General features: G+C 31.1%; 4 protein-coding genes across 5 annotated transcripts; all 4 read left to right on the forward strand.

Moving 5' to 3' along the window:
• Positions 1–8,841: 8,841 nt before the first annotated feature.
• LOC101220733 (probable WRKY transcription factor 14) lies at positions 8,842–12,683 on the forward strand. The gene is made up of 3 exons (XM_011660991.2): positions 8,842–9,594; positions 10,495–10,638; positions 11,751–12,683. Exons 1-3 carry the CDS (start codon positions 9,068–9,070, stop codon positions 12,319–12,321), a joined length of 1,242 nt encoding a protein of 413 aa, XP_011659293.1. The 5' UTR covers positions 8,842–9,067; the 3' UTR covers positions 12,322–12,683.
• Positions 12,684–24,350: 11,667 nt separating this feature from the next.
• Positions 24,351–27,240, forward strand: LOC101220966 (pentatricopeptide repeat-containing protein At4g21300). The gene has a single exon (XM_004135702.3). The coding sequence runs from the start codon at positions 24,443–24,445 to the stop codon at positions 26,987–26,989; it is 2,547 nt and encodes an 848-aa protein (XP_004135750.2). The 5' UTR covers positions 24,351–24,442; the 3' UTR covers positions 26,990–27,240.
• Positions 27,241–37,811: 10,571 nt separating this feature from the next.
• Positions 37,812–39,011, forward strand: LOC101221199 (protein LIGHT-DEPENDENT SHORT HYPOCOTYLS 4). Its single transcript, XM_004135703.2, has one exon. It carries the CDS (start codon positions 37,921–37,923, stop codon positions 38,458–38,460), a length of 540 nt encoding a protein of 179 aa, XP_004135751.1. The 5' UTR covers positions 37,812–37,920; the 3' UTR covers positions 38,461–39,011.
• Positions 39,012–41,456: 2,445 nt separating this feature from the next.
• Positions 41,457–51,796, forward strand: LOC101221434 (pentatricopeptide repeat-containing protein At1g30610, chloroplastic). 2 transcript variants are annotated; one of them, XM_031886002.1, is made up of 10 exons: positions 41,457–42,030; positions 42,106–43,253; positions 44,063–44,254; positions 46,133–46,214; positions 46,341–46,532; positions 47,436–47,549; positions 49,347–49,437; positions 49,511–49,668; positions 50,255–50,686; positions 51,252–51,796. In XM_031886002.1, exons 2-10 carry the CDS (start codon positions 42,157–42,159, stop codon positions 51,615–51,617), a joined length of 2,724 nt encoding a protein of 907 aa, XP_031741862.1. In that variant the 5' UTR covers positions 41,457–42,030; positions 42,106–42,156; the 3' UTR covers positions 51,618–51,796. The 2 variants fall into 2 exon arrangements, with proteins under 2 accessions (XP_031741862.1, XP_031741863.1); XM_031886003.1 differs by having other exon boundaries at positions 41,457–41,977.
• Positions 51,797–67,204: the final 15,408 nt, after the last annotated feature.

Consider the following 67,204-nt stretch of genomic DNA (forward strand, 5'->3'; position numbering starts at 1 on the left):
TTGTGTTTAGGGACTCAATGAATATTATTATTTTATTTTTAATTAGTCTCCATAATTAAATTTTATATTCAAATAAAAAAACGTAATTTATAAATTTTATATATATTTGATACATTTAACTTATATACTTGATATAGTATCATTAAAACTTGATACACTTAAAAATAATGCAGTTGATTGATAAATTTATCAAAAAATTAAGTTGTTTATATGGCTACTAAGCTTGATAATGATGCGATACACCTCTTTACAGTGATACACACAAATTTAAAAAAGATGAATGAAAAGAAAAAAGAACACCTCTTGGCAGCAGGAACGTCCTCCCTTCTCTCCCCCTACATCTCTTTTCACCAATTAACATTCCTCCACACCATTTGCCAACGACCACCACTCCACCTCCCCACCGCACATACTTCCCTCATATTCCATTGTCGCTTACCTTTCTCTCTATATTTTTCTTTCCCTCAATATCTCTCTCTTCCACCAACTTACATTGCTCCATACCATCTTCCATCGGCGACTGCTCCACCTCCCCGCCATATACCTTCGTCGGCCCGTATACTTGGCCCGTCGCTGCTTTTCTCTCTTTCAATTGTTAATTGTTTAGGCAATATGGAATGAAAAAATAGAAATCCATTTTTTTTCCATTTTTAAAAAAATTTCAAATATGGGTGACAGTATCCCTACAAAAGAGTATAACTCAAATTGCCGCCACTTGTAATTTCTCTTATTATAATTTAATTTTCCACAAAAATGGGTACGTGAATGTTCTCTTTATATATAAAATTCAAGGCAAAAATTACTGGCTTTGTGTTTTGAAAAATGTCATTTTTATCATGAAAGTGAATAGTTGAAAATTAAATAATTTTCTATAGAAATTTCGATAATGAATTTTAGAATTTGATTTCCCTAAAATGGTAATAATGTTTTCTCCTCAAGTAATAAAAAAAATAAAATTTTCTAAATATAACAAAACAAACTATAAATATTTATAAAATACAAACGGTTGTATTAAACAATAATAATAAAATCTAAAAGATTTCTATTTTTTGAGAATTTTTTCATTTAACAAAATCATTTTCATAAAGAAAAATAATACTTAACTTAAGAAACAAGTATTGTTTAAAAAAAAATCCTTTTTTTTTCAAACTAATAAGTAATATTTTTCAAATAAATTTGTTAAAAATTGAAGTTGGTTAAATAGTATAAAGAAATATAGGAGAGAGAATATTATTAGTGCAATTTAAAAATGAAGTCATAATTATTAAATAGAAACTTGTGTTTCCAAAATTTGTTTATTTTCCTAGGCAAAGAAGATCTCTTTTTGTCTCATATATTTCAGAATTGTTGAAAACACTAAAGCAAAGGTCCACTATTTCCATTATTTTCAATCTACAATTGTTCAATGATAATGACAACATTTTTTTTGTTTTTTTTTTTAATTTTATAAATAAAAAATAACTGCAAAATATTTAGGGCTTCGTAGAACAATTTAAGAAAAGGTCATTAAGGCTGATTATTTTTTCAGGATTCCATATTTGTCGTTGCTAGTTTATAATGATTTTGCAATTCTGATTCTTCATCTTTCATCCCAATGTATTCATGTCATGTTTTATATATTTTTCATCTACATCATTCTCTATTCTCCCTTTTTTCTGATCTTCTGATCTTCAACAGTATTCTTTCTTTTCATCGTCTTTCCTCTACTCTTCTGCATTTTCTTTTTCTTTTTCTCTTATAAAAGATTGTGAAAAAAATTCATTAAAAAATTGTTCAAAAAATTCATTGGGATATTGAATAGCCAAATCTAAACAATCCAAATTTAAACACCAAAGAATCTTAGAAAAAAATCGTTTAGATTTGTCTTCCAAAATTTAAACTATCAAATCTAAATGATCGTGTACAAAAATAGCCAAATTGAAATAATCGTGTACAAAGAATCTTTAAAAAAATCATTTGTCGGAATTTAAACGATCAAATTTAAATGATCGTGGAGATTTGATCGTTTAAATTTGGGAAGCCAAGTCTAAACGATATTTTAAAAGATGCTTTGGTGTTTATTTTGATCATTTACATTTTGCTATCCAATATCCTAACGATTTTTATTCACTATCTTTTATATTTGTCACACGATCTAAACAACCAAATAACAGTTTAAATTTTCTTTTAAAAAAAATATTGTATATTTGGTACACGAACTAAATAAATATTTTAAAAAAAATTGAAGAAAAATTGAACAACAAGAGAAAAAGATGATGGAAAGAAGAAAAAAAATTGGAGAAAATGAAAAGAAAGACTATAAAAAGAAATAATTTTGTAGAAGATCATAAAGAAGAGAGAACAGAAAATGATGGAGAAAAAATGGAGAAGAGGAAGAATCCAAATTGAAAAATCATTATAAACGGCAAATATGGATTTATGAAAAATAATCAACCTTAATCATTTTTTCTTATATTGTTCCACATGTAATAAATATTTTACCTTTTTTTTTGTTCTATTTATAAAAATTAACCTAAAAAAACCACTAATATCATCTTTGTATGAAATGTAAATAGGTTTCTGTTTTTCTACTTTGACAGACTTCCTTAAAATAAAGATTTCCCAAAGGAAAAAGAAAAAAGTCGTTCGCCCTTCTTTGTTACACAATTTGGAATTTTGGAGTAGCGTTTTGAAAGGCAAAAAAATCTCAATTTAATGAGATTATAGCAAATATTTCATAGATTTGTGAGATTATTTCAAGGAGTGTATGGCAGGGTGAGTTCGAAAACAAAGAGGTTCTTTAGCAAACACCAACCAACAAAAGGAGGATAACCAAGAGTTCTAGAAGAGTGACGAAAACCATATTTGGGAGGCGAAATGGGGTAGAAGCTGAGTGATATTTGAAGGGTTATTGTTGGAGCTACAGAGTGATTTGGTGTAGAAGCAAAGTTTACGGGAGAATTCTTTAGCTAAATGGTTTCATGCAAGTTGCGACAACATAACAAGGTATGGAGACTCCTTTACCAGAAGGTTATTGACTATTGAATAAGATAAAGATTATCCAAATCGACGATTTCAGGTTTTGTTTACATTGGGCTCTTCTGAAGGTGATTTAGATGGTCTTAGACTAGATGAGTATCATTCTTATGGAGGATCATATTAGCTGAGAGTTAGTGAAGGAGTTTATCCTTTGCGAGATTGAAGTTGCACTTAAAGGGTTGGGGCCAACAAGCCCCAGGTCCTCAGAGGGTCAATATGTGATAGTTTATTACAACACTAGCAGCTGATTGGTTCATTTCAAAGATCAAATGTAAAAGGTTTGTAAAATTGTATGGGTTCATTTGAGAAATGAATTAAACAAATCAGATCTTGAAATATAAGGCAGTGTGATAGGAGTGTCATAACCTATGACTTTGAATAAATATTATCCATCTTTATGGACAAGAAAATCAATAATTAGCAAATGGATGTTTATCATGGTTTATATTAATGACATATTATTCATTGTGAACGATGTAAACTTTCAATATAACATAAATAATTGACTATCTAACCAATTTCAAATGGATGATTTAGAATAATTTTGATGTCTAATTAAATAGAGATTCTAAGGGTATAACCTTAAGTTTGTCTCAAGCATGAATATTTACAAAATTGCTGTTTAAATATTCGATTATGTGAGGCGGCCCTGATTCTGAAAAGGAAGTCTCGTGGTGAAGAAGAACTCTCACATGAGGTTTTTCGAATAAGTGTTGAGACATTCTGCAAAAATTGGAGAGAAAAAATAGTAGGCGACGCAAAGAGAAATACGTAAGCTAAGATTCTATCTTGGGAAGGTAAGCAACACGATGAGAATTGCTGGCAAGACGTTTGGAAGGATACTTAGAGATGAAGAAGTATCTGCACCCAAGAGATTGAGACGAGGAAGTAAATGTCTTGTCAAAGTGATTTGACAACTCGTTGTGGAAAAGAAAACGACGATGACTTTTTAGGAAGAGAAAGGGTAGTAAAAAAATTAAGAGTTTAAGTTTCCAAAGAGGTAGAGTGTGCGTCTTAAGGAAAAGTCAAGTCACCCCTAGAGTACATGTCGAGTTTGAGTTGGTGGCATAGCGTAACGTGTGTTAGTAAGGTGACACGTGTAGAGCATGGAAGCGACCCTTGGAGGTGAAGACCTTTATAAATAGGGCCAAAAGCCAAAAAGAAAATGGAGTTTTTGTCCAAAGTAATTGATTTTTTTATGAAAGTGAAAAGAGAATTTTGAATGTTGAAAGAACAGTTCCTTCAACCGTCAAACGAGAAGTGAAATTCAAAAACTGAAAGCCGAGAAAGAAGAAGTTGAGGCTACGTATCTATTGTGAGTGACAAAATGAATTATACGTTTTGTTGTCAATGATACATTATTTTACAAGTATTGTTTGAAAGTCATAAATGTGATTTACAAATGTTTTCGATGATTGGTCACTCTTCTATGAATCATCAAATATGATTTATATGTTCTGTTGTTGTAAGTAATAAGATCTGTTCTATAAATGATTGTGAATGATTAAACGTTTTCTGTATTTAAATGTGGGTTATGAATGCGTTTTGGTGAACGATTAAATGTTTTATACAAATGGATATGAGTATTCTTCCAAAGGTGGTAGAACGAGATGTTTTATAAACGTGATCTTCTGAGTATTCTTTTCCATGTGATTGTGTTTATGTGATGTCTTAGCTAATTTGTGATAGTATGTAAAAGAGCCCAACAGACGAAGTTAACAGGCACACACCATAGTCAAAAAGCATGTAGCAACATCATAAACATGATCATAACATGGCATATATATCAATCATAACATCCTTATCATGTGATTAATATATCATGCATCATAACATATCAGTCATTAATATTAATCATTAACATCAGTCATCAACATCAACACATTATGCATATTAGCTACATCAATGAATAATTGGAAAAAATGCATGCAAGCTCTTAATTTTATGTTCGAATGTCTAGTAATAGAATCTCTTACCTGAGAGATTAGCCAAACAAAATACTTTCTAGCTGACCGTAAAAATTCTCTAATTAAATCAATCTCAAAATTGAGGTTGAAACAAATTCAACTTTGATAGCAAAAACTCATTATTTAAATCTTCAAGATTTTTCAAATGGACTTTTGAAAGGCATGCAACCAAAATCAATTCCAATAATAAATTTAGGGAAGAAGATGAAAAACCTTTTCTTTTTTTGTTTCTCTTTTCAATCTAAGCATTCAAATGCTATTTATATACCGAAATAATAATATTTATCATTATTATTTCTTTTCTCCTTTTAGGATATTTATAAATATCAATATATACATATATTTTTATTTTCATTATCTTTAATCAATAAATTCCTTAAATGCACACAATCTTAAGCATTGATAACCATTAGTAATAATAATAATAATCCGGATTATTATTATTATTATTATTCTCTCGTCAAAATATATAATAAACATATATATGTTCATTTAAACAATTATTCTCTCTCCAAATTAAATATATCATCTTTTCTGGTCCAATCGAATCAACAATATTTCTCATCATAGATTATCTTATTTTTCATAAACAATGATAACTATAGTTCATCATATAATTAATTGATTTACTTTTACATATTAATTATTGGGACACTTGCAAAAATAGAAAAAAAAAATTATGATAATATGGTACATTTCACTACATTTTCTAAATTGTAAAAGTAACAAATTATAAAGCTAATAACCCTTTGATAACCCCATATGATGGCCCTTTAATACCTGTATAATAGTCGAATGATATCATTAATTACTGTCATATTTGTCATATTTGTAATATGCAAAAAAGATGTGTCATGTACTATTTTTTTCAAAATATTTTTGTCATCCGATACAATTTTCCTTAATTATATTTATACAAAACTAAATAAGTAGTATCATGTTCCACAAAAATCCAAATTCTTAATTAAATATATATATATATATATAATTAATTAATTCCAATTCCACCTAAATCAAATTTTCCTTTCGATCCCTAATTAACTCAAAACCTCAATTTTTTTAATTAACCAAATATTCTCCAATAAATCACTCATTTTAGAATATCATAAATTTTAACCTAAATTATTTTAACCCAATAATTAAATTTTAGCTTCAATCCTTAATATAACACCCAAATAATTTAAACCTAATTAATAAAAACTTCTTAAACATTTGGGATGTTACATTTTTTTCCAATAACTATATTCTAATATATAATTATAAAGTTTTCTTTTAATTAAATCTCATTCCTTTCCTTTCCTTATTTACCCGATCATGGCAACTTCTCTCCACAATCCATATTTATCTTTTTTCGAAATAATTAATTATCTTCCACGATAATTAATTTTTCATAGATAAAATTATCTTTTCTCTTTTTTTATAATAATTATACATGTATAACCACATATACATATAATGATCAAATCTCTAACAAAACTTCCACTCTTTAATTTAATTAAATAAATACCCAAATTATTTAATTAAATTCAATTTCAACAACATCAAAAATCAAATTCTACTAATTAATTAAATATTCAACCAACAAATATTTAATTAATTCTAATTCCATAAAATCATCAATTCTAAATTAAATATTTCAAATTAACGCTCAATAGTTCCTACATAATTAAATCAAACTAAGATAATCAAATTCAATATTACCTTAATTTTTGGGATGTTACAGAAGGTGGGTCTTCGAAGAGAAATTGCACTTGGATGCAAACATGAAACAAGTGATGCTTGAGGACAAGCTTTATTCTAAATTTGGGGGTGTGATAACTTGTAGAAATATAAGTTATTATAGCCATTTAGATATAATAGTGAAACCAAAACACGTAATAAGTGTCAAAACACTCGTAGCTTATCGTGTAAATTCATAAATACTCGAAAATACATGCAACATAAACCTCCATGCTTGTTTTACTGTGTTCTTAGTGTCTTAACGCGGGATTGTGAATAAAAGAAGAGACTAGTGAATCACAGAGGAACTCGCATAAAGGCTACCGAAGAAGACCTTTCTAGCAAGTACACTTTCTACGCAAGATCCATATATGCACGTGAGAAAGGTTCACTAGAAGACAAAAGTGGTAGATGGAGTTAATGTGACTTGACAATGGCTGCATTCGGCGTTAACATGTTTAGAAGAATAGAAGTTTTTCGTCGAAAGTTGCCTATAAAAAGACTTTATCTAGCTACCCCGACTAAACTATTTTTTTTTCCAATTTTTTTAATCCAACCCAATCCAACATAAAATTTAACCCAACCCAACCCTTGCAATTTGAGTTAGGTAATTCAAGTTTGTCGAGTTACTTTTTCTTTTAACACCCCTAGTGTGAGTTTCTCATGCCAACCCATCTAATTTAGATAAGTTCATATCTACTTAATTTTAGTCTCTTTTATCTAGTTAATTATAATTCTTCATTTTCTTAAACTAAATATTGTTGGAAAACATTCATATGCACTAGTCATTCATTTGCAAAATACTTTTTTTGTAATACTGTTTTTTAGCAGAAAAAGAAAAATAATTTAGGCTGTTGACACTTTTCTCTCTCCCCTAAATTTTTCATAGCTATTGTATCATGATGATACAATATTTAGATGAAAGGGCTCGAAAGGAGACACATGAATGAAGCTTCAACATACACTATATCAAGAATTCAATTATCAAAATGATTTTTTAAAAAAATATACCACAACTAAATTATTTATAAATATAACAAAATATCTTTATCTATGAGTGATATATTGATATGTATACTTATATGCTATTATCATCTATCATCCCGAAAATATTACAATTAAATAATTTTGAAAACATTGTTATTTAAAATAATTTTTTTTTCTTGAAACCTCCTTCCAAAATCTTATATATATAAATTTTAAAATTGAAAATTATGAATACTGGGCAAAACTTTATAATTCAATCCATTAAAAAAAAAAAGTGACAATTCATATATGTAAAATAATAAATAAATAAAAAAATAAGGGGGAAATAATTGAAAGGAGGAAGGGAATGGAGCGTTCTCCGAAAAATGCGGCTACTTGCCGCTTTCTTTACTTTCTCATCACTTGTTTTCCAAAAATGACTTTTCCTTCCGTCTTTCTTTATTATTTTTATTCCTTTTCTTTTTCTTTTTTTTCTTTAATTCAAGATCGATTATATAATAAATAATTTTAAATTAGTCTTCATTAATTTACATCCCTAAACTTTTATTTTTTATCCACTAAAATTCTAAACTTAAATAAATTTTTGTTAAAAATTATTATATGTGACCCATAATTATTTCAATGCTTCAATTTTTTTTGTTGACTCAAAATCAATTTTTACTTTCTTTTTTAGATTAATTATCTTTAAAAATCAATCATTATGAGATTTGTTAAATTTCTTGGGATACGGAATTAACAAAATTAACTATCAAAATTAATTAATGGTAATTTTAACTAAAAGTTCAAAATTGATTTAAGTATAAGTTTTTTATATTCGATTGATAAAATTATAAGAAAAGGAAATTTACGTAAATATATGACTTACAAAATTTAGATTTAATGTTTGTGATGATCAACTATATATTATTAGTTGTTTCCTAGGAATGCAATTTTTCTAAATTAATACTCTGATTAAAATTTAGGGTTTATAAAATATAAGTTGATACAACCAAAACTTAGGGTTAAAGGTATAAATTGATATTAGTTTGAAATAAAAAATTGCAAATGAACCCCTGAACTACGCTTAAAGTTGAGAATAAACCCCAAAAGCTTCTTAAATTAAATTTGAGTATTGACGAATCTCACTTCATCACCCCCACTTCTGATTTATTCTCTCTCTTCTTATGTTATGTTGCGTATGGAAGAGAAGTGGTTTTTGTGAGAGAGAAAGTCAGCGTCCAATTGCTCTCTCTATAATTCTCTCTCAAATTCTTCTTTTTTTTTTTCATAAATAAAGCAAAATACCATTTCCATTTTCTTTCTCCCTAATCTCACCGGCGACAAAAATTCTGCATGTTTTCCGATTCCTCTTCGCCTGACACACTCAACTTCAAAACATGTTCTGTAGTTTGTTTGAGATGGACAATAACAATTATCAGCAAGCTGGTGATTTGACTGATGTGATCCGACTGAGTTCCGCCCCTGTCGCCGGTCATTTCTCCTCCGAATTCTCTCTCGACCCGTTTTCCGGTGACAGACAACTCTGGTCGCACCTTCCTGCTGACAATTCTTCCATGAATTTTGGAGATCCGTTGTCGTTTCCAACTCGAGATCCATTTCTTCTTCCCCATTTTTCTCCCTTCAACTTTGCTTCGGATGGCGGCGGTGAGGGTTTGGCGGCGGACGACCAGCCGTCTAATTTACTTTCCCATATGTTGCAGATCTCTCCGAGTTCTGGTGATGGTGTAATTAGTACTCCTCCATGTGAGTCGCTCGCCACAGCAGTGGGGAATTCTCCGAGGTCGACTTCGGTTCGTGGTGGCGGTGGTCTTGTGCTTCCGACCGGTGGCTCGAACTCTCTTTGTTTAATGGAGAATTCCGGGATTCAGATCTCTTCTCCGCGAAATTCCGCCAATAAAAGAAGGTAAAATCAAATCTTGGACTTCTGAAATGATAATAATAACTCAGTATATATTATGTTAATGGGTGCTTTTGATCATTCTGAGTTATAACTTGTTGGGGTTCAAATGAAATTTAAATTTTGTCTTACCTTTGAGTTTCGAAAGCTTCATGATAGTTGATTAATTAGGTACTTAAAAAAAATTATGGGTTTTAGAAAAATATGTATAGGCTTTCTCCTATAGGGATTATTTTAGGATATTGCTGGGTTCAAACTCTCTAGTCCAACATATGGAAAATAGGAGCATAAAGCTATGACTTTTAAGACATAATTCTCTTATGACTGAATGAACTTTGTCTTTACTATATTTATAGAAGGTTCAAAGGGTGGAGAAAACATTTTTTTTCCTTAAATATACCTTGGAGAAATGTAAACTCTCGTAGTCTTCGATCACATTTCAATGTCTACTTTAATGAAAAAATAAAACTAAAATGAAAACAAATCAAATTTAGACTATGTTCTAAATAAAATAACAGTAACTAGCTATTTCAAGACCATATACATATCTATGTACAGACTCTATCTCATTTTTAGAGTTTAAGTTAATAAACTATATTAAGATTGTTGTAGATAAATTAGCATTAAAATTTTAAATATTTGGTACCTCTAATTAACCACAAGTTTAATTAGAGTGGAATAACTAAGAAAAATTCTACCACCTCTCCCATAGTTAACTAAAACTCCATCTGATCATAACAATTTAACTTTCCTTTTGGTTTTATTAAAAAAAAAAAGAAGAAGAAATAAAGAAGAGAAAAACAAGAGAATTGAACTCCAAATTACAAAATTGTTGCTTCAAACAAAAACGCTATTAAAATGAATTCCTACATGAATGAATTAACTAATGTGGTTGGTTGTTCTCAGGAAGAGCCAAGTGAAGAAGGTGGTGTGTATTCCGGCACCGGCACCGGCGAACAGTCGATCAAGCAGCGGCGAAGTGGTTCCTTCCGATCTATGGGCATGGAGGAAGTACGGACAAAAGCCCATCAAAGGATCCCCATATCCAAGGTCAACTTTCTTCAAAACTTTAATCTTATTATTACTTTTAGGTTAAATATATTATCATTTGGTTCCCTCTCTTCCTTCCATAAATCCTAAATTTAGTCCTCAAATTGTTTAAATAATATATAACAACAATAATAACATTCATGAAATAATTATATATAATAGGAGAATGTATTCCTAAATTTATAACAACAAAAAAAAAAAAGTTGCTAATAGATAATAAAACGTCTTTAAAAAAATCAACTAAATGAACAAACAAGAGAAGTATGTTAAGATTTCTGCATAGACACTATATAAAATTCAAAATCTGAAAGTGTTGGTAGATTAAGTTGAATTGAAATGATTTTAACTGTCTAAATTGATCATTGTTCATCCTAACTTTCCAAGTCAAAAAGATTTTGACCTCAAATATTAATTTTTTTTTTTTCTAATTTTCTTTGGTAATTTTCAATTAATTTATTTTCTACTTAAACATGAGAGAGAGAAAAAAAGAGTTTTGTTTTCCAGAAATCAATGCCAAATGCTGCAAGTTTTTGTACCTCTTTCTCTCTCTCTCTAGCTGACAAGAAATTGACTCCCAATAATTTCATGAATATCTCACTCATGATCATTTACTCATCATTTCTTCAAGTGGGCTTTAAAGTTGGGGCAGAGAAATCATAATATTTTCTAAACTTCTATATATACTAATATATTTTTTATTTATAGAAATACTATATAGTTTTGAGATGTTCTTTATTTCAATTTATGGTATTTAATTTGTTCTAGTCCAATTCTTTAGTTGTTGGTGTTAATCAAAACATGTGTTTTGTGTTCCATTTGTATTTTTCTTCCCTTATTAATGATGGTTGACTTTTCAAAATTAAATGTTATTAGTAGATAAATGGTAATTCTTTTTTTTTTTTCCTTTTAATTACTTTGGATGTGATTTTTAAAAACTAACTAGCTTGTTTAACAATTCCTTTCTTATGTTGTAGAAGTATTTACATTTTTTCCAAAACCCTCAAATCTTTCATATACTTAATTCTCATTAATGTTGATCATCTTCATTATATATATATAGTATATGCCTTATAGTTCTTTTATGCCTTTCTTTCTCTTCTCTTTTCTTTCAGGGGATATTATAGGTGCAGTAGTTCCAAGGGCTGCTCCGCTCGAAAGCAGGTCGAGCGAAGTCGTACTAACCCCAACATGCTTGTCATCACCTACACTTCGGAGCACAACCACCCATGGCCCACTCAACGCAATGCCCTTGCAGGTTCTACTCGTTCCCATCCTTCACGAACCACCACCGCTACCACCGCTAATAAAACAAGCCCGAAACATGAGCGCATTAACGACATCCTGCCAACCACAACAATAAAGGAGGAAGAGATGGATGAAGACCAAATGACAGATAAAGCAACAACAACAAATGATAATCAGGAGGAGGGAGATCATCAAGATTTCCCTTATGACTTAATTTTCACTGAATTTGCAGATCAAATGAACGACCTCGAGCACGACAACAACCACGACCATAATCATCATCTTTCAGCAGACCCTCTGAACAACAATATGTTGATGTTTAGTAACCATGGATTTAGTGCAGGAAATGGAGAAGGCAGTAAAGATCCATTTTTGGAGCTCTATGATTGGGCAGAGAATTCAAGTGGAAGTTTGTTCAAAGAAGCCAAGGGAGGTTGACGGAGGGTAATTATCAAACCACAGTTTAAAAAGAGCTTTATATATAAAAATTAATAACAAAACTATATATATATAAAATTTTAAACATTATATACACATGCAGCTAGCTAGCTTCCTATTTTCTTCTTTAAGTTAGTTTTCCTTTTTTTTTGGTTGCTTTTGAGGTGAGCTTAATTGTACTTGAAAAAAAAAAGAGTGAAATTTTAGTTCATAAAAATTGTTCAATTTTAACCCTTTTTCTGTGAGAAATATATTTTTTGGATTATCATTATATTTCTTTAGGGTTTTTACACCACAGGGTACACTTTGTAGTTCATGGAATATGTTTAAATCATATACATGCTTTGAAAATCATTATTACATGCATTAATGTGCCAACTTTAATAGGGTTTACAAATAGATCATTAATATTGGTGAATGTCCATAAGCTATCTTTAATATTAATGATCATGTCACAATGGTGATAATCTAAACTCAAATTGTGGGCTTGATCTTGAATTATGTTCTTTTTACTCTTCTTTATCTCTTCATATTAACTTCAGTTAATTAGTTAAAACATATGTGTGCATGCATGATATGTACTAGATAAATTTTCATACCAATGGTCTTTATAACGTGTACATAGGATATAGAGATGAAAACTTAGAATTAATCAAACTCTAAATTTTTGTTTTAGTTTAGAAGAAGGTAAATTGGGAGTTGAAATTGAATTAATTAAGGAGAATGGGTAGGGTTAATTTAATGATACATATATAAAAATTGGATTGTTGGATGATTGGAAGCAAGGCAGTGAGACCCATATTCCTTTTGGGAATTAATATGGAGTGTGGATGGGACAGAAAGCTGTGCAACAGAAGATTTGTACAGTTGAATCAAGTACATCCAATGGAGGCCATAACTACACAAATAATAATAGTAGTAATAATAATAATAGTGAAAGAGATTTGATGTAAAGATGGGACTTGGCTTTGGCTTGTATCTTTTGGAAGTGGAGGAAATCATTCAAGACCCTACTCTTGGCCATGAGACTTTGTTTCTTTTCTTCATTTTTTCTGTACAAAATCGAGGTTTTTTTTTAAAAAAAAATTATTATTATTTTCGTGTGTCAATTATAGGTTAAAATTCATTAAACTGTAAAAATCCATAAAGATCAATGAATATTTGTTTTTAAAAAGACAATTTTAAAATTTATGAAAATATAGGAAATTTGAATATCTAACCATCTTATATATATAATCATATCTTGGTTAGCTTTTTGATCTTTTAGGATTTATTGAATATGGTATATGTCTGCTTCATTGAAATATGATGTGATATTAATTAGAGAGAGAATTGAGAAATAAAAGAATGGAGTGAAATCGGGTGTTATAATTAATTATTTGAAGTTCTTGGTTTTGCTAATTTTTAAAAATGATATCTCCCTCTTTCTCTCTCTTCGTGGTGGTCTCATATTGGTAATTGTAACAAGTAGGTTATATGATATATGTTTCTTTTGGGAAACTTTGTAAATTATTTTTCAAGTAATTTTATAATATAAACTTGTTTGGTGTGATTAGTACATGTATTTTAATAATATTTTCCTAATGATAAGGACAAAATTTAAATACAATTTTATTTTAATTTACCAATTTAATATAGGTTTGACTTTGATGTGTCATGTGAACATACAACAATTATATATCTTCTTTATATATTAATTAAGATTAATCAAGAAAAACTCATAACGTCATAAGATGTAAAAAAAAAAAAAAATTGTTCCCTGTAAGAATTATTTTATATAATTTCTTATATATGTTGTTAGAATTTTAATTGAGTTTTAGGTGTGAAATTAGAATAAATAATTTAGACTCCACAAATAGCTTATCTTGACGTCATCCTCAACGTGGAGTGGCGCGAGAGATGATGAATGTTAGATCGATTAACTTTTATATAATGTTATCTATAAAATTCTTAGGCTAAAGTGAGTTGTACTTTGGTATCATGTAATTTTATAAGAAGAGTAGTCTCTGTACATTTTTTCTTTTCTGATGTGTTATTATAAGTTTAGAGTGTATCCAATGCGCTATTTCGTGTAGGACTAGAAAAAGGTGTGGGAAATGTGTGACAATTGAGTTAGACATGAGCTATATGTGTATATGGCAAAGTGGGATGGGCACTCTTAAGATTGAATTTTATGAGAGGTGGGTGAATCCCCGATGCTGATGCTGATGCTGAGTTGTGTGGAGAGAGTTGTTCGTTGAGCCCGTCAAAACCGAGAACAAGTAACAATAATTCTCCACTGATCTCACCGGCTTGCATGCTAGTGGAAACACAAGTCTTCTACACTATTGATTCGGCTAGCTTTTCTTATCACACAGGACAGTTATAAGGATTAGGGCATTCTTATTAAGTAAACTCACTATCATTTACGAATTTAATCTATAAATATCTTTGATTATTTATTAAGAGAAACTCTTAACTAAAACTAACCCTTTCGTTACCTTGGAACGAAAGTGTCCTTGGGAACCGTGTTGGAGCCAAGATTTTAGGTAAGGGGACAGAATTAGTTCATATAAATATAAACTTTAAATACATCGATGTAATATACAAATCATACAGTATCTTCAAAACAAGCAAAACTAAGTCGTCGCACACTAATAGTGACATATCGTCCAAAATTTTGAAGGTATAGAAACCTTTAGGCAGTAGAAACAATATAGAGAACAAAAACTCAATTTAATTGGAATTTAAGAAATATCCATACATCGGCAACTTTACATATTTTAATTTATTGTAAAAATAATCTAAGCTAAACATGCTTTACAATCAGTGATAGAAAACATAGAGAACGCAAAAACTTACTCTTGTAATCGTCTCTGAATAAAATCTTGAGCTGAAAAATCACGTGTTGTATTCTTCAAAAATACAAGACATTACCACTTGGCTAAATCTCTTATATCCTCGAGGAATTGAGATCAGGTTTGACTTGTAGGAACCAATTGAAAACCGGAATGGTATTTTTTAAAGACTAATTGAGAGATTTTTTTAATATTCTATAATACCTACTATATAAAATTCATTTAGAAATGTGGGACACCTATGAAAAAGGAAAAACACAAGTTGTAATAATTAAGTCGCAGACACATTTACTGCTTGCAAAAATAACAAAAACAAAGCTCAATTCAAATATACAAGATGTAAAATGTCATAAATGCCCTTACTACTAATTCTCATTTGATACATCTAATATCCCCTGAAACGTCGATACTCTTGATATTCCTTGATATAGTGGATATATATTTAATACATCTTGATAAACCATAATACACTTGATACCCTTTGATACACCTGAAACACTTTAATACATCTAATCATCTTTGTTACACTCGATTCTTCTTGATACATTTGATACTCTTTCGACCTGATACACTTAAATACTTCACTAATATGTTTAACACATACTTGATGCCTTGCTAATAAACTTTGTTATGCTTCATTGGTAAACTTAACAAATTTGATACGCTTGATACACGTGATATGTTTGATACACTTGATGTACTGCAAATACACTTAGTATCCTTCACTGATACACTCAATTGATTAAATACACTTGATGTGCTTGAAGCCCTACTTATACATTTGATACACTATTAATATACACTTGTGAACTTAATTGATATACTGATAATGATTCACTTTACTAATATGTTGATATACTTTAATAATATATTGTTGATACACTTAGTAATTATACTGCAAACAATATATTGTTTCGTATATAAGAAAGAATGATTATGACCTTAAAAATTGGAGAAGAAATACGCATAGGTTATTGAAGGAACACATTGTTTTTTTGGTAAGAGATAATTATTAGGGCCTTAAAAAGTGCAAGAATAAATAAGGGATGGAAACATTAAAAACGGAAAACAAATAAGTTATTAAAGAGTAGTTCAACAATAATTACAAATTTAAGATAGACGTTACATTAACAAAAAAAAAGTACAAATTTTGCAATATTTATAAAATTCTAACACAATGTTTTATATTTGCTATAACATATGGTCGAAAAGCTACCTACTACAATTTTTCTTAAAATATCAAATTCATTTTTAACGTCGGTCCAAGGACGGTACGAATCATCCTTTTAAACATCCTACAAATTACATATAAAGACAAACATGTGACTGAAACCAACAATATGAAAGAAATATGATTACAACTCTCCTAACAAATAACATATAAAGATAAACGAAATACCCTAAAACCTAGAAATTCTTTTTAGCTTTAAGTGAAGTCTAAATCTTCAATTTCATCACCACCTAGCTAACTTCACCACACGCTTCTCACTCAATACATCCATTTCAATAGAGAACGTTTAAAGATAAATGAACCATACATATGAAATAAGTTTAGTACAAAATCTATCAACTATAGAATGACCATTATTATATAAATTCAAATAAGTTAATCAAAGGTTAACCAATTCCAAAGCACACCAATAAGAACTAAAGTTGGTGATAAATAATGTCCTTAAACACAAGGAAAAAGGCCTTTTCGATATCATACCTTTGATGCTTTGATGTGAGCAAGATCTTTCAAATTCTGGCTTTAAAGAAAAGGTCTATCTCCTGCAGAAACATTCAATACCTTTCCAAATATATTATCTAATTACAGAGAGACAAAAAAAGGGTTAAAATTTTCCATCTCAGAAAGTTCCTCATCATTTTAACCCACATATCTGAATGCTATATAAGCAAGACAACATAAACTACCATGATTTTGAAACTTAAAAATTTCATCAACTAAACCCTTAAATGGAAGTTTTCTAGACAAGCATTAAAAGAATGACCCTACATCCCAAAATTCATCAGCTGAACCATTAATGGACGTCCATGCTCATGGGATTGCAAAAGAGAGAAAAAAAAAAAAGCAAGAATGATGTAAACTGTCTTTGGTTTCTGCCTTAATTTACTATTACTAATAGCTTTTGTAATGCTTTAATTCATTGTTACTTAACTACCTAGTTAGTTACTATGTAACCAACTAGTACCTCCTCTCACATTGAGGAAAAATATTTATAAAAAAATAAAAGAGTATTTGGTTTCACACCAATCGGTATCGGAGCACTATAAACTTTCGAGTCCTATGGTTGTCTAGCGAAACCAACCTTCAACGATTGAGCAACTTGCTCAAAACCAAGATGTGAATGAAACACTCGTCCTCTCTCCAAGAACCACCTCGAGATGCTTGTTGTCCTTGGAGGCTTTGGTGGAGGGATTACAAACAACAATGCAAGAAGTTCTACAAAGGCTAGAGACATTGGCACCTCCTCAAAATGTTCATCAAGAATATCAAGAATTTGTTCGTGACTGGGGACAGCATGGCATCCGTGGTGTTGGAATTCATTGGATTGAAAGAAATCATTAAGAAAAAACATTTGTGACTCAAGAAAGAAGGAGACCATTTCAAGACTATCAAAATCCTTTTACAAGAAACCAAGAAATGTATCAAGAACCTCAAGATTGCAGTACCTCTGATGATGAGTTGCAAGAAAGGAGAGTAAACGATCATAACAGAAGGTTTCGACCACATGCTGATGGTACGTAGGAGAAAAATATCAGTCGTTGGTATAGACAAGAAAATCAATTGTACTCCCATAAACAATGCTAGAGTTCTTATTCAAGTGATTTAGAATAAGAATTTCAACATTCAAATTTTGGCCACGTTCAATTTTCTCAAAGAACCTATCATCATCCAAATTGAAAAAATGATTCTAGTGACTCTGATATGTTTTTAAAACAATTTGGGACAGAATAAGAAGGGGATATATCAAAAAATGGTCGAACGATCCAATCAAACCTATTTTTCAAGAAATCATCCTTCATTGGAGAAAAAGACTCAACATGTAGATCAACCATCAATTTATTTTCAAGAGTCCAAGGATAGATTGGTTTTATATACATAAGCTGAGAAAACAAAGAAATCACGTTTGGAAAATTTTCAAATAAAAAATCATGGAGATAAAATTGAAGAACAAAAATTTGAAAATGTTGATTTGGAAATGGTCACAAGTGAAGAAAAATCCAACGAAGAAGATTAAAAAGAAGTATCAAACTCCGAGCAAAAATCAAACAAGATCAAGGACACATTGGTTGCGGTGGAAATGAATCTTCAAACCGTCGAAGAATTTGAAGCGAATAATAAAGAAAATGTGATTCTTGAAGGATTTTCTTTGAAAGTTAATTCTTTTGAAATTGATTCTTTTGAAAACGGCTTTAAATGAGATTCAAGGGATCATCTTTTTCAGGTTTACAGTCAATGGAGAGATTCATCTTTTAGTGACCATATTTGATTTTTTGTCTCGATTTTATCTAGTTGATCACAATATTTTTGTCCAAAATGCTGGTGGTTGGTTTGGTCATACTCCGTTGTGTCGGATGGATTTCAACTTTCATGACAAACTTGCAACAAGTTTGATGTTAGGGGATGAAATCATGTAAACTGTCTCTAGTCTCTGGCTTAATTCACTATTAGTTACCTTCTGTCTATTTTTCCTATAAATAAATTACCTCCTCTCACATTGAAGGCAGAATATTCATACAAAAATAAAAGACCAACTCTTTGGTTTCACACCAAAGAAGCTAATGGAGTACTAAATTTGGCTGGATAAGTGACAAGAATTTCCCACTTGGGACAAACAAACAGATCAATTTAACAATAACTCCAACAAACACATCCATGTGAGATGCTTGTCGTCAAGCATGGATTCTAAAATCCAAGGTTTAACGAAGTAATCACTTGAGTGCTAGACAGAGACCATGAAACGGAAATGCCATGGATATCAAACAATAATCACTACCACATAAAACTCAGCTATGATCATACAGATCAAAACCAAACAAACAAACAAAAATGAGTTAAATTCCTAACAAGGACTTGACAAACACAAGTCCAATGTACTGTACTGAAACAAAAAAGGAAATAATTATTGGCCATTTATTCACCGAGTATTATACCTTAGTATGATCTATCACAAAATTTAATTTAATTTCTCAACAAGTAAAGCTGATATGCAGGATACGTCAAAACAATTCACACATGTTAAGCACCACAACATGATTGAGTTTGATTGAAAGTGTCTAAAACTTCTTGTTACCTACTAACCTCACCAAACGATCATAGGGCTGGAAAAAGTTTCTAAGGTGATTAATGATAGTTCCTTTTCCTTCTAATGCAAAAGATTAATAGGATGCTAGCTATATGCGTATTTAAAATTTTGTTTATGCTTTTGTGCCATACTACAGTTTCTCTCCTTGTTTGTTTTTTATGTTAATTCTGGACTTCTCATGATCTTTGATTCTACTCAAGTGTAGCCAATTAAGATATTTATGATCAACTAAGATGTTAGATATTTGAACCCAAGCTCCTTTCTGACTTGCCAATGTGGCCTCCTAACACACGTTTAAAGCTTTTTAGTTTTATGGTTTCTTCAAGAATTGTTTAATTTAGAACTACAAGGAAGACACTCTCTCTTGATACTTTGAAAGCGTGGAGAAAAATTGAGGAGAGTCTTTGGTTTGGCTTTTGGTGCTTCTTCTTTGTTTAGAATTTAGGTACGACTTGACAATTCCTTTTGATTAATTGTTTTGCAGAACATAACTCAATGTTTTTGTTCGTTTGTTTTGAATATCATGACATGGCATTTTCTGGCTTACTAATAACTTCATTAAAATTCTAGTTGATTTTTCCATGGTCTATCTCTAAACAGTTACATAAGCTGAAGTCAATGAAGTACGCAAACACAAAATCACTATCATATATGAAAAGTCTGGCTTTAAAGGTACATATTTCTTTTAAGTAGTTTTACAACAAATGATGAAGATCATGATTTAAATGTGTGTAGTTTTGGAATATTGGTATTTGCATGTTTGATGAGATATAACACCCTCCATGTCTTCTTAGCTAGGAACACTTAGGTTAACTTTCTCTTTATTATTTGTTGGTACATTCTAAATTTTAGTTGTATCTATTTAATTTTTTAATATTGGTTTTTCAACCTGTTATTGGGCTATCTCTCTTTTATTACAGCTTGTTCTTATTTTATGGAAATTGAGTTGGATATGGGTTTAGTTTTTGACTCTTTGCATGTTGCATGGTTATATTATACATCAGGGGTATTCTTATACTTTGAAGTGATTCTGATTTTTAGTTTCTTAGATTACCTTTTTGACGTTAAATGCTTTGTTGGGTTTTAAATACTTCCTTCTTTGTTTGCTTGTTGCCATTTCAATGTTTCTAACCATAGTCATTGGAAGATGTTGTGAGCCCCATAATGTACTAGTGAATTAGATATTTGTTTAGTTCATCAACTAATCTATTATTAGAGTTAGATCATTAGCATACAATTTGATCATGATTCATAACAATCTTAATACGACTTCGTTTTTGCTACACATGTTCTTTTACGTCTTTCCAACCATACTTATAATTGAACAAAATTTGAAACCTAGATCATTTTTAGTATTTAATATTATGGCAATATAATTGTAAAATAAAAATCTCACTTTTCACAAAGGTTAAAGAAAACATATACTGAGAAAATAGGATGATTATTTTTTAAGTTTTTGGAATTTGGGTATTTTGAGTCATTTGCCCAAAAAGAAAAAGAACATATCTTTAATGTATAGGTCTATCATTCATATATAGAATTTTTTTAGTTTTGGCTCATCTTGTACATTGCAACTTTTCTTAATACTCACGAAAATTCAATTCAAGAACAGAAGGTTGGGAGTAAACCACCGAACTGGACCAAATCGATTCATTTTGGTTCAGTACGTTTATATCTATGACCATTCTGATTCGGTTCGGCCAATCCCACCTAATACAGGATATTCGTTTCATCTTCCCATTGCTTCGCAATCCCACATCTCTTTCAATCATCGCTTGTCCTTCTCACTGGTTGCACATCTACGTTGAACAGGTTTGCACCATTGCCATTACCTCTCTTTTGATTATTTGATTTTTTTTTCCACATGGCTTTTGATTTAATGTAATCGTCATAGTTGTTTTTCACAGTTTTCAATCAAAATAAATTTTTATGAGGTTCTATAATTCATTGTCTACCCCATCACAATAATATCTAAGAATCTTTAATCGAAAATTTTAATTTTCTTCTGTAAGGGAAAATTGTCCGAAACCACAAATTTTGAGTTTGTTATTTCAAAAGTAGCACCCTTTTTTTTAAGTCATGTCCCTATTCTATCTCATCGAGCTAGCAATGAAAGAGAGGAGACAACATAGGGATTGAACCCTGTTGGGTCTTATATACAATTTAGAGGAGTTCATTAGTTGCGACTGGACAATGATTGATATGGGTTAAGACTCTTAGTAGTTTGAAAGGGGTATTAAATGGAAAAGTTGTCTTGCACATGAAGAAACCTGTGAATAAAAGTCTCTAAAGTCGTATAGCTAATAAGGATTTTCCTTCACCTTTCATTTTAGTAATTTTATGCTTATTATGTTTTATTTCTAGTAGTTAAAATTTTGTGCTTATTATTCTTTTATTAACATCATTGTTGCATTTGTAGGTTTCAGCTTATACGGTAATACGGTCTATTAGTGGCTAGGTTGCCAATAGGGCTTCAAATGGTGTGATACCACACATCATTCAATGGACTTCACTTACTCACCTAGGTTAAAGGTGATTCAATCACAAGTTTTCGGGTTGCAAATGGTACGTTATGATTTTCATTTCTTCTTCCACCTTTATTATAGTACTTTAGGGTTCATGGTTTAATAACTAATAGTCGTTAATGTTCCACTTTCAGGCCCGTATAGAGGAGATTGAGCCTCCGAACGAGGAGCATGCTTATCTAGATGGGAGTCTTGAAATTTCAATCTGATGCAGTTTAAAATTCTAACCTTATCCATTTGAAGTATGTGCTTACCTAAAAGAGGAGCATGCTATGAGCATGATATCCTTATACTTTTCCCTTGCAATGTGCAACATCAACCATGATAATTAGTCTGATGTAGTTTAAAAAACCTCTAATAGATGCCCCAAGTGCCAAGTATTAGGGTTAGAATTCTTCAATGCTTCCCTGTATCAAGCTAACAAGGTGTAAGAATCTTTAGGGGACCCTCTTACCATGGACAATGCAGCTTCTCAAGGTCTCCACCCCTCGCATAAGTAATATGTAACACCCCAGACCTAGGATTCAGAATTTGGATCCCCGACATTCTTCTACGACCTGACAATATCATTCTTACTTGTCTTAAAAAACTTATCAGTGTGAAAGTTGTCTCCACAAACCAATACGAGTCCTTTCAGCATGTTTTATCCTCACTCACATGCATTCTAGAAAAATACCTCTTATTTAGATGTGATTTTTAAATGTTTGACTTTTGAGTTCTTATAATTGAGTTATCGAAAAGGAAGGTGCACCTTGTTGGTATAAGTAGTAAAAGAACTAAAAGTTGCCATTGGTATATGATCATCCATCAATTCAATATGCTTTGCTAGATTAGTATTGAAATCCGCCTCAGTTACCTCAAACACCTCAACATTTACGTCGACATCATAATTCGATGACATCTCTATGCCAAATGCATTGCCATTGTCGATAAAATCCTCGTCCGATGAGTCTACATGGATCATGCTAACTAATCCATTTGTATCATCTCCTAGCTCTAAATGAAACACGTCAGTAGTCAATAGACTCAAATCTCAGACTTCATTTAAGACACCACTGTACTCTGGGATTAACTAAAGGTTTGGCTCAGGTGACAATAAGTTAATGTTTTTTGGCCATTGGAATAGTAAATGACGTAGAAGTACTCCTAGATTGATAGGATGGTGTTAATACCTTAGAAACCAAAATCGCAACTTTAGACACATCGTCAACAGTTAAAAAAGTTGAAGATCTTCTTGATTACTAGTAACAAAAGTATATATAAGAGGTTTCATATTACACAAACATCTCATAATCAAATCATATTCGACTAAATTTATCCCACTAATTCTATAATTTTTTCCTTATGACTTCTCAAATTTTATACTAGCGTTGACATTCAACCATTTCATTTAACCTCTGACAAATTGTTTCTCACTCTCCTTCCATTCACCACCAAATCTGATAAACACATGAGGCATCCTGCAAATATATAAAGAAAATTAATTAAGCAACCAAAATCTCAAGGTGAAATTATTACACACTTGGCCAAGATTTGAAACCCTATACTAATTTTGGGATAAATATAAACAAACTCGATCGAGATATTTAAATTAGCACCAAGAATATATAAGAGAATACATAAAAGAAGCAATTGTTAGCCTAATAAGTATGCAAATGACAATAAAATGTGGGAGTGGATGAGAAGGAAACGAGAGAAATGACCAAACACCTGTAAAAAGTTTATTGGGAGTTGTTGAGGGTGAAACTTGTTGAGCAAGCCATTTAATTAATATAATAATAATAATAACATTTTAAAAAATGAGGGCATTTTCACAATCGAAAAAGTAATCCAGGTATGCATTTCATAATATTCACCTAAATTTGGGATGAATCATCGGCACACGAACTTCACAAGATGTCTCAAGGACGTTTTCGACCAAGATTGTCCGAGAAAAACAAAACTATGGCTTTTGAAAGAATGTGCTACTTTTGAAATAACAAATCCAAAACGTGTCATATTGAACAACAATTTTCCTCTATAAGGTTTTAAGAATGAGGTAGCTAGCTTGGGGGATTTTGTTTTTCAGAACTTGTTTAAAACTCTAAGATAAGTTTTGTAGAATTTGAAGAATTGTTTAGTTTTAAGTATTTGTTGAACTACTTTCGTGCTCTTTCAGCTGACTGATAATCCGCTTGGAAAGTTCAAAATAGTATTTGCATTTGAAACTTTTAAGTTTGTAAATAGTTTTTTTTTTTTTTCATAAGAAATTTCTTTTAAAAGGTAATTTTAATCTAATTGAAAAAATGGACAAAAAGAGCCCAATTTTTTAGAAAAATAATTTTGAATCTATTTGTTCTTGTTTGTTTCTTTTTCCAAATATTTTTACAAACCCTATTTTGATGCTTAATCGGAAGTTGGAGGGAGGGCTGGGCCTCCGCGTAAACGAACATGATTTGATCAACGAAGCATGTTCTACAAATTTTGTTCCTCATCTTCCACATTCCTTTCTCGTCTCTCTCCGCCTCGGTTTCTCTTTTCTACTCAATCCAACTTCAAAACCCCTATAAACCCCACTTTGCTTTCGTCAAATGCAGAATCGGTACTGGCATCAATCCTTCAAGCTTGTAACGACCATACTCATCTTCCTCAAGGTAAACAATCTCATGCTCAGGCCATTGTCAGTGGACTTGCTCAAAATGGAGATTTGGGTCCTAGAGTTTTGGGTATGTATGTGCGTACTGGCAGTCTCAAGGATGCCAAGAACTTGTTTTATACTCTTCAATTGGGATGTACTTCTGCTTGGAATTGGATGATTAGGGGGTTTACAATGATGGGTCAGTTTAATTATGCTTTGCTGTTTTATTTGAAGATGCTGGGTGCTGGAGTTTCTCCTGATAAGTATACATTTCCTTATGTGGTTAAAGCCTGCTGTGGTTTGAAAAGTGTGAAGATGGGTAAGATTGTTCATGAGACTGTTAATTTGATGGGTCTTAAAGAGGACGTCTTTGTGGGCAGTTCTTTAATTAAGTTGTATGCAGAGAATGGTCATTTGAGTGATGCTCAGTATCTATTTGATAATATTCCTCAGAAGGATAGTGTTTTGTGGAATGTCATGCTTAATGGTTATGTGAAAAATGGAGATTCGGGTAATGCCATTAAGATCTTTTTGGAAATGAGACATAGTGAGATTAAGCCCAATTCGGTAACCTTTGCTTGTGTCTTATCTGTTTGTGCCTCAGAGGCAATGCTTGACTTAGGTACTCAACTTCATGGGATTGCTGTTAGTTGTGGACTGGAGTTGGATTCTCCAGTAGCTAATACATTGTTGGCTATGTACTCGAAATGCCAATGCTTACAAGCTGCACGTAAACTGTTTGACACGTCGCCACAAAGTGACTTGGTGAGTTGGAATGGAATAATTTCTGGATATGTACAGAATGGTTTGATGGGTGAGGCTGAACATTTGTTTCGAGGGATGATATCTGCAGGAATAAAGCCCGACTCGATCACTTTTGCAAGTTTTTTACCATGTGTTAATGAGTTGCTGAGTCTCAAACATTGTAAGGAAATTCATGGTTACATCATAAGACATGCTGTAGTTTTGGATGTGTTCTTAAAAAGTGCTCTAATTGATATTTACTTCAAGTGCAGGGATGTGGAAATGGCACAAAAAATTTTGTGCCAGAGTAGTTCGTTTGATACTGTAGTGTGCACGACCATGATTTCTGGGTACGTGCTTAATGGGAAGAACAAGGAAGCATTGGAGGCATTTAGATGGTTGGTGCAAGAGAGAATGAAGCCTACTTCAGTGACTTTTTCTAGTATCTTTCCAGCTTTTGCTGGCTTGGCCGCTTTAAACTTAGGAAAGGAATTGCATGGTAGTATCATAAAGACTAAGCTCGATGAAAAATGTCATGTAGGCAGTGCTATTCTGGACATGTATGCAAAATGTGGAAGATTGGATTTGGCTTGTCGAGTTTTTAACCGAATAACTGAAAAAGATGCTATTTGCTGGAACTCCATGATTACGAGTTGTTCCCAGAACGGCAGGCCAGGAGAGGCCATCAACCTTTTCCGCCAGATGGGAATGGAGGGAACTCGGTATGATTGTGTGAGCATATCTGGTGCTCTATCTGCGTGTGCTAACTTACCTGCTCTCCATTATGGAAAAGAGATCCATGGTTTAATGATCAAAGGCCCTTTAAGATCTGACCTTTATGCTGAGAGCTCACTGATAGACATGTATGCTAAGTGTGGAAACTTGAACTTCTCTCGGAGAGTTTTCGACAGGATGCAAGAAAGAAATGAAGTCTCATGGAATAGCATCATTTCTGCCTATGGCAACCATGGTGATTTGAAGGAGTGTCTTGCTCTATTCCATGAAATGTTGAGAAACGGCATCCAGCCAGATCATGTCACCTTTCTTGGTATCATATCTGCTTGTGGTCATGCTGGCCAAGTTGATGAGGGAATTAGATATTACCACCTCATGACAGAGGAATACGGGATCCCAGCTCGAATGGAGCACTATGCCTGCGTGGCCGATATGTTTGGGCGTGCGGGTCGTCTGGATGAAGCATTTGAAACCATAAATAGTATGCCATTCCCTCCAGATGCTGGTGTTTGGGGAACACTACTCGGGGCCTGCCACATTCATGGAAATGTTGAGCTTGCGGAAGTGGCATCAAAACATCTATTTGATTTAGACCCTTTGAACTCTGGGTACTATGTATTGCTTGCTAATGTGCAGGCTGGGGCTGGAAAATGGAGGAAGGTGCTTAAAGTACGAAGCATAATGAAAGAACGAGGAGTTCGAAAAGTTCCTGGTTATAGCTGGATCGAGGTCAATAATGCCACCCACATGTTCGTTGCAGCAGATGGAAGCCATCCGCTTACTGCTCAGATCTATTCCGTGCTGGATAGTCTTCTTTTAGAACTGAAAAAAGAAGGGTATGTTCCACAACTTTACCTTCCAATGCACCCACAACTTCTGAGTAAATCGATTGACAATTGAGAAGCACAGTTAGAAATTGAAATGTTTGTGTTACAGTTAGACAAGCTATGGTTAGTTCACAAGATTTTTTCATTATATCCAATTGTTTCTTGTAGATGTCACATTTTCCAACTCTGTTTAGTTCACAATATTTTTCAAGAGAATAATGTTATGAGTATTTTCTTAATCTGTTGATCGGGAAATCTCATTTCTCTTCATAACATTTCATTTACTCTCTCTGAAATGCATTCATATAAGAGCTGAGAGAGAAAGTTTCCCTATTTCTGTAATCAGATAAGATAAAATTAGACTGAATTATTAGCTTAGTTCACACATTGCTCAAAGAGACAAGGATCTGAACAAAGAAATTCTAGAGGGAGATGAAGACAAAAGTGGGTGAGCAATTATTGAACAGATGAAATATGGGGAGACCCACACAGATGATAGATCCCAATGCTGCTCTGACGTTTCAGAACTTGATAGGGACACTGAAATTCATTTAAAATATAAATTTTGTGGACACCAAAGAATGATAAGACCCTCTGCCTCAAACTCATTAATGATATGATGTTAAGCTCCGTCCATTCTCCTCATCTCTTTCTCCCTCCTATGACCCTTTCCGTATTCCACTGTCCTTTTTTTTTTTTTCCTTTTTTAAGTTTGATCTTTAAGAAAAGGTTTACATTATTGGAGTCTTTATGGTTTGGTTTGATATTAGAATTTTTCCAAATCAAATTGATATAGATAAAGATTTGGTTCAGTCTTTAGTTTATAATTTTATATCAAACTAAACCAACATTTCAATCAAATAAAAATGAACACCTCCGTTAGATTCAATGGTTCATAGCAAACTTGGAAGTTAAGTGGTAGAAGTTGAGGTTTGAATCAATTTTTTGTCCAAAGAAAGCTTGTATATGAATATGAAACACGTGTATGAACTATGAATATGATGATAAATATATATATATATATATATATATATATTAATTATCTATCATTTTTGTTCTGGAAGAAAATTCAAAATCAATAACTCTATGCATTCTTATGCATGAAACAATGAGTTTAATATATTTTGTTACATATGTCAATTTTTAGTTATGAAGTGTACAATACTTATCTAACCAATAGTGAAGTAGTCTTGTGCAATATTTTTTTAAATAGGAACTCGATTCAAATTTTTCTAAAATGTCACGAAATTCATTTTCTAGTGATAAAAATGAAGGCATGTATCATAAATCTTTACTCAATGCATCAATAATTCTTTGAAGGCTATACATTTTAGTGGTTAGAGACCGCTTGTCTTTTCATCAAAAAGAAAAGAAAGAAAGAAAAAGACCTTTCATCGGTATTCATTGTCAATAATGACAATAAATGAAAGTTTTTTTTTTTTTTCTTTATAATTTCTTTGTACAACTAATGTGTGTGACAATATGTATGGTATCTACAGATGTTTAGTACTTATTGCAGTGTTGGATGCAAACACACTAAACAAATTAAATTTAAACAAAACTAAACAAATTAAATGGTTTGTACTTCTTTGGTTGAATAAATTGTTAATATGAGTATGCCTTGTGGGACAAGGCATAGCTTGCTTAGCTACAACCAGCTATTATAAATGTGAATGGTTCGTAAATTGATCATAAAATTTGACCATACGCTTGCTTCCCTCGGTTCTCTTAATTAAATCAATAATTACAAACCAAATTCTATGGGTTGCTTTCTCACATTCCCACCTAAAGTTAGAAAACTTCAAAAATTGATTCAATCCACAAATATAACATTTAGGACAAACATAATAATAGTAATATAAAAAGAGATGAAATTGGGGGAGAAGTGTTCAAATTTGGTTAGGAAAAATTCAATGAATTTATATAAGAAAGAAGGTAGTTATAATATGTTTGGTAAATAATTAATGTTGGAAATGTGTCTTAGAAGGAATATGATGGTAATTTAAAAAGGGAAAAAAAAGAAAAGAAAAGAAAAGAAAAGAAAAGAAATGGATGTATGTTTGTTAAGAAGAGAAGAATGTATGAAAAAGCAGAATTTGGCAGCTCATAGGTTGCAACCAAATCTCTGTTCTGCTTAATCATATGAAATAAAATGTGAATAATGAAATGATAAGAAGAGAGTGTGTGTGTGTGACAATTGATTAGCAGCTGGCACATCTTCAACAACATGCACCAGCTGTCACCTTTATATTTCAATACTCAGAAAATCGAACCTAATTTCTCATGCCAACTATTATATTCAACCTTCTTCTTCCATCATATTCATATTAACATCAACAATGTTCATGCTTTCACATCTATTCTACTTCGACTACCCTGTTATCATTGTTGTTATTTACCTCAATTTATCACTTTTATATTCTTATATACTTTCAAATAATATTAAAATGAAGTTCAATTTTATTTTTTTTAATCAACAAGAGGATATTTTAATTATAATTATTATTGTTAATTTTAAGTTTGGTGTGTTTTGGAAGAGTATAAGTTTAATCAGATCTTGAGGATATGATAGAAGATCCATTCCTACGTGTCATGATAAGATTAAAGATGAGAAGAAAGAAAAAGAAAAGTTTCCTTCCATATGTTTTTGACTTTTTAAATTCTTATTTCCTATGTAATTACTCCTTAAAACATTTCATACGATAGGATTACTTACAAGCAATACTTATTAGTAATACTTGATAGATATATAATAGAAGTCTATTACAATTATATTTTTTTATTATTTAATATCAATATATAATTGGAGTTTCTTTTCGTAAAAGTAGAGTAGAAAAGGAAAAGAAAAAGTAAAGAATTTGAGATTAGTGAAGCTACTAGGACATTTCTATTTTTCTTTTTAATGACTACTATGGAGTTAGGCCTACAAATGTTGCAAGTTGAAATTTTGGATGGTCTAAAATAAATATAAAAAGCATCAAGTGTGATATGAAAGGGTTGAAAAAGTTATACCAAAAAGAAAGGAAGTCATAGGATTTAGAAACTTCCATATACAAATAATTATAGGCTATCATAATTTAGAGCATTCAATATAATGTTGTTGTACAATTTTAGATGTTATATGGAAACATTCTTCATATTTTTCTGCCCTACCTCTTTATACAAAATTAACCCTTAGTTATTTTTAAAATTAAATCATTAAACTTACCTTTATATACGTTTGAGAACTCATTTCTTATCATTAGCAATTTATCCTATTATTAATTATTAATGAGAGTAGGATAGAGAATATTTGAGGGAAAAAGAGAGAAAAAAATATGCCCTTTCTTTTCTAAGGAAAAAAATCTTAGTTTCTTTTTCCTAAAAAAATCTTTTTATAATATAATGTAATTATCCCATTTGATCAAAGCACATGAAATATTTGTAATGAAGCATCAGACAAAAAGTTATATGAATGAGTCAGTATATATATTCTCTTTTGTTCAACAAAAATATTAAAAAAAATCCTTTTAGTTTTCTAGATTTTTTAGGACCTCCCCTTCGGAAATTTATAGGACAATATTATCGAGAAAAAAGTTCTAAGAGGGTATCAAAGTTGCAAAAGTATATGAGTAAATTTGTTCACTCTTCTCAAAGAACATGAAAAAGACACGAGTAGTAATAGACTTGTCTACAAAAATAACATCTTTTACAAGAATCAAAATATTAAATAAAGAGGAAGCCACTGTTATTACGTTTGAAAGAACTCATGTTGGTTTATGGAAACAACTGTATCATTTGTGAAAATCTTTGGAACAAACAAAAAACGTAGGCAAGTTCCAGGGTAAGAAAATGTGTTATCAAACGACCCGATGGTGAGGAATGGATACTTTTATTCTTGTTTCTACCATTAGTGTATCTTGTATAATGTATATATTTGTTCCAATCTAATAGCATTGTCTAAATATGTGTGTATAAAATTAGTTTAAAAAATTCTTTTATAAGTGGTAACAGTTCACAGGCAACATATAAGAAGAAGTTATCCTTATTCTGATTTTGACTCCTATTAATAATTAGTTTAAATTATGTTCTTATTCCAACTCCATTTCCATATTCTCTCAACTTAAGCTAACTAGTTTAATACCATATATATATATAAATACACACACACACAACCAAGAAAGTTCAACTTCTCAACTCCACATATTACTGAAAAAAAATATATATTTGGTAAATAGAACGTTAAGGCTTTTAGTCACATCATTCTATATATATCTATCATCAAAGCAAGTTGATTTCACTTTCATTTAGTTTATTTATACCATTTGGGAGCACTACTAGATGACATAGTTCATGGCTTTAATTTCAGTTGGTCATGTGGCAGACCTAACACCATATTCCCTTCCCTTTAGGGGTCCTCTTTGATCATTCTACATTATAAGTCATCTTGTGATATGATTGTTGCCTACAATTTATTGGCATTGAATTAAAGAGATTTGAGTATATATTGGCTTTTAGATTTAGTGGTGTAGTATTTGAAACAATGGATTACGAGAATATTTCAAGGTTACACCTTACCCCCCAAAATTTGTATTAAAACATTATTGAAATTACATTAAAATTGAATGTATATTTAAGTTCGCCCATGTTTGGATGATTTACCTAATTTTCTTTTTTAAAAAAGAACATAGAATTAAACATGAATTAACACAATACAAAATATATATGATTTTAAACAAAAAGTAAATAAATTTAACATATATATCTATATGATAATTATTGTTCAACTAATTGATCAATTCATCTTCTTTGGTTCATGAACATCTTAATTAATTAAGAGGGGATTATTGTTATTAAATCTCTATTTAATTGTTTACAGATTTCTTCTCCTCCTCCTTATTGTGTGTGAATGCATTTCAGGGATTTGTTCATATTCAAGACAGTATTAAAAAGGTAAAGAGCATATGGCTACTTGTACTATTTCTTTGTGCCTTTAATTTGTAAGCATAGGCATTTTAGGAGCTCTTAACATGGACTGTTTTTGGCTCAAACTTCACTGTTTATCACTAAATTATTATCCCATGGTGGTTGTCCTTGGAAAACTATTCTTCTAAGCCAAGAAAACTCGATCGACAATGCCCATGCGACCTTGTCGACGTTCCTTGATGTGTTGTTATTGTTGTTTCATGCTCTTTTTTCCTAGATGATGACATGAAAGAAAAAAATCTCAAAGATTGACAGCTTTGTTGTTTGATATTGTTGGAAGGTCGATACAATTATATTAGATGATTAATTAAAAACAATGATTAAGAAATTTTGTATGTTGAAAAGGATGTTAACTTTGTCATGAATTTTGAATCGGAATAAAAAATGGATTAAGTAATATAATGCCAAATTTAATTAAGCTGAAAACAGAAAGTTGATAATACATATACCTTCAGAAAAACATATAAAATTTGAATTTGTTGGGTTCATTCAAATTTGGAATCATTTTAAGAATAATTAAACAAAGTGTAAATATTTTAAAAAATATATATTTGAAGATATATATATATATATCAAAAAATAATAGTTTATAACATATAGATTTTGATATTCTTACCATAAAAGTTTTATGATTTAAAATAATTTGTTCTTTAATTTATTTTAATCCAACTCCTTAATTAAAACTTTTAAATTTGGGGAGGTGATGTAACTTTGTACCAAACTTAAAAAGGTTATCCTAAGTTGAAATGAAATGTGTGTTAAGTAATTTATAGCTAATCTAATCTATATGTCAGGCATGAAATTAATAGTTGAGCTAACATATACTTAAAATGTCAAGAAAATATTGAAATGACAAATTTATGTCACATTACACATATATATTCTTAGGTGTACTTTGAGCATTATATTAATTATTTAGCATTCAAGCTAGGACAGTTTGAGGAGGCTATGGCCACGGCCCCTCTATATGTATATACGCCTTTTATTCTCTTTCTTTCAAAAATAATCATCTTTATATGTATTCAATTTATGTATTTCCTAAATTATAGAAAATATTCCTCAACGTTACCTTTTGGGTAAAAATAAAATAAAAATTAACTTTCAAGAGTTGTCTCTAAAAAATACTTTTAAACTTTCAAAAGTTTGGAATTATTTTTAAAAAAGAAAATTTAATGAGAATTCAAAAATACCTTTGTCGTTAGTTTTGGAGGAAAGCTGTTAAAGTTTTGTTTAAAAAATGCGGATGAACTTTTGAAAAGTTTCAAAAATACTCTTGAAATTAAATAAAAAGTTTTAAAAAACATTATTTGCATATGAACTAAAACGGTTGAAAAAAAAACTATAAATAATAAACAATGTCTCTATTTAAAATTGTTAGGTTTTATGAGATTAGCAATATTTGTTTTATGGCTTCAGATGTCGAAAATTTCATAGCAGTGTTGTTGTTTTGAGAAAGGAATGGTCTACCAAAATATTGATTTTGCAAAATACTATCTTTATCGGTGGTTGTCTTTTCTATTTTTCCTGTTGACGTCTTCTTTTATTCAGTGCGTGGTTTCTATAGACATTAGAGTTGCTCATTTGTGATTTTGACTTGCATATTTAAATGACACTTAGTCCTCCAGTTAGAGTTTTGGTCATTCGGTTTGTCATCCAGTTAGTTGTTTCGATTTGTGTTAGAAGAAGGGAACGTTACATGCATTAGAGACAATACTTCATTATCTTTACTATTGTGCATTTTGATTTATTGAGAATGAATATTCTCTATGGTTAGAAGAGCCTAAATTTATCGACGAGATATTAACATAATAGTTTTAAATAGATTTATCATTATACTAACGATAGATATATTTTCAATTACTCATAATCATTTTTGCAACGAGATATCAATGGTTTCAGTTCATAAACTAATTTTGAGAATAGTTTTTCAACTGTTTTTTAATTTCAAAGGTAATTTTGAAACATTTCAATAGTTCTCAGGTTATATTTGAAACAAAACTTTAACGATTTTCATCTAAAACTAACGATAAATGGTATTTTTTAACCCTTTTCTAAAGTTTGATGATATTTTTTAAACTTTTGAAAGTTTGGATGTATTTTTTTTACACAAAATGCAAAGTTTATGGGTATTTTTTATAATTTAGTCTTCCATATTTAAAATTTTTCAATAAATTTTATAGGTACATTTTTAGGATATTTTATAGGTAAATTTTATAGATACATTTTGCCAACATGAGTTCAGCTCAATTGACACTTGTATGTACCTGTGGACAAGAGGTCTTACTAATTTTTTTTAGATCTAGACCTCAAGATAGATGAATAGATGAAAGATATTCTATTTATGATATGATCTCAATACCTAAATATAAAAAAATCTCAATTGTAAAGATTTATAAATAATCAATTCACAATTAAATTGATTGATTAAACACAAGGTGATATTTGTTGTGGGATTTTCGGGCTAAAGGATAAGCAGAAGCACCGAAATGAAGAAAAAGAAGCTACTAGCTAGGCAAAGAAAACAATAGTAAATAGACAAACAACTAGGACGAGAGGATGAAATGAGCTTAAGAAAAATATCTAATTGGCCTTTGACCCAAAGTAGCTCGATCGGCCTCGGTTTCGACCAAAGACTGGTTGAGGCCGACCTTTTCTATTCAGTGATTTAACAGAGCATGCTACAACCAATTTGGACTTTTAGAGGAAGATTGTTTGAGCAAAAGCCAAACCAACCTCCTCAACCTCGACCTTGACCTTGACCAATAATGAGGTCGAGGGCCAAGCCTAAAAGTTTGATGAATGCATGGAACATGTCAAATGCATGTCTAAACCATTTAACTAGAGAGATAACCTAATACGACTTGATAACTCATACAAAGGACGATACCCTAGGTTAGGATTCCTCAGCTCTTGGAACCTATCATTTAAACCGGCTCTTGGAATCTATCATTTATAAAGATTTTATTATATTTAGAGAAAATATTATAAGCGTGTTAAAACAAACAATAAAATTAAATGAGATAAATTGATATAAATTTATAAACTTGATATCATACATACAGAAATGAAAGAGAGAGTTAAAAACATAAATGTGTCACTTCAAATTGAATTTAAAGATATCATATCCACAGAAAGAGAGTGAAAACATAAATGTCACTTCAAATTGAATTTTAAAGAAAGAAAAAATGTAGTAGTAAAGAACAAATAAGGGTATCACTTTCACATGAAATATTATCCTCATAATGATACCTAAGTGGGGTTGGAATTGTGGCCACCAATGACCCTCAGCTTTTTCCTTCCCAAATATCCCAATCAAAACCATACTCTACCATCTCTTCACAAACTTCAAACTCCATTAATATTCATATATAATATACATACATACATACATATATAATGGTGTCTGTGTGGCACCATTTTTCTTTTTAACAACTTCAATTCAATACGTGTCTTTTTCAATATTACAAAATCAAGAAAATACACTCTCCCTCCTAATTATTCATAAATTAATTTCCACCACTACAATATCTATTTGTCTTGTCCATTTCAAAACTTTAAATTTTTCTAAACCAAAAAAGTCTATATTTTTTAGTCATATATCAATAATATGTAATTTGTAATTTGTAATCAAATTAGAGTTATCTAAAAGGTTCATGTTTGTTCCATCAAAAGAATCTTACTTGGAGTCTTAGTCTTGGATGAAAGTTATTGAAATTGCCCAAAGTCTCTTATTTCAATATTTTTAGATTCTTTAGGACATTTGTATTCATATATAGTTTTAGATTCTTACACTCCCAAATTGCTATCTGCTTCACAATTTTGTTCTCTGACGGCGGTCGTAAATATATAACATCCATGCTTCAAATATTGTTAATTAACTATGATGTAATACAAAAAAAGTATAGCATAATTTTAAATTTAATGAACAAATAGATAAAAGAGCTTTAAAGAACAAAAGTTAAAATAGAATGAATTATTTAGCATCTGCCCCTAGAGGAATATTATTGGAGGAGATGAATGTGAAGATTTAAGGGGTAATAACCAAATTAAATACTACAATTGGAAATTAATAAAGAAGAAAAAGAAAGAATATATGATTTTTTATTTTTATTTTAAAGTGTGAAAAAGTATTATTTGATCTTCAAAATAAATAGTAAATTTAGGTACACTTTATTGATTGGATTGAATTTTGGAGTGATGTTATCTTTATTGTTTGCCCACACTTTTGTGTATTCCTTTTCTCCAACTAAGCATAGTGTGTATTATTTATTTGTTCTCATAAAAAGAGAAAGGAAAAAAAATAATAAAAGAAAATCATTCATTGAGACAAAAAAAAAAAAAAAAAAAAAAAAAACTCAATAAACTAATATTTTACAATTTTAGTAATTGTATTTACTCCGATTACTTAATGGTCACTTTTAATAAATACTAATTATAGTTAGACATTAAAGTATTAAACAAAATAAAGAACGTGGCTTAAATGAGAAAAAAAAATATTTCTTTTTAAAGAAATAGACACCTATATAAAATTTCAAATCTCTAATAAACACTTGACTTCTAAAATCACAATAGTAGTCTCTAATATTAGTCTGTAAAGGTTAAAAAGGATTATTTTGAAGTATTTAAAAAGAAAATAATGAAAATTGAAGTGGATATGATATGATTAAAGGAAGTTAAGTTGAAAAGAGATGTAATTATTGAGCATAAGGCATATTCAGATATGTGGGAATTAAATAATTGAGAGCGTGAGGAATGGAATTTAATTTTTAATAATTGAAGTAATCTAATAAGAGAGGGTATTTTGGAATTTAAAAGTGAAAGAAAAATGAATTATTATTATTATTAAAATTGAGTAGAAATTGGAAAAAAGAAAAAAGAAAAAAGAAAAAAGAGAACGAGAATGGCGTAACTAATCCAATTTAAAAAGAAGAAGTTATAAGTTATATATATAAGTGGGAAAATAAAATTGTAGAAAATAAAATGTGGGAAAAAAGAGTGTCACGTCAGCTTTTATATTCGGGCATTATCACAGCAGAATCGTACAAGGCGCAACCATACATGGGAACACCAAATGTCTATTCTTTCCCTTACTTACATCACTCCCCCACAAATTTCAACACTAACTTTATTTTGCTTCATTACTCTCAAAATTACCGTACCTAAAAATGATACCACTGTTTTTTACCCAGCTTTCTTTAATTCAATCACGAGTCTCAAAACTGGGTCAAATAGTTAATTGAAAGTGTAGGGTAGTATAATTGTACATCTTTAGAATGAGTATTTATTTTCAAAATGTTCCTTTAATAATTGAAAGTGCAGAGTAGTACAATTTTAAAATTAACCATAAAACCCATCAAACACAGAATTGAATTTGAGTTTTGTACCACAAAATTACCCATCTTACATATATATGGTATTTTCTTTTTCTTTTCTTTTTTGGGGTAGGATTGATGTCAAAATTGAAACATAATAGTTGAGAAGGAAATTGAACTTTACAGTTGTCATTAACCAATTTACCAGCTATACACAGTTGGATTCAATTATTCTTCATTATATTAAAATAATAATGTTAATTTGTGTCACTCATAATGTATGATATTAATAAGAGTAACACCCTATAGGGTTATGTTATGCATAACTAAACTGAGCATAATAATTATTTTGAAAAAGTTATAATTATATTAAAAAGGTTAGAAATGAGAATAGGTAAAAGCAAGGTTAGTTATCCATAGGGGAAAGAAGGAAGCAGAAGAACAATATCATATGACGTGAAAGATACTTGAAAATGGTCCTCAATGCCATGACGTGGCTGTCAATGCTGTGGTCCCCTTCTTTTCTCTCCCTAAACACGCCCCCACCACTTTTCCTTTTTCCCCGTTTTGCCCCTCCATTTCTCTTCTTTCCCTTTATATTCTCTTCACCTTCTCTCCCTCTTCCCTCACTTTCTTTTCATTTTTCCCTCACCTTCTTCTTCTTCTTCTTCTTCTCCTCCTCTCTTCCCCATTTTTCCAAACAATAACTCTCTGCTTTTTCCTTGCCATGTCAGCCGCCGTCGCTGCCGCTGCCGCCGCTGCCCTCTCCCGTCGAACCTCCTCCTCCTCCTCTTCCTCCACCACCATCACCCGTTCCTCTTCCGATTCTTTCTACTCCCACTACTACCCCTCCGTTTCCGTGTCGGTTCGACCACAGCCATTGGTCAGCCGCTACGACTGCCTCAAACGTCGTGACTGGAATAGGTTCCGCCAGTACCTGAGAAGCCGCAGTCCGACATTGAGCCTCGCCTGTTGCAGTGGATCGAATGTCGTCGAGTTTCTCTCTTATCTCGACCGACTAGGGCAGAGTAAAATTCATGGCGCCACCTGCCCTAGTTTCGGCCACCGTTACCCGGTGGATCCTTACTGCGATTGCCCAACTCAACAGCCCTGGACTACTCTCGTTGCTCTCATCGGCCGACTCCGTGTCGCGTTTGAGGAAAACGGCGGAAATCCAGTGACGAATCCATTTAACACCGTCGTCGTCAAAGTTTATCTCAACAAAGTTAAGGATTCTCAAGAAACATCCCGAGGAATTGATCGGTAAGAAAAAGAAAGGGATTAAGGATGAAAATTGAATTTGCTCTGCTATATTCGACGCCGAGCTCGGTGTCTATGGCGGATTCTGAACAATCATCGACGCAACTGACGTGAAAAATTTGAAGACTGTGAGGAGTTTTGGATATATTTGGATTAAAAGGATTTGATGACACTCCCAAGAAGAATTTAACTGATAAAAATGCTTAATTTTGGGGGTTTTTTTTTGTACAAATTAAAGAACTTCTAGTGGCTTATAGTGGAAATGGACTGTTGGGATTGAGAATATTTAGAGAAAGAAAAAATGGGTTTGTTGATTTCTTTGTTTGTATTAAAATAAAATTAGTGAATTGAAGTGGAAATTAAAATTTGATGAAATGGGTATTGTTTTTGTTATAAATTTGTGTAAAGAGTAAAGAGGATTGATTGTGCTTTTTTTAGGTCATGATGTGAATTGAAGTTGGGGATAAAAGAAAAAGAAATTCCTTTGATTATGAAAAAGGAAGATAAGAAAAATGGTAAAAGAATTAGATGGTGGATTCCAGAATACTTTCTTCCCAATATAGAATTGTGTCTTCTTCTCTTTTTCTCTTTTAAAGATAGTAATTGATAACTTATCTCCTCCTGTTTTCTTTCAAGTTTCATCAAATCTGAAAAAAAGGTAAAAACTAGCAATAGTTATACGATGTGTAAAGTAATTTTTGTGCTTCTAATTTGCTCTTAATTACATCCATCAATTCATATAACAATCAAACATCTTATAAGTTAAGCAAGAATGCGTGACAAAGTCATATTCTCATGTAGAAGTGGTTATACGGCTTCTCATCACAATCTAATAGCAAATATATATATTTAAACGGATGTATCATATTTATTGAAGTAGGTCCCGTAGGCTTAGAACGATAAACAATCCATTATTAATCATGATTCATAGATGCTATTCAAATCAAAGGGCGGCTTATCGTTAAGATTGTATTGGTCAGACAAAATTAAAATGGGATTAAGATTGTGGTTAGAAAACAATTTGAATCATGTTTGTATGTAGTATTTTTCTTTTATTATATAAATTAAGAGATTAGATGACCACATTAATTGCACAACTTAACAGGGATTGAGAGAATTTAGTTTTGACTTTGGATTATATGTTTCTTGCAACATTTTTCTACAAAATAATATCATAAGAATCTAATAGTGGATTGATTAATTGTTTTTCAAGAAAGATAAGTGTAATCAGAATAATACACATTACACAAGAATCTAAACTTTTGTCTATGATTAGCTTAACAAATGATATATCCTTTGTTTGTAAATACTTTTAATTAAAATGTTTGATTCTCATTTTGATTTTTCTAATTTTAAATTTGTATATAATAAACTTTTTAGATTTAGATTACGTCATAAAACTTGTCATCCAAGTTATGCCAAAAAAAAAAGAAAGTTAAATTAATAACTAATTCAAATTAGGAACAAGTAAACTTTTATAAATTAAAATTAATAATAACTATACGCATACATACACAACATAAAATACAATATCCTACATTTAATTAAAATATCTTTTTCACTCCCTCAAATTTAGATTTTTTTTTTTACTTTGATTCCTATACTATTTATTTATTTATTTATATTGTTGCTAATTTTTAACATATAATTTCTCTACTAAATAAAAAGATAATATTTGGTTGCATGAAAGCAATTGTTATTATATAGTGAATTTATATTGATGATATTTGATTTCCTCACGCTCTCTCTCTCTCTCTCTCTCTTCTTTTTGTTTGTCCTTTTTGTTTGTTAATTTGGTTATAGTATCTTTCTTTCCCCCACATGTCCAAGCAAAATCAAGAGAGTACCCTATAGTACACATTAAGAATTTTACAAGAAATTTCAAAGTTGTATCCAAAAGAGGAATTGAAAAAAATTATAAAAGTACTCATTCTTATTGTTAATAAATAAAATAAAATAAAATAATAATGATAACAACTAAAACCAAAATATTAGTTTAAATATTAATTATAGGGTTGAAAATTGTGCCAAAGTTAATTTTGTAGCCACATAAAGTTGGTAGGCCATATTATAGATATTTAACACCTCATAAAATAACTTCCACATTTTCCTTCCTTTTCTTTCCAAATAAATGGTAGGAAAAGAAAAAAAAAAAGAAAAAAAAGCTGACTTCTTATTGACCTTTTAATAATAATACAAAGACCTAACTTTTGCTTTTGGTCACATTTAAATAATCAATGTCTATATATAGAGAGAAATAAGCAGTTGTGGAAATAAGTAGTATTGCATCATTCTTTTGTCTTCTTCTTTCCCTTCTTCTTTTGTAATCATCATTATGATCTTGGACTTTTGTTAAAATCTTGTTTGGTTGAAGAAAACATATAAAACTAAATTATTAGTTAATTACAATTCTATTTGTTAATATAAAAGAATTATTTTAACGGTACAAACTCTTACCATATTTAGATATTTTACGTGATTCTAAGTACTGGAGGAGATTGATAATTGAGTGTTTTCCTTTTACATTAGTTATGATTCATATTTTGTGATATAAATTAGAAAGTAAATAAATTGTGAAGGAGAAATGGTGGTGAATCCCAAAATTTGTAGTGAAATAAAAAAAGAGTAGATCGTAGATGAAGAAGAGGTGACAGTAATGGCCTACTTTGAGAGAGATGATTCATGAGGGCTTTAAATAGTTGGGAAATAGAATTGAGTGATGGCCTTTTCTAAACCTCAAGATCCCATCCCATAGAAGAAAATAATATTCAAAATAAAAGTGGTTGGTTGGGTTGCATTTAAAATGGCCCAACACATTAAGAGGTTATCTTATGACTTTTTTTTAATATTATCTCAATTCCTTTCACTTTACCCATTTCCCAAATGAAATTATAAATTTAGTCCTTCAAACAATATTATCCCAATACCTTTTATTTGTTTCTTAAATTTCAATGCTCCAATATTTATAAATATCAGGCTTTAATATTTAAACAAAATGGAGTTCATCAAAGTCTATCATTGATTGATACAAGTGTAGTAGATGCATTTTGTTATTGTTTTACATAAAGTGAAAATGCATATAGTTTATTGTGTTTAGGCAAAATATTAGATTTAATAGTCTTTAGTAGACATAGATAAAGATCAATAGTAGGGAGGATACTATTTATCCAAATCCTCTTTTCTCTTTCCCCTCTCCGTCGGAGCCCCGTCGTTAGCCGCTGAAGGTCTACAAGCTCTCATCTACAATAGCGGCACGGAATTGCAGACGTCAGCTGTCAACTCATTTTTTTCACGCATCTTTTGAACTTATAAATTCTCTCTCTACCCACCACCGCCCATCGCCGGAGAAGGTGTGAACGGTTCTATATGTAATCACAGCACGGAATTGAAGAGAGGTTAACTATTATCTTGGCTTTCGGCGGAGAACTTGGTCGGTGCAACTTGCTAAAATGCGATCTGACCCGCAAATAGAACGGGCACAGCCGCGAATAATGGTTTAATCGTATCGCGATATTCAGGGCCAGGTTGCTCCGCCGTCATTTTGAAAAATACTTCAATTGGTGACCTACACAGAACAGTTAGTTTGTTTTTTCTTCTCTCTTTTACTTTTTGTGTGGAGATATTTACTCTGTGTTTCTACTTCGTGTCTCAGACTTCTTTTGGAGTATATTGGATTTATTCATGAAATTGGAGTTCTTTTGAAATGGTGGGAGTTATAATGGCGAACCTAAATTTGTGCATCCCTAATTGTGAAAGATATGGATTTCCGACACTGCATTGTACCCATAATTCCCACAATTCTTTTTGGGTTTCGTTCTTTCCTAGTTCGGTTTCTGGAACTGACTCAAGTCTTAGTGACGCGAAGAATAGAGTTTTGAGACATAGGGTTCATAAATGTGGATCAATTAAGGCTTTGTCGAATGGAGAATCTGATATTTCATTGCCAAGTGGGAATCTCCTCGAACATGATTTTCAATTTAAGCCATCGTTTGATGAATATGTGAAGGTCATGGAGACTGTTAGAACTAGAAGGTATAAGAGGCAGTTGGATGATCCTAATAAACTGACAATGAAGGAAAATGGGAGTGCAAAGAGTGCTGAGAGCACTTCCATTTCTAAGATAGATAATGGAAAAAACAAAGTAACTGATGTTCAACATAACGTGGACGTAAAGAACATGTTTAAACGGGTGGATAAAAAAGATTTGTTCAATAATACAGAGAGAATTGCTCCTGAAAAGGATTTGTCAGGAAATAAATTTGATAGAAGGAAGGTAGTTACAAGATCAAATGATAAGGTTAAAGGCAAGATGACCCCTTTTGGCTCACTGGTTAATGATAAACAACATGAAGAGAAAAGGAACGAAAACTGGTCAAGTTACATTGAGCCTAGAGTAACACGATCGAACAGCAAGAAACCAATTCATTTTAAAGCTAATACGTTGGAGGTCAAAAAAGAAAGCAGCCGTGTCTCTGATGGAAATTCCATGAAAACATCAGAAAAGATTTGGGCTTGGGGTGATGATGACGCTAAACCAGCTAAGGGTGTTCTTAAGGCTGGGAAATATGGCATTCAGCTCGAAAGAAGCTATAATCCTGGTGACAAGGTTGGTAGAAAGAAAACTGAGCAGTCCTACAGAGGGACATCCACAAGTGGTAAGCGTTTTCTTGAATTTAATGAAAAGAATAGCTTGGAGGTAGAACATGCAGCCTTCAACAATTTTGATGCATTCGACATAATGGACAAACCCAGAGTTTCAAAGATGGAAATGGAAGAGAGAATCCAGATGCTTTCTAAGAGGTTTGGTGTCCCTTGCTCACTTGTCTGTCTTGCTGAAAGTTTAAATTTGACTTGGTACAAGTCTGAAATCAAAACTATTACCTTATTCGATACTTCTTCTTTGTTTGGGCGGGGGTCTGTGAAATTAATATTCTTAATTTGTTAAATTTGAATTTCTTAACAACATTTCTACTAGGTATATGGGTGGACAAGGTTGTGTACTAGTTTTTTAATGGTTTTAAATATTTCCTTTTCTTGGCCAGGATATTTTATTGTTAAGTTCTTCAGGGTTGAGTTCAAGTATTTCTGGGGCCCGATTTTTAGTGTTATGTTTATTGAGCTTCAAGTCGTTTCTTTCTAAGGAAATTTTTAATTTAGTTTGAAGAGTATTAACTTCAGCTGCACCACTTATTCAATTTCAGACAATAGAGTCCAATCTAAGAACTTTGAAGTCTACTGAGCTAAATATTTGAGTGGTAAATGTGAAAGTTAGAAATCTACTTGCATTTGGTTATAACTCAACTCCATCGAGATAATATATGTTATTGGGTTCAAATGATGGTCATGAACTGTTTGCTTGCCTGCTGTTTTATGTTTTCTTTTTATCACTCACACATGTATTGCAGGCTCTTGAGTTATTCATTGTATGGAGACTTCTTTCATAGTCATCTCCAACATCTTTTAGGATTTGAAATTTAATTACTAATCTGCACTCAACTGTGCTATGAGGGGATTCCAAGAACACTAATCAAATTTCAATTATTTGAACTTTGAGGATTATTAATTAGTCTCTCCATATTAATTTATTTGAAGGACTTCCTTGTCAACAGATTGAATGGTGCAGACATTGATATGCCTGAGTGGATGTTCTCTCAAATGATGAGGAGTGCAAAGATTAGATATTCAGATCATTCAATATTAAGGGTTATTCAAGTGTTGGGTAAGCTAGGAAATTGGAGGCGAGTGCTACAAATCATCGAATGGCTTCAAATGCGTGAACGGTTCAAGTCACATAAGCTGAGGTTTTTCCCTGTTTCTCACCTTTACTACTTGATTAATGTAGTGATAGTTCTAATAAAGTCCTTGGTTATGATGCCTTAAAAGAGTAAGAGTGGCCAGTGATGCCTTTCCTCGGTCTTGAAGTGCAATTTAGATTTTCTTTTTTATATTTGTAGTGTCTCAACCAACTTACATGCATTTCGGCTAATTTCACGAGACAATCCACCCGATCCTACAATATTTTGGTGTCAAGAAAACTCATAGAACATTAATTCTTTGGTAGGTGACCACTATATAATAAATCCACGACCTATTAGTTAGTTATTGAGACAATGTCTCCTTTTTACCACTAGGCCAACCTACGAGGGAGGATCAATGTTTTGAACGGCGCACTTGGGCACACGCCTAAGTGCAAGGCTCAACGGTGGTGCCTCGCCTCAGAAAGTTGAGGTGCATGAAATAAGGCACACGCCTTTCGGTGAATCACTTAAAATGTAAACTATTTTGCATTTTAGGGTTTCTGTTTGCCCATTTATTGTAAATATGTTTATACATATATAATTTTTAAACCTAATTTGGCATCATTTCTTAAAAAAATAGAACGTCTTTTCCTCTCCTTTCTCTCACCTTCTTCATTCTTCACTGTATCACCGTCTTCCTCTTCGTCTCCAATCTTCACTGAATCATCATTTACGGTGGATATCAAAGATTTAAAAGACCATCAAAATTATCTGGCACTTGATTCTTCTCCAAAATACAAAGGAATGCCAACATTCTTCCTGACCTCTTGGTCCTCCTCTCTTCAATTCTTCTAACTAAATCTTTTTTTTTTTTGTATAATCTTCTTTAAGTCCCATTTCTATCCATCTAAGTTTTGGTTGTGTAAATAAACATGTAAGTTTATAATGCCTAGGCTCCAGAGCCATTGGGCCTTGGGCATTTTAAGACACTGGGGAGGATAAAAAGGAAAGATAAAAGAGGAGAGAGAGAGGGGATATGGCCATCAGATTTTAAATTTAATCTCTTTTAAGAATATAAAGAAAGTGCTAAAGTATTGAATAATAAATTAAATTTAACTCATCACCCCCCCCCCCCCCACCCCCCACCCCACACACCACACGATTAGGTACATTGCTGATTTAACATGGTATTAGAGCAAGAGGTCCCACTGTTCAAACTCCTAAAATATCATTTTTTCTTCAATTAATACTAATTTCTAATTTTCAAGCCCACAAGTGAAGGTGAGTATTAAAGTATTAATATAACTAAATTTATTTAAACCCATCAACTTAAGCTTTTTGAGTTTGTTGGGAATTTGTTAGATACCTAGATTAGTATACATGGTTTATCTTGTATAAGGGTAATTAGATTAGTGGGTGTAAGGGTAATTAGATACTTAGGAAGTTACTAGTCGTTATTGTGTAAGTGTGTTTACTAGTAGTTATTATTTAAGTGTGATTACTGGGGTTGTTACATCTTGTTATAAATGGAGGGAGGGTAAGTGAGAGGGAGGTTACTGTGGAGTGATTTGGGGTTTGGGTGAGAGTACTCAAGAGGGAGGTTCTAGGTGCCTTATACATGGGTTTATCTTGTATCTTCTTATAGTTCATTATAATAAATTAAGATCTTGTTAACAAGTATTCTTACAGAATTTAACAAAAAATCTTCATCCTAAGTTCCCAACATTTTCTAAAGAATCTTGCACCCACTAAAAAAAATTAATTAGAGAGAATTGAACCTTAATCTAATAATTTGTCCTCATCATTAATCAAATGAACTGGAAAGCTGCGATAATGCTGAAAAATAACTCAAATATGATAAAAACATCAGAAATCTTAAAATGGAAAAGATATTCACTTTCTTGCATTGCCCTGTCACCAAGTATGTTCTTTGACTAACAGATTTATATACACCACTGCCCTTGATGTACTTGGAAAAGCGAGGAGACCTGTGGAGGCACTCAATGTATTCCATGCAATGCAGGTAGGCAGTTAACTAACAACCTTCACTAGGATTTGCTGTCTTGGTCTGCGCACGTTTATGCAAGTGGATGCTGAAATTGACAGAATTTTTACTAACTCTGGTTGTGCCATCTCGGTTTCCCTTCAGGAACACTTTTCCTCATATCCTGACTTGGTAGCATATCATAGTATTGCTGTCACTCTTGGACAAGCAGGATATATGAGGGAACTCTTTGATGTGATTGATAGCATGCGATCTCCTCCAAAGAAGAAGTTTAAAACAGGGGTTCTTGAGAAGTGGGACCCACGGCTGCAACCTGATATAGTTATCTATAATGCGGTGAGTCATAATTGGTAGATTATTTTATATTTTACAGGCAATATTTGGTTAATGTAATATACTGAGCAATTTTGTGGAAAAAAATGTTAAAGAGCAAAATAATCTTGTTATGGATATTTTCTGCTGTTTTGCTCGTAATATATTTATTCTTAGATCTGAGAATTCAAATATGACAATCATCTAGATTTTAGTGAATGTTTTGTTATCATTGTTCCATGATTGACGAAAGATTTAGATTTTGTACACATGGTTGGATTTCATTATTTTTCTTTTCCTTTTCCTTTTGGATAAAAGGCACCACTTCTAATTTGACAAATGAAAGGAATATAAAAAGAGGCATAGGAAAAAACTAGGCTCTACAACAAAATTGGGCAACCAAAAACGAGAGAAACACACATTAAGAACACTAATTCATCAGAAAAAGGAGAAAAATCCCAAAACAAATTGCAAAAACAACCTAATAGGGTCGAGTGAAGCTGAGAGTTAGTGGCAAATTTTTTTTTTTAAATTTGATTAATTAATTAATTAATATTATTATTGGTTTCTTCTGGTAGGAAATGTTAACATTTTTTTAGATGATATGAAATTACAGAGTTGATTCTTCAAAGCATTGTTTATTTTCTTTACGTTTTCACTTTCCATCTAACATACTGTTGCTATTTTCCTTTCTATTTTTTTCATAAAATTTTAAATTACTCAGTCATTAAGGCAAGTCTCCAGCATTGCTTCCTCCATTTGTTGCAAGGATATGTTTTTCTTCAAAACTTTTCTCATGTTTATTCATTATTACTATGAGATGCCAATAGAAACAACGTTATTTCCGAATTCTTTATGGAAATATATCTTGCATGGGTTTCTTTCAAGTTGTTCACTTGCAGTAGCCATTTTATTTCTTTCTTTCAGGTTTTAAATGCTTGTGTCAAACGAAAAAATTTGGAAGGGGCATTTTGGGTCTTGCAGGAATTGAAGAAACAAAGTCTACAGCCTTCAACCTCAACATATGGATTGGTCATGGAGGTAGCTGGTCCTTTAATTTCTTTCTATTGTTCATGTAATTTGCAAGTCTATTTTGAAATTCAGAATGATTTTTCTAATGCTCGTTGCTTGAGATGCTGTGAATGAGAAATGCTTGATTTTGTGCACCCAAGAAGGAATGAACACTCATTAAGTTGCGTTGAATTCACTCAGTAACGTGTTAAATATTATTCTTACCTTTTGATTAGTAGAAAGTAAATGGTTTTGGGTATTGCATGGACACAGAGTGGACATATTGGGTTCTGAGTCTTTGAAGAGAATTAGTCGAAAGGTAGATTCTCTACCAAGTCCATGTTCCTAAACTTCACTAAGGGAGTTGCAAAAAATAATTATAGTCAACCTTATGTGGTACTGGAAGCTTAAAATTTCCAAGAAAGTAAAGATTTTCCTTTGGTCACTTGCTTATAGAAGTCTAAATATTCACAAGAAGCTTCAGAGAACGTTCCCTAATTGGTCCCTCTCCTCCATTTGCTGTCTTTTTCTTAGGGAGATGGAAACTATAGGTCACTTGTTCTTGCATTCTGAGTTTACTTTTAGAGGTTGGCAAATTCTCTTTAGTACTTTTGTGGTGGCTAGTTGCCTTCCTAAAAAAATCGATGATTGAATGATGGAAGTTTCTGCAGAAAAGGGAAAATCCTTCGGAGAAGTGCTACTCAAGTGCTTTTGTGGTTTCTTTGGAAAAAAAAAGAGAATAATACATTGTTTGACGATAATTTTGTTTCTTTTGATTTTTTTGGGCTTTTGTTCAACGTGCAACCTCTCGGTGATGTTCAAGCTACACCAATTTTTTTTTTCCAAAGCATTTCTATAACTATTCGCTATGAAACATTAATCTTAGTTGGATCCCCTTCCTTTAGTGGGGCTCTTTTTTTGTTGCGCTTGTTATTTTTTTCTATTTCCTTGTATTCTTTCATTTTTTCTCAATTAAAGTTGTTTCTATTAAAAAAAAAAAGAAGTTAGACCAAATTCTTTTTTAATTATAGCATTCTCATGATTATGAGCAATGGAGGGCTTTTCTCTATAGTTTTGTGGAGAGGTTTTCTCTACCCCTGCCTCTAGGCTGTTCTGGTAGCTCTTTTGATGAATATATATCTGTTTCTTATAAACAAAAAAGTCCTAACAGTGAATGGTAAGCCTAGAAAGAAAGAAGAAGATCTAGACCATCTTTTCAAGACATTGTTCAATAGGTATGAAAAACACCAATCTTTCGTGTTGTTTGCCTTATCCTTTCTCAATCAATCGCATATGAGTAAGTGCGTGCTTGGACTTGGTCAAGGATACATTTTATGGTTAGATTATGTAATCACTTATCACAAGCAGCTTTTGAACGATTACTTGCGTCTATCCTTCATAAAATATAAGTCACTTGATTGACGGTTATTCATGTGCACTGAAAATTATTGTTCACAAGTTCATGATTTTTTAAAAGAAACTTTAGTTCATGCACTGTTGAGAATGAATTAAGGTAACCCAATTTCTAAAACCTGTTATTTAATTATTTTCCCAAGTTCCTCTTTTCCCTGTGAAGCAAAAAAAGTTCGTTCTTTAAGTCGACTCTTAAACTGCCCCTAGATTTTCAATTTAGGTGAAGAAAAATAATTTGATCGGATGTTCTTCTACTATTAAAATTTGAAAGTCATGCTTCCATGACTTAATTTATTTGATTGTGCTGAAGTTACATTTTCATATGCAAGTAAGCCTATTGAAATTTTCTATTTACTGAATGAAACAGTTGAAATATTCTATTTACTGAACGAAACATTTTTCAATGAATGATAGGTGATGCTTGAATGTGGCAAGTACAACTTAGTTCATGAATTCTTCAGAAAAGTGCAGAAATCTTCCATTCCTAATGCTTTAACATATAAAGGTAGACTCGGTAGTCACAGTGTGTTTATTTGTTTCTTGTTATATATTTGCTTAATGGCTTGTCAAATTTCCAGTTCTTGTTAATACACTTTGGAAAGAAGGAAAAACAGATGAGGCTGTGCTGGCCATTGAGAACATGGAAATACGAGGGATAGTAGGGTCTGCAGCTCTTTATTATGACTTTGCTCGTTGTCTTTGCAGTGCTGGTAGGTGCAAAGAGGCCCTGATGCAGGTATTTCATAGTAAATTTTTGTTTTTTCTTTCAGCCTTTTATTTGTTTTTCCCTTTCTCATCCAACTTATATTTTATTTTTTCTCTTATGTGGATATATTATATATTACTATTGGTTATTTCCATGAGTTGGTTCAAAATGTTATCCCCTGAGTTTGAGCTCTATTTCCTAAGATGGGAGAAGTAGAAGTTGTTTATTATTTAAGAAGAAATTAGTCGACCTGACTCAATATGATAAGTCAAACAACATAGGATTTGGTTTCTCTTTATCACTCGCTCTTTTTGTTTAAAAAATACTGAATTTGAGGTTAACTAATCACCATATCTTAAAAATTCTCAAAACCTTTGAGTCTTTCTTAATCATGCCTACAATTTCATGATGAGCTTTATTGCCCCATAGTAATGTTTCTGCCTCAGACATCTCTTTCTGAGTGAATTTCTGGCTCCTTAATATTCTTGGCCTCTCCTTTGGGAGGTCAAATTTACTTCATAGTTCAAACTGTCTGGTTGCACATCCTGATTGCAGTCTGTTTACACGAATGATAATTAATGAATAGACCTCACGACGACCTTGTTATTGTTTACAGATGGAGAAGATATGTAAAGTTGCTAACAAGCCTCTTGTAGTAACTTACACCGGTTTGATTCAAGCTTGTTTGGACTCAAAAGACTTGCAAAGTGCAGTCTATATTTTCAACCACATGAAGGCCTTTTGCTCACCGAATCTTGTTACTTATAATATATTGTTGAAAGGTTACTTGGAACATGGAATGTTTGAAGAGGCTAGAGAGCTGTTTCAGAATTTGTCAGAGCAAAGACGAAATATCAGCACTGTATCTGACTACAGGGATCGAGTATTACCAGATATCTACATGTTCAATACCATGCTAGATGCATCTTTTGCAGAAAAAAGATGGGATGATTTTAGCTATTTCTATAACCAGATGTTTCTTTATGGTTATCATTTCAATCCAAAACGTCATTTGAGGATGATATTGGAGGCTGCTAGGGGTGGAAAGGTGGACCTTTTAAATTCAACGTCTTTTTCTTTCCTTGGTTCTCCTCCTTCCTTTCTACGTTTCTATATCTTTTTATATTGCACCACTAGCCTATTTTAAACGTGTATAGTTTAAGTTGGCTCTAGGAATGTTGCTTAATGCTTATAATTGACGATAGTTTTAAATATGCACATGCTAAAGAGATGTAATGATAATAATAGATAATATCATGAAACTATTGGAGGCTGAATTCGACCATTTTCCTATGACGTTTGACTTCTTAGGTGTATGACATTGATCATTTGTTGAAGTATTGAGAAAACAAAACGCTAAATCAATTTATTTTTTAATTGATCATGAAATTCAAGATTAAATTGTTCCTTGGCTATTAAGGGGTTCATAACTTCACATTCATGCTTAGAATTCGAGTTCTGCTTATACTAAGAAAAGAAACTATATTCCTTTATGATCTGTGGATGACTTGGTCTTAATTTCCTGCTCTACAAAAGGAATAAACTAAGATAAGTTGATCGCTTAGACTCATTATGGTTTTGCTTTCCTTTAACCATCGACTTCTGTTGTACAGGATGAGCTACTGGAAACAACATGGAAGCACCTTGCTCAGGCTGACCGTACTCCACCACCACCGCTTCTCAAAGAAAGGTTTTGCATGAAGCTGGCTAGAGGTGATTACTCTGAAGCGCTCTCTTCCATTTGGAGTCACAATAGTGGTGATGCACATCATTTCTCTGAGTCGGCTTGGCTAAATTTACTGAAAGAGAAAAGGTTTCCCAGAGATACTGTTATTGAGCTAATTCATAAGGTTGGCATGGTTCTTACTAGAAATGAATCACCAAATCCAGTGTTTAAGAATCTGCTATTGAGTTGTAAAGAATTTTGCAGAACTAGAATTAGTTTAGCTGACCATAGACTTGAAGAAACTGTTTATTAAAATGAAATCTAACCTGCTGCTATCACATATATATCTATCTATCTATATATATTTAGCATAATTTGAGAGGAAATAATTTTGTTTTATTCATTCTTTTGTCCTCAGTTTATGTATTACATAAAGGAACTAGAAAAGGAAAATCAATAATATTTGTACGAAGTTATTGTTGATTTGAAAAATAGAGTTTCAAAAGGGTTGATCAACTTCAGTGTATTGGTGTGTTGGTTAAAAGGGCTCTAATTTTTTATTAACCAATATAAAGTATTGAATTACTTCTCTTTTCACTAATTTTCTGTAAGTATCAAAATTAACTAAAGTTTTTTAGTCATATATTTTTTTTAAAATTTAATAAACAAAAAATTGTTGCCAAAGATAAAGATAAAAAGTTGCAATTAATGTAAGCTTGGGGTGATTTGTAAATTATCGAAAATTTAAGATTCAAATGAAAACTAAAAACTCAAGATGCTAGTGGAAATCACATTCAAATTAAAAGTATAACATTTCAAAACTTAATATTATCAAATGAAAATCATATTCAAAATTTAGAAATATGTTTTTAATATAAGATGGATATATATATATATATATATATATATATATTAAATAAAAGAATAAAAACAGGGTTTAAGATAAATTATTGAGGCAAGAATATAGTATCTTTAGTTGAGTATATTTCAATTTCTTTTGTTCTTTTTCATAAGTGAATGAGTCAAATATTTGAAGCTGTGGGAGTGTTATAAATTCAATATATAGAATGCAGATGAGAAGGATGTGATGAGGGGTTCTTGTGAGTGAAAAAGGGAACTAAAGTTGGAAGGTCTTAATATAATGTTTGTGGTTCTGATACCAATTTCTCCATCTCAAGTCCTTGGCCCATCTTTCTTGCCTTTGCTTCACTATTTCACTTATCAAACCATACTCATTCACAATTCAACGAATTAAGTTAAAAGTGCTTCGACTCAAACCCTTTTGAGTGTAAGTTTGACTTCAATTTACAACCTCTTAGAAAAAAGTTCACAATATCTTAATGAGTTAATTAAGTTAGAAGAGTTGGTAGATAGTTTTAAGTAGAATGTTGTTCTAATTATACAAAGAAGTATAAGTGAAAGTTTGACTCAAATAACGTTTTATAGTTCAACAACGATTATAATAAATATGTGAGATTGAATCATCAACTTTTAGAATGATAATTGATGTCTTACTATATTAATATTCAACTCGAAGATTGGGGTTCGCGATTTTGAAACAATAATAAACCAAATAAAGATTCAAATCTAAACTTAATTGATAAGGTAAAGAAAGATGGGTACAAAACTTAAAATTTGATTTTCCCTCAGTGTCCACCAGCTTTTCAGCTGTTGATTGGTTGACAAATCAAGTTATTTCCTTTTTGCATAACCTTCCCATCATGTGAAGAAAAGGCCATGTTATTGGACAAAGATGGGTGCAAATGTGTTGGCACAATTTTTGAATTAAAAATGAAAAGTTAATATATGATTTTAAAATGAGAGAGAGAGAGAGAGAGAGAGAAATTGAAATGTAATGTAATGTAAAGAAAATCCTCTTCTTTTCTTTTCTTTTTCTCTTTATTGTTTTCTAATAATAATAATAAAATCTATATCTTTCCATATTTTGATTTTCATAGAATTGGAACTATCAAACACATATTTTTATCTCCTATATATGTTTCTTCTTTAGTTCTCAATTTTCTAAATTAAGTAACAGTATGCTCATCTTATTCAAATCATATATTTTTTTCTCTTTAAATTTGACTTTTTTTTTTTGTTTTGTTTTTCAATCTCTCCTTTTCCTTTTTTTTACTATGTTTGACGATTTAGATAATATTTAGAATTTTTTAATATAGCAAAATAAATTAAAATATTTATACATATAATAAAATATCATTGTTGATAAGTTGATAGACTATTATAATCTATTATTGATAGAGAAAGATAGATGTCTATCAACAATAGACAATTAATACTATAAGTATTTTCAATTTTACCCACGAAAATAAGCGTCGGCCAAAGTCTTAAAAATGTCGAGATAGGTTATGCCAACATTTTTTTTTTTGCTTCGGTAAAATCGTTGTCGTATCCATGTCGAGAGAAGTACATGCCGACGAAAACACATTTTGATTGTATAAATATAGTTTTACTAACGCAATATCTTGTTAAAAACGAGTAGGACTGAATTTCGACTTGCACCCCTATTTTCTGAGCTATCTACTTGATCTTACCCTTCAAATGAGAGGCTTGTTGAGGCGGTGAAATCTGAACCCTCTCACCCATGCATATCAAGGATACTCCCGAATAAAATAGGAGTTCGTATAGTTAACACAAAGTTAAGGACAAGTTAATTGGATCTGTTTGGTTTTACGTCCTAAAACTCGTGATTTATGAATGTTATACTGTTCTATTAGTTAATAAAATCATTATAGAGATATTTTTATTAAAATGTTATTGAACAAGTGACTTGCTCGTTATAAACTAAGAATCAAATTGTCGGCTTTCTGACCCTTAATCTCAAATTAATGAATTATTGTTTTGAAGTTAACAAATCTGAATGTTTTTTTATTGAAAATTTTATTATTTTGAATAGCTCATAGCGTAAATGTAACACCAAAAAATGTAAGGCAATTTTGTTACTTAATTATCTTGAATAATTTATGATTAGATTATTACGAGTGTCACATTAATTGGAATTGGAAGTTAAGGAATTTATTTGGTATAATGTGTTGGATTAATTAAGTATATATATGGGTGTATATTTAATTAAAGATTTTGGAATTTGGTGAGGAATGTTATTAATTATATAGTATGTATATTTAAATGAGAATTTGGAATTTTTGGTGGAATATATATTAACTATTTCGTTTTGTATAATAATTAATATATAAAAGTAAAGTTAATTATATAATGAAATATAATTATAATTGTTGGAAAATAAGATAATTAATGAGGAGATGATTGATTTGATTGGATGAGAAAATATGATAGATATAATTAGGAGATGGAAGAAAGGTTTAAACAAATATATCTCACCCCGTTAACAAATTTCATCCTTCATTCTTTTATTCGAAATCTCTTTACATGAACTTACTTGTATCTTACATTTTTACAACGATAAACTTAAACAATACAAATGCTTGTTTCCTCAAAATTTCCTTTTGTTTTGCATTACTTGGTCCTTCTCCACTTGAAAGAGTTATCATCGGTTGATTTACTGATTGAGATACTGTTCCTTGATCTTCCCGTTGTGTTGCACTAAATCGTGGACAATTTCTTGTAAAATGTCCTGACTGCTTGCATCGAAAGCTAATCTCTTTTCCTCCAAGACATTGCCCTAGATGGTACTTGTGGCTTCATTACAGAGAGGTTTATTGTTGCGATCAAAGAAAAGAAACTTAAGTTCGGGCCCTATATCAAATAAACAAAACTTTAAAAGTAAATTTTACAAAACAATGGTTCATGAACTCAGTTAAATCACAAAATTTCTAAGCAGTCTCATGTACTAAAGAAAACAAGAAAACATAAAGCGAAAACATTTGAAGACATTCCCCTATGGTAATCACGAATCCTTCTTGTTCCTCATCGGTCTACCTCATTTGTTACCATTGCTTGAAATAGTTAAACATGAAAGGGTGAGAAAAACTAACTGTTAACTTTCTAATGTGGAACCTTGCACAGTCACAGTCTTGTGATCTCGTAGGATACACATAATCAGTCTAACACCCCGAGGGACGTACATATCAGTTTAGTGTTCTGTAGAAACACATATCAATCTAATACTCCTGAAGAATGCACAATAAATGGTGATCCCGTAGGACACCTACAAGGCGCACATCCCAATAGAAAGCTAACAATTTTACCCCCAGTCCATTCTAAACATCTTAACAATCATTCATAGTATAGTCCAGCTACCTCAACATATAATCCTTTCACTTAACACTCTAACAGTCAACCTATCACACTTTAGCCCAATATCCATCAATACATCAGTCAATCAAACTATATAGTCATAACACCCCTTAGTTCACCAGTACACAACCATACTTTAGTATAACCTACACCCAGTTTAAACGAAAATCACAAATTCACATCCACATCTCATACAAGCACAATCTACAATTGTCGTCTTGTCTACATCCACACACACATATATATATCTATATATATACTCCCAGACAATCACAATATGCATTCAACATCAAGTCTACGTCAATCCATGTATATATATATTTCCAGTCATTCACAGTATACATTCAACACCAAGTCTACATCCATACGTATATATCATTTTTGACATCTTTACTCAATCAGAGGTGACTATACAGTCAGTACAATTTAAAACTATAGGTGAGCCCAGTAGTAGAGAATCTCTTACCTTAAAGTTAGGTAAGCTCTTTAACCACGTTGAGGTCTACGAAAAACGAACCTAAAAATTAAGATAAATACTCAATATCTCTCTCCAACGCATCCTTCATTTAAAATCAACCCAATGTGATTTTTCACAACTTACCCAAATATTCGCGAATCGAGCTCCCACAAAATCAAATGTTGTTGTGAACCCAAGGAATTCAAGCGTTGAGTTATTTATATTTTTGTTTGGTTTAGATATGTTGTCAGTAAACAATCGCGTTTAGCCTTCACTTATTTTTAGGAGTATGTAATAAATTTTGTTTAATCTATATTTATCATGTTAGTCTGCTGCATAAGTTAATTTACTCAAGGTTGTTTAGCATTCTAAACAGACATAGTAGTCAAGGTCAACTAGTGTTGTTCAAAAGGGGAATGATGCCAGTTGACTTCACCCTGTCTCTCAGATCGAGAGTAGGTGATCCGAGAGGGGGTATGACACTACAATCGATGACGAGGAGCTCAATGAGTGCTTGGACCTTGGCCGCTACCTGGGCGGAAGAAAGGGAGAAAACATTGCTCCTATATGGTTTGATCCAACAGTTGAGAGTGATATTTTTTAAAGATTAAGAAATTTTGAATTTTTTTTTCTATAAAGATGAAGGAAACCCTATTTTAGCCTTACTATATATAAAACATCAAATTTCATTGTCATGTAATTTCATCTTTTACCAACAAGAGCTTAATTCAACTAGCATTTGTATTTACTAAGAACCAAGAGGGTCCATGGTTTAGATCTCCTCATCCCCAACTGTACTAAAATGAAAATTCATCTTCTTCCCTAAATTGTTTGTTTTAACCATCATGCTCAAAACTAACTTAAGAATTCAATTGTCTATGACAAACACAATATCAATGTGTTTGTTCTAGTTGTTCATATGTAAAAGTTATGAGTCTTGTTGTCCCAATTTTTTCATTAACATTTAACGTTGTTTGTGTGAACAAGAGTGCCCTACTTTTCTACTTCAAAATTAAGAAAATTAAAACCAAGTCTAACTTGCTCATGATCTAGCCTAAGAACAAAGATTTTTTATAGAGAGTGATATACTTGATGGAAGAAAAAAAAATACACAAATTTACATCCAAATACTCGTATGACTATATAAACCATTTCGCCTTTTTAATCTCTTATGCCTTTCTTTGGATCTTTGGATATGACTTCACATATGGTATGGGAAGTGGTATTGGGAAAGTTGTTGACAAATAGGAAGAAAAGACAATTAGAACATTACCCACACTTGGCCCGCCTTGGCCTCAAAGCTTGAGGTTGTGGCCAACTGATCTCCATGGCCATTTGACTTGCTTTGGCCTCAGAGGTTTGAGGTAGAGGCAGAGGCCAACAATTCCTTGTGGGTTGATTCAGATTGATAGTCTATTCTGAAAGATTCCTAATGGCCCAAGTCCAACCATAAGTGTGTCTAATTTCTAAGTAGGCAAAGGAAGTAGTTCCAAATGTTGAAGGGATAAAGAAGACCCATAAACTCCATAATAAAGAAAGCTTGATAGCCTCATAGAAAGGAAGCTCAACCCCTCCATAAAACTACTTGCCTTAGACATTTGTCCAAAATACTGATTTAAGCATTAGAGTATCTTTTGACAAACAAACACCACACTATTATATTAATTTTATTATTATTATTGATTTAAATTTAACGTGGGCGACATATCAAAGTCAAGTAAATTTACTTGGCTAAAATTTATCGATCTAACACTCAATTACAACATGTACTAAATAAAAATGGTTATTACAATGAGAGTTTGAGGATTCAATCTTCAATAAATATGTATATAAAATATAAAGTTTAAGGGAAAAAAAAGAAAACTGTATGTATTTATGTTGGTTTTTTCAGGCAACTTATTTAATAATATAATATTTATAATATTTGAATATGTAAAAAGTGGGAAATGAATGAAGAAGAAAAAAGAGAATGGTCCCACAGAGAGAAAAGAGCATAAAGGCATTGAAAGACCCAACCCTAACAATGCTCATATTGTTGCCAAGTGTCACTCTTTTTTTTTAAATTTGACTGTTTCCTACTCGCCCCTTTCCTCCAATGACATCAATTTTAGTGCTTGTCAGGGTGTCATTATATAACAATGCTCGTATCCATTGAGGGATATGAAAGTATGGTTAAGAAATACTTAGTTAAAAGAATTGTATCTTTCTTTTGCAGTAACTTAATCATAGGAATCTAAAGCTAAACATTTTAACTTATAAAATTAAGAAAAACATGCTAAAACGATTGGTATTGATTTGTAAGGACAGAACATCAAAACAAAGAAAGAGATGATTAGGTGTTAAACTCGAATTTGGAATTTTAAATTTGTTTTTGAAAGTTAATGCCTTTTTCTCTTATGCAATTTTTTTTTTTTTTTATAAGAAGCTGTTTACAATTAAAACATGTCTATGTTGGGTTATATTTTCTTTCACAAGTTTGTTTGCAAGTGAATCCAAACCTACTCAAATTAAACTTTCTCACCAACCATTATATTGTCTTCAATGTGTGAGTGGCAAAGGGGAGAGAGATAAATTTTATCTAAACAGGCTTTTCTCTCATTAACTTAATTTTATGGAAAAGTGATACTTAGTGGATTCTAAAATAAGAAATCCTCAATATCTAACTTCATTAATGGAATGTGATAAGTGGGGGAGAGAAGTATTTTAAGTAATTTCTTCAACAAATGATGACTCTTTCTATCATTTCCATTCATGTTTTTTTTTTCCCTAAATAAGAAGGATAAAAGTCTTGTTTGATATTCATGGTATGAGTATTAATTGGTTAAAATTGGCAATATATAAGACCCATTTCCATGAGCCTAATTTGGGAGAAGAAAGGTTTTGAAGTATTAGCAACCTTTTACAAATAAGATGATTTTTTTCTAAGAGGTAAAGCTTGGCTATATACATAAGAGCCCTCTCTACTAATGTCTACTAATGACCTTTGTTGTAACTTGTAGGTACAAGAAAATTAAAATCTAAATTTATGGTTAGTCTGAAAACTTTACCTAATACAAAGTTTGCTTTTCTAGGAGTGATGGTGAAGACGTTTTTGAAAAATAGGTCACATTTGTTGCCACTCGACGAAAGCATACCATATGAGATTTTCATTTCATACTACTCCTCGATCAATTCTTTTAAAGTCGTCGAATTCTTTTTTAAAAAAAAATTTAGAATCTCTTTCATTCTCCTATTTCATCCTTGAAGATTGATGAAGACTAACCAAAGTCAAATTGTCAATTCATTAATTTCCCATAGTTTTGATCATGTTGAATCATTTTCTGTAAATGTTTTTTTAGATAAAGGCAATAACAGTTTACATGCACGACATGCACGACAGTGTGATCTATGACAATGTCTTTTAGACTTGTGTCCCCTCTTGTGCCTAGTGTCATGTTTTCAATTTTTTTTAGGTGTTTTAATGTCGACAATTGAATTAGAAGTAAAATTATTTACTTGTCATATTTGTCATATTCACAATATGCAAAATAAATGTGTCATAGTCTGTTTTTTTCTAAATGTTTTATCATATGACATAATTTTCCTTTTAAATTTAAATGTTTTTTTTTTCGAGGAACGTTTTTAAGTCCTCCTATTAAAATCTTGTGGGGGTAAATATTTAAATTTATTTAGCTATATTTTATTTTCTAAATTTATTTTACTTATAAAATTGGTATTTTAAAGTCAATATTGATTGTTTTGAAATTTGATGGGCATAGTAAAGACTTCCAACTAGGAGTACTCGTAGAGTTATCAGAAAGCTGGATTGTTGTGCATACCTTGCGTACAAAAGAGATGAATATTTGGAGAGTTTTTCGAAGATGACCTTAGGCCCTACGATATCGATTATTTATTAAGCTCAAACTCGAAGAAATAAGATTGTATTGTCACACCAATTAGTCTAATATGCCTTATTGCCCTTCTTTTTGTAGTTTGGTTAAGAATTTTTTTTTTGCTTAGCTTATTTATGCATATGTTTGGCTACTTCATAATTTTTAGAAATTGATGTAGAAAAATTTATTTTTATGGTTTGATAAATTTAACGCTCTATGTATTAATACTTATTTTTACATTCTTCATACAATTACTTGCTTATTGTTTTAATGTGGCCATGAATTGAATTGAATGTTGCTTGTTTTTTAAACTTACCTTTAGTAATGTTGCTATAGAATTTCATACAAACATTAAATATTTTTGTTTGTTTCAATTGATTTCCCTTTTTAAAACTCGAAATATTATTATCTAGGAGAACATTAAAACCCATATGACATGATTTTTCTAATACTTTTTCAATTATGAATTTTTTATGTACTATGTGATCTTTGGAACAAACATAGAAACAATAAATAATACTAAGATATTTTTGTACTGCCATTTTAAAATGAAAGACTTGGGAAAGCTAACGCAATACTTGGTGTTAAACTAAAGAAAACTAAAACTGGATTTTCTCTTTATCAATCTTACTACGTTGAAAAGTCATTGAAGAGATTTGACTAGAACTCTCTGCTATGCTAGTGTAAATCTTAAGAAAAAGAAAGGAGATAGTGTGTTTCATTCTAAATATGCACATATCATCGGTACTGTTATGTCTTAATTAACTATACTAGGCATGATATTGCATATAATGTAAGTAGATGGTGTAAATACACTAAATCTTATATGGATCATTGAGGTGCTTTTCACCGTCCATTGAAACATCTTAAGGGCAAAATAGACTATTGATTGCATTTCAACAAATTTTCTGATATATTAGAAGGTTATTGTGATGCAAATTGGTTGACTGATAATGACCATAGGTCAGTTCAACCGATGAATATATATTTATACTCAGAGGTGGAGCAATATCATGGAAGTGTACAAAATAGACATGCATAGCTATGTACACTATGGAATCTCAATTTATTGCTTTAGAAATAGTAGGACAAGAAATTGAGTGATCTAGACCATCGTGGGGGACAACAATACTAATCTTTGTACACTGTGATTCAGAGGTTGCTGTAGGTATTGCCAAGAATATAGTGTATATAATGGCAAAATAAGACATCTATATATGTTTTAGACAGGGAACAGCGAGACAATTATTAAAGGAAGAAGTTATTTCCTTGGAATATGTGAGGCTGGAGAAGAATTTGGTTTATCCTTTAACCAAATGACTAATAAGGAAAATAATTCTAGACTCCTCAGTGAACAATGGGGTTTAAACCTTCGTAGTCATCCATAGCCCTTTGTTAGGCACTCTATTGTGATAGACTTCATGGTCCTTATCCCTTTTGTTTATTTGGGTGGTTTGTTACGATAGACTTGATAGTCCATAACTTGTTGTTTGGATGGCCCTAGGACGAACTTGATGGATAATACTAAAATCTTTTTAATAATTTGCAACCCTTTCTTTGGATAGTCTTACTATGGATTTGATGGATAATGATGAAATCTTTATAGTTTCGTATTTGAGTGGTTTATCCTTGCAGACTTGATGAAGATGGTCTTATCATGAACCAAATAATGAAGTCTTCATAGCTCAGTTTGAGTGGTTTGTTTTAGCAAACTTGATAAAGCCTATAAACAAAATAGTGAAGGTGTGATTTTCCTTCATGAAAGTGTTTGAAGGTCTTTTTCTAGAGCTTTCAAGATGATATGAGGTTTATGCTTATGGTCATGTTAAACACACTCTATATCGTAGAATAAAAAAAAGGAGCAAAGCATGTTATGGGGTCCCAACCAGTTCTATTGAAAGTTCAAGAGGTAACTCGCTCTCACTAACAAGGTCGTTGCATTGCTTCACTATGTAGTTGTTCAAATTGTTAGATATTGATGCTTAAATTTGATCTCCTATCTTTCCTCACAACAGTTTCTTCATACTTTTTTTGTTTACTTGTTAACTTTATTGTAACAGTCATTTGTAGAGGATTGCTGCAAGAAAGACTTTTGAGCTTAGGCCCATGGCAAAGATTAAGGAATGAGATTTAACAATGCACAGAGGGTATGGACGATATCAAGACTTGCTAGTTGTGAAACCAAATTGTGTTGGTGAATGATAGTATAATCTTGCAAGTTCACAATTGTCACTACACGTTCACCACCGTCGCTTGTTTGGTTGGACGGGTAATTAGGGTAGGTGCTTGCACAAAAAAGGTATTATTTATCCGTTTAATTTTCTAACTCTTTATATTAAGAATTCTAGTCATTTTGGTTTTCTCTCCTTAACTCGGTCTCCTTCATCAATTTTTGTACGTTGGCAAAACACAAATTTGAGCTTTCCACACGTCTTTCTTTTGTTCTTCCTTCTCTTTTGTTTTGAGCACTTCTCTTAGTTCCTAGTCCATATTCTAACGAATGCATGCTTGAATTTGGAGGTTGTGTTGACCTTGGGGAGTAATTGACATTATAATTATCACCATGATTGCAACATAATTGCTCTTAGGACAGTGGTTCGTGCATAGCTCAATAGCTATTTTCGGCATTCATTGTAACATCTAGTACTACTTAGTTATTCTAAAAATCAAAATAGGTTTAAAATTGCCCATCAAACATGTCATCTTTTCTAACACGTGGTTTGAAGGGTCAAACCTCTTACCTCGATAGATCAATCTTATGGAAATTGAACTATCTAGTATATTCATGTTAGCCATCGAAACATGTCTTAATAAGGGTTAAAGATGCACATTACCTTCATTTAAAAAGAAGAGATATTTAGAATTTATTTTAGAGTTTTTATAATGGTTAACCTTTTGGCATAAAATATTAAGTATATAACAACTTTTAGAAATTTGCAAATATAGCAAATTTTTTATTTACTTTTTTATATTCCTAAAATATCATTGTTTTAAGAATAATTGCAATGAATAACATTTTTAGAAATATTAATTAAAAAATAGGGACATTTTTAAAAATAACAAAATAAATTAAAATATTTACAAGCTATAGCAAAATTTTGGTTTCTATCAATGATAGTCTTCTATTACTATAGAATGTTAATGACTATCAGTGATAAAATTTGCTATAGGTTGTAAATATTTTGAAAATTTTGCTATTTTCGAAAATTCTCCTAAAAAAAATATAGCAAACTTTCTCCGATATTCTTATTTTTTGTTTATTCCAAAAACAACCTTGATTTCAAATGGGAAAAAAATCTAGCATGAGTTTCTTTGTCATCCTCTTAACCGAACATTCATCATATTTGTTGGGATTTTCTCATCCTTTACTCGCTCTATCCACCGTCTTCGATGTTTCTCTCCATCTTTGCTCATGCCAAAATTTGTAAGAAATGACGAAATTGTGAGAGTTTAGGTTTCTCGACAAATGAATTATTTAGGTTCCATCCTAGAGAATATTGGAAGCTTATTAGAGCTAATGGAGTTTTTAACTAAGGCAACAACAATCGAGCAAGTGTTATCAACTTATGAGTTTAGACTTCATGTAATTAATTAACAGGTGGAATTCCAAATGGAATATCTTCTTATCAGAAGTGTTTGAGTTTAGACTTAAGCCACAACCATCTAATTAGTGAAATACCATTGATTTTCATTCAAATTTTCATTATGCCTATTCTTTGATTTTGTTAAAACGAATTCATCAACACTGAATTCCATCGCTAGCTTGTTCATATAAATATTTCTACAGTTGTTTACAAGAAACATTAGTAGGGATATGAGTGTTTTTATGAAAAAGAATACAAAACAAAAATACCATCGAAAGGAATCTATACATTTTCTTGAAAATTAAATTTAACTTTTCTTTCAAGTCTATAATTTAGTGATAAAAACTTAACATTGATAGATTCTTATCCACACAAAATAAACATAAATGAAACTATCTTTCTTTAAGTCTATGAAATCTATCATCAATAAACTTAAATCAACCACACTAGAAAAACAATAATGAAACTATACATTTACTTATCTTCCATGAAAACAAATTCAATTCATTTTTCAAGACTTACAAGGTCAGAAACATAGCATCAATGGACACTTATTAAGTACACTAAAATAAGAACAATGATATACATATTATTTTTACTTTTCATATGAAAATTCAACTTTCTCCAAGTCTAGCAATAATAGAAGATTGATAGACTCTAATCAACAACAAAAAAAAAAAGAACAGAACAATGAAAATATACATTTTTACTTTTTTTTGAAGAAAAAAAATTCAACTTTCTTCCCGTCTACCAATGAAAACATAATTGCAACTATATATTTTCTTATTTTTCATTAAAAAAATCCAACTTTCTTCCCACCTATCACTAATGAAAAATCACAATAAATAGACTATAAACAACAGAAAAAAAAAAAAAAAAAAAACAAAAACAAAAAAAACTACACATTTTCTTACTTTTTATGAAAATATATTCAATTTTCTTCTACTGTATCACTGGTGGAAACCTAGCATCCATAGACAGTACTGATCAACAACCTCAAAAAACATTTGAAATTATATATTTTCTTACTTTTCATGAAAATAAATTCAATTTTATTCAAGTCTACTGGTGATACAAACTATCATCGATAGATTGAAGACATTAAACAAAAAAAACAATGAAATCATACATTTCCTCACTTGTCATGAAAGTATATTTTGTTTTCTTGAAGTGTATCATTAATAGACGCTACAACAACGTAAAAAAAAAAAACAGCATCCAAAACTATCTATTTTCTCATCGAAAAATATCTATTTTCTCATCGAGAAATATCTATTTTCTTACTTTTCATAAAAATAAATTTAACTTTCTTCAAATTTACTGGTGATACAAATCTATTGGATAGACTCTAAACAAGTTAATTAAAGAAAACAATGAAATTATACACACAAAAAATATCTATTTTTCATACTTTTTATAAAAATAAATTCAACATTCTTCAAGTCTATCAAGGATAGAAACCTATCATCAATAGAACTCTAATGAACAAAAAAAAAAAAAAAAAAGACAATCACTTTAAATATATTTTTTATGACATGGTTTTATCATTGATGGAGGTCTATTGATTATAAAAGTTTATCATGTTGGAATTTATGTCTTAAAACTCGTAGATTGTAAATATAATCTCACTAACTGTTGTTAATAAAGTGTTATTATTATAATAATTGTTATTGATTATATTATTAGTTTTGTCTTAATAAACTAACATTCTAAGTTGTTTAATGAGTCATGAATAGTATGTAGAGACATATAGGTATCAATGTTCGAGATCAGCTTAAAGGGTCTATAGTATAGGAATAAGGTTGGGTACCTTATCTTGATAACACTATGGATATGACTCACTTTGTATTTGATACAAATGCAAGTGAGGGTATCCTATGCAATGAGTTTGCATAAGACCAAACCGTGAAATAGTAACCACCAGATATAACTCCATTAACTAGTTAGATTTCTACTTCATTAGGATGACCTAAGTAACTTAGTCTTAATCCTGAGTGTATTATGAACTCCTGTTCGCGAGAGATTGTCCTTTGATTTGTACGGGTGAGAGTAGCCAGATCGTCGACTCAATAAGCTTATCATTTTGGGAAAAAGACCGAGTGGGGAGCTGGGAACATAATTACATAAGATGAAATCCACTTATTTCCTACTTTAGCGTAAGTAGATGAATGTTCTCTCAAATGTTGTCTCTAGGACTTGAACAAAAGGACATACCCTCTCTATGACACGAGAGGAGTTTTTATTTATTGGTAGGACCATAAACAGATTGTTCATTATAGGAGCACTGATATTTAATAATTAGAGGTAACCTAGGTGTAAAATGGTAATTTGACCCAATTGGTGTTACGAACACTTGTGAAGAACTAACTTACTGTTATTGGTCTATATCCATGGACACATAAATATATCTACAGTGAGAAGAGTTCAGCTGTGAGTTTTTAGTAGAGTGTACACACGGTTAACGAATATTGATTAATGTGGTTAATGAATTTAAGTCAATTAATCTCATATAGTTGTAACTTCCTAACTCATAAAGGGTAATGAGATATATTTATATTGATTGTAATTTATAATGTTCAAAATTACTTTAGAAATTAATTTAATATATAGTGATACATTATAATATAAAGTTTATCAAACTTTATTATATAAATTTAATTTTGGATATAAATCAAAATTGATTTATGAGAGATAAAATATTTGAATGAGTTAAAATATTAATTTAATGTGAACTGGATTTATTTAATTAAATTTGATTTAACTAAATTAATATAAGACTATAAGATATTGGAGAGATATATATTAAATAAGATTTAAATGAAATATTAATTAAATATGATTTAATTAATTATTAACTAATTGATTCATGGTTAATTAATTAGTAGATTTGAAATTTTTATTACTTTAATATTTTTAAATTAATAGAATCTCATCATTCTCTCCTACTCTCTTTCCTATTCCAAGAAAGAAAGAGAGTTACAAATATGCCAATGTTTTTGCTCTCTACACATTTTTTCCATTCTAATTGGTTCTCACGAACCAATCTTATCCCAGGAGATAGAAAGGTCTTCGACGGGTGGTGTCTCAATTTGGAGATTTACTTTGTAGATTCAGACACATAAACAAGTAAGTTTTTCTTTCTCTAATCTATAATTAGAAAGCATGCGTAGCTTTTAAGTCTTAATAAGAAAACTAGTTTCTTAATTATTTTTACTAAATTAATTTGAGAAATGGTTCTGTAAAATCTTCCGTTGTCATGGACTTTTATCCATTCATATTATTCATAGAAAATGATCAATTTCTATGAATTATTCAAAACTAATAAAAATTATGAATCATGGTAATATGTTTTCAACTATATGTGTATTTTCATGGTCAATAGAAGCTTATTGATGATAAAAGTATGGGTTGGAACCACTTTCATTTAGTTTTTATCATTTATAGAAAATTTTAAATAAAATCATGAACAACACCAATAATATATTTTCAATGAAATGTTTCTATCATTGATAAATTTTATCGCTTATAAAAGTATATCATTGATGGTGTGCTATCACTAATAAATCTTAGGTACAAAAATCTTGGCAATGGAGGTATATGAACAATAATTTTCTATCACTGATAAACTGATATATTTCTTTGATAAAATCCTGTTTGTGATTCAAAAATATTGATGATGATAGTATTGTACCAATGATAGATTTCTATAAAAGGAATATCAATTATACATTGTTATCATGTCTATCAATTGTAG

Source organism: Cucumis sativus, chromosome 1 (assembly GCF_000004075.3).
Source record: "Cucumis sativus cultivar 9930 chromosome 1, Cucumber_9930_V3, whole genome shotgun sequence".
Lineage (NCBI taxonomy): Eukaryota > Viridiplantae > Streptophyta > Magnoliopsida > Cucurbitales > Cucurbitaceae > Cucumis > Cucumis sativus.

Coding starts and splice junctions, on each gene's coding strand:
- LOC101220966 (XM_004135702.3), top strand. CDS start 24,443: ATGTTCTACAAATTTTGTTCCTCATCTTCCACATTCCTTTCTCGTCTC.
- LOC101221434 (XM_031886002.1), top strand. CDS start 42,157: ATGGTGGGAGTTATAATGGCGAACCTAAATTTGTGCATCCCTAATTGT. Junction 44,255..46,132: donor TTCAAGTCACATAAGCTGAG/GTTTTTCCCTGT, acceptor TTTGACTAACAG/ATTTATATACACCACTGCCC. Junction 46,215..46,340: donor ATGTATTCCATGCAATGCAG/GTAGGCAGTTAA, acceptor GTTTCCCTTCAG/GAACACTTTTCCTCATATCC.
- LOC101221199 (XM_004135703.2), top strand. CDS start 37,921: ATGTCAGCCGCCGTCGCTGCCGCTGCCGCCGCTGCCCTCTCCCGTCGA.
- LOC101220733 (XM_011660991.2), top strand. CDS start 9,068: ATGTTCTGTAGTTTGTTTGAGATGGACAATAACAATTATCAGCAAGCT. Junction 9,595..10,494: donor AATTCCGCCAATAAAAGAAG/GTAAAATCAAAT, acceptor GGTTGTTCTCAG/GAAGAGCCAAGTGAAGAAGG. Junction 10,639..11,750: donor AAAGGATCCCCATATCCAAG/GTCAACTTTCTT, acceptor CTTTTCTTTCAG/GGGATATTATAGGTGCAGTA.